Source organism: Xenopus laevis, chromosome 1L (assembly GCF_017654675.1).
Source record: "Xenopus laevis strain J_2021 chromosome 1L, Xenopus_laevis_v10.1, whole genome shotgun sequence".
NCBI classification, from domain to species: Eukaryota; Metazoa; Chordata; class Amphibia; order Anura; family Pipidae; genus Xenopus; species Xenopus laevis.
The window spans coordinates 233,667,310-233,739,398 of NC_054371.1; the positions used below are offsets into that span (position 1 = coordinate 233,667,310).

Sequence of the window (72,089 nt, forward strand, 5' to 3'; positions counted from 1 at the left end):
ATATTCACTGGCAGAATGTTACTAATCCTGTTAATGTCATTCATCTTTGTGCTTCTGCAGGAAACTTCTTCCTTTACATTTCCAGCCAACTGTCCCCACTATCCCCAATTATCATAATATCTCCCTCTCTGCTCCATTCCACACACTCCTACACCTCACACTCGTATACCTCGCACCCCTATACCTCGCGCCCCTATACCTCGCACTCCTACACCTCGCACTCGTATACCTCGCACCCCTATACCTCGCACCCCTATACCTCGCACTCCTACACCTCGCACTCCCATACCTCGCACTCCTATACCTCGCACTCCCATACCTCGCACTCCCATACCTCGCACTCCTATACCTCGCACTCCTATACCTCACACTCCTACACCTCGCACTCCTACACCTCGCACTCCTACACCTCGCACTCCCATACCTCGCACTCCCATACCTCGCACTCCTATACCTCGCACTCCTATACCTCACACTCCTACACCTCGCACTCCTACACCTCGCACTCCTACACCTCGCACTCCCATACCTCGCACTCCTATACCTCGCACTCCTATACCTCACACTCCTACACCTCGCACTCCTACACCTCGCACTCCCATACCTCGCCCTCGTACACCTCGCACTCCTACACCTCGCACTCCTACACCTCGCACTCCTACACCTCGCACTCCTACACCTCGCACTCGTACACCTCGCCCTCGTACACCTCGCCCTCGTACACCTCGCACTCCTACACCTCGCACTCCTACACCTCGCACTCCTATACCTCACACAGCTTTCTACAGAATCGAACTCTCTGCTCAAACCTACAAATACTGTCAATCTTATTGAAATCCCATCTGCTCCTCTCCCCTCCTCTTGTGCACTGTTTAATAGCCGCTCTGTTCCTAACAAATCCACTTTAATTCATGTCTTCTGCTGTAAATCTCTTCAGCTTTGTGCCCTAACTGAGACGTGTCTCTCTGAGAATGACAATGCTATTGAGGCAGCTCTCTCTCATGGTGGTCTCTCCTTCTCTCATACCCTTCACTACAGGTCGTGGGGGAGAAGTAGTTATTCTGCTCTCCCCTCGCTGCCGCTATAAACTTATCTCTACACCTTCTTGTTCCCGTCATTGAGTTGCTTACAGTTCAACTGTTCCACCCTCTCACTGCACACGTAGTTGTTGTTATTTACAGACCTCACATTTCTCTCTGACTTTCAATCATGACTCTCTTTCTTTCCTATGATCTGACAGGCCAGCAATTATTCTGGGCGACTTTGATTGTCACATTAATAACCCCTCCCAGTCTGGCCATCATGTTTTCTCCATTTAACCACCACGGTCCTGTATGTGAGTGGCAGAGCACATGTGAGGAAATCCCATACAAAAGCTGACTTCTTTGACCAGTCCCTCTCCTTCTCTAATAATATTACTAATACTGTCAAAACCTGTCCTTTCTTCCTCCACAATATATCCAAGATTCGCCCGTTTCTTTCACAAACAACAGCCAAAACACTAATCTATGCCCTTATCTTATCCCATTTAGACTATTGCAATCTCCTCCTAACTGGTCTTCCTGACTCCCATCTCTCTCCCCTCCAATCAATCTTAAACTCTGCTACCAGGATCCTTCTGCTCTCTCCTAAAAGGGAACCTGCTCAACCCCAACTAAAATCCTTAGCGTGTCTGCCTGTTAAGCAAAGGATAGTATATAAACTCCTTCTACTAACACTCAAAGCCCTTCACTCCTCTGCTCCTCACTACATTTCTTCTCTTGTCTCACTATACATTACTGGTTATCTTCTCCGCTCTTCTCAGATTCACCTTCTCTTCACACCATCCACATCCACTGTCACCTCTTGTCTCAATCTCTTCTATCTTGTGCTCCTTCTCTCTGGAACTCCATCCCTGAATTCCTCCATAATGAATCCTCTCTCAATCTCTTCAAGAAAAAACTAAGAGTATCTTTTGGAGGACTAGAACATTAGCCTAGTCCTGTCCCTACTGACTATGCCTTACCGTGTGCACTTTTTTATCTTCAATTTGTGCCTGTATGTTAGTCTCCCATCCACTTAGACTGTAAGCTCTCCGGGCCAGGGACCTCCTTCCCACTATGTCTATTACCACATAGCACTTAAGCTCTTTGTTCTATGATTCTGTATATATTTATTATGTGATTTGTCTCCCCCATGTATACTTTTATATATATATATATATATATATATATATATATATATATATATATATATATATATATTGTAGTTTATGCACTGTACAGCACTGCGGCTCCTTAACAGCACTTTACAAATAAAGTTATACATGCATACATAATATACAGTGTAAGGGAGGGGCGAGTATATAATATACAGTGTAAGGGAGGGGCGAGTATATAATATACAGTGTAAGGGAGGGGCGAGTATATAATATACAGTGTAAGGGAGGGGCGAGTACATAATATACAGTGTAAGGGAGGGGCGAGTATATAATAGACAGTGTAAGGGAGGGGCGAGTACATAATATACAGTGTAAGGGAGGGGCGAGTACATAATATACAGTGTAAGGGAGGGGCGAGTATATAATATACAGTGTAAGGGAGGGGCGAGTACATAATATACAGTGTAAGGGAGGGGCGAGTACATAATAGACAGTGTAAGGGAGGGGCGAGTATATAATAGACAGTGTAAGGGAGGGGCGAGTAGATAATAGACAGTGTAAGGGAGGGGCGAGTAGATAATAGACAGTGTAAGGGAGGGGCGAGTACATAATAGACAGTGTAAGGGAGGGGCGAGTATATAATAGACAGTGTAAGGGAGGGGCGAGTAGATAATAGACAGTGTAAGGGAGGGGCGAGTAGATAATAGACAGTGTAAGGGAGGGGCGAGTATATAATATACAGTGTAAGGGAGGGGCGAGTACATAATATACAGTGTAAGGGAGGGGCGAGTACATAATATACAGTGTAAGGGAGGGGCGAGTATATAATATACAGTGTAAGGGAGGGGCGAGTACATAATAGACAGTGTAAGGGAGGGGCGAGTATATAATAGACAGTGTAAGGGAGGGGCGAGTAGATAATAGACAGTGTAAGGGAGGGGCGAGTAGATAATAGACAGTGTAAGGGAGGGGCGAGTACATAATAGACAGTGTAAGGGAGGGGCGAGTATATAATAGACAGTGTAAGGGAGGGGCGAGTAGATAATAGACAGTGTAAGGGAGGGGCGAGTAGATAATAGACAGTGTAAGGGAGGGGCGAGTAGATAATAGACAGTGTAAGGGAGGGGCGAGTATATAATAGACAGTGTAAGGGAGGGGCGAGTACATAATAGACAGTGTAAGGGAGGGGCGAGTATATAATAGACAGTGTAAGGGAGGGGCGAGTATATAATAGACAGTGTAAGGGAGGGGCGAGTATATAATAGACAGTGTAAGGGAGGGGCGAGTATGCATAATAGACAGTGTAAGGGAGGGCGAGTATATAATAGACAGTGTAAGGGAGGGGCGAGTAGATAATAGACAGTGTAAGGGAGGGGCGAGTAGATAATAAGACAGTGTAAGGGAGGGGCGAGTAGATAATAGAACAGTGTAAGGGAGGGGCGAGTAGATAATAGACAGTGTAAGGGAGGGGCGAGTATATAAGACAGTGTAAGGGAGGGGCGAGTAGATAATAGACAGTGTAAGGGAGGGGCGAGTAGATAATAGACAGTGTAAGGGAGGGGCGAGTAGATAATAGACAGTGTAAGGGAGGGGCGAGTAGATAATAGACAGTGTAAGGGAGGGGCGAGTAGATAATAGACAGTGTAAGGGAGGGGCGAGTAGATAATAGACAGTGTAAGGGAGGGGCGAGTAAGATAATAGACAGTGTAAGGGAGGGGCGAGTAGATAATAGACAGTGTAAGGGAGGGGCGAGTAGATAATAGACAGTGTAAGGGAGGGGCGAGTAAGATAATAGACAGTGTAAGGGAGGGGCGAGTAGATAATAGACAGTGTAAAGGAGGGGCGAGTAGATAATAGACAGTGTAAGGGAGGGGCGAGTAGATAATAGACAGTGTAAGGGAGGGGCGAGTAGATAATAGACAGTGTAAGGGAGGGGCGAGTTAGATAATAGACAGTGTAAGGGAGGGGGCGAGTAGATAATAGACAGTGTAAGGGAGGGGCGAGTAGATAATAGACAGTGTAAGGGAGGGGCGAGTAGATAATAGACAGTGTAAGGGAGGGGCGAGTAGATAATAGACAGTGTAAGGGAGGGGCGAGTAGATAATAGGACAGTGTAAGGGAGGGGCGAGTAGATAATAGACAGTGTAAGGGAGGGGCGAGTAGATAATAGACAGTAAGGGAGGGCGAGTAGATAATAGACAGTGAAGGGAGGGGCGAGTATATAATAGACAGTGTAAGGGAGGGGCGAGTATATAATTAGACAGTGTAAGGGAGGGGCGAGTATATAATAGACAGTGTAAGGGAGGGGCGAGTATATAATAGCAGTGTAAGGGAGGGGCGAGTATATAATAGACAGTGTAAGGGAGGGGCGAGTATATAATAGACAGTGTAAGGGAGGGGCGAGTATATAATATACAGTGTAAGGGAGGGGCGAGTATATAATAGACAGTGTAAGGGAGGGGCGAGTATATAATAGACAGTGTAAGGGAGGGGCGAGTATATAATATACAGTGTAAGGGAGGGGCGGGCAAGAAGAAGAAGAAGAAGGCAAATTATTAAAAAACTGTAAAAAAGAAATAATGAAGACCAATTGAAGAGTTGCTTAGAATTAGCCATTGTATAACATACTGACCCCTTTAAGCCCATTGTTTGTGTGTCCAGCAATAGTTTTATTAAAGTAACGAGCAGAGGAATCAGTGATATTTGTACATAAATCCTCAATAAATGACACATTCCCATATGTTCCCACCAGTGTATGTAATTGACATATAGATTTATAGTGTATGTAAGTGACATATAGATTTATAGTGTATGTACATATTGTGCTATTGTTGCTGCATCGCTGTGTTTGTCCCACAGGGCGGCGCTATATCCGGGAGGGTTGGCTCTCACTTGTACCACAGAGTGGGGAGGAGGTGAAGCAGCGAATGTTCTTCTTGTTCTCTGATGTCCTCGCTGTCACTTCTCCCTGTCACCCGCTGCACCCAATCAACTGTCACAAGTTTACTTGTCGCTCCCTTTATCCCCTGAGAGAGTGTCACGTGGAGAGAGTCCTGGGACACACCCAGAGCCAGGGAGGCCTAATAAGTGTGAGTAGCTCTGGGCCACTATTGGCTCACCAACTCACTGACCCCCCTCCCTCCTGTCTGACTGACCCCCCTCCTGTCTCACTGCCCCCCCTCCTGTCTCACTGCCCCCCTCCTGTCTCACTGCCCCCCCCCTCCTGTCTCACTGACCCCCCTCCTGTCTCACTGACCCCCCTCCTGTCTCACTGCCCCCCCCTCCTGTCTCACTGCCCCCCTCCTGTCTCACTGCCCCCCCTCCTGTCTCACTGACCCCCCTCCTGTCTCACTGCCCCCCCCTCCTGTCTCACTGACCCCCCTCCTGTCTCACTGACCCCCCTCCTGTCTCACTGCCCCCCCTCCTGTCTCACTGCCCCCCCTCCTGTCTCACTGCCCCCCCCTCCTGTCTCACTGACCCCCCTCCTGTCTCACTGACCCCCCTCCTGTCTCACTGCCCCCCCTCCTGTCTCACTGCCCCCCCTCCTGTCTCACTGCCCCCCCTCCTGTCTCACTGCCCCCCCTCCTGTCTCACTGACCCCCCTCCTGTCTCACTGACCCCCCTCCTCCTCTTGCACCAAAGGCGGGGCTTAGTATAATGGGGTGTGGCTACAATGGATGATTGGGGTGCAGTGAAGCCACAAATAAGTGCTGAAATGAGACTGTTAGAAATACAGTGAAATCCAACCCCATCCAAACTCCCCTTCCCCCAAATCCCAAATTATCATACAGTAGAACCCTAAAAATGATCCATTTGTGGAGGAGTTAGTGACGTGTGTGAGTGTGTGTGAGTGTGGGGGGGGGACTGACCCAGTGTTTGTGTTTTCTCAGGTTTCCTTTGCTAAAGAGAAGCTTCTCCTCATGTCGACTGATCAGACGGATATAAACGACTGGTACAAGTGCCTGGTGGGTGCTGTGAGGTGAGAACTTACATTGGCACCCGCACGGGGGAGTCACGAGTCTGTTGTGTCTTTGTCTGGGTGAGTCAGGGTTACACTGAGAGTTGCAGTTACACAACCCCAACAACTAATCACCTGCCTCCACCTCACATTTATATCCACCAATTCATACACTTATTTATTTATTGATACACTCAATTCTGTTGTGAGAACTGTGTCGTTGGCACTCAGTGAGGGGCTGTAGTTGAACTGTGTCGTTGGCTCTCAGTGAGAGGCTGTAGTTGAACTGTGTCGTTGGCTCTCAGTGAGAGGCTGTAGTTGAACTGTGTCGTTGGCACTCAGTGAGGGGCTGTAGTTGAACTGTGTCGTTGGCTCTCAGTGAGAGGCTGTAGTTGAACTGTGTCGTTGGCTCTCAGTGAGGGGCTGTAGTTGAACTGTGTCGTTGGCTCTCAGTGAGAGGCTGTAGTTGAACTGTGTCGTTGGCACTCAGTGAGGGGCTGTAGTTGAACTGTGTCGTTGGCACTCAGTGAGGGGCTGTAGTTGAACTGTGTCGTTGGCACTCAGTGAGGGGCTGTAGTTGAACTGTGTCGTTGGCACTCAGTGAGGGGCTGTAGTTGAACTGTGTCGTTGGCTCTCAGTGAGAGGCTGTAGTTGAACTGTGTCGTTGGCTCTCAGTGAGGGGCTGTAGTTGAACTGTGTCGTTGGCTCTCAGTGAGGGGCTGTAGTTGAACTGTGTCGTTGGCTCTCAGTGACGGGTCGTAGGGTGCTTTATGCTGATTCGTTACTAAATGGGGGGCATATAATGTAGTAAAATACAAGTTATGTGACGGGTTTCAGAAATTTCCTCGCTTACAGGTTGGCACTAGAAATATGTATTTACCAATTTTAGTTTCATCACAATCTGTTGTTTGGAAACTTCATGGTTTTGGGGGGTCAACATAGTTTTTTGTGTTCTGTACCCACAGAAAATGCAGTAAATGTGTTGTATTTCCAGTAACTGATCTGTGGGCCAATTTGTATGCGCTGACTTCATTTTGGGGTCTAAATGGCAGTTACTTTGCACAACGGCATCAAACTGTTCAGTGCCCCCCTGGCAGTCACATTCAGGGGGTTTTGTTGGTGCCTCATACAGTGTGAGACATACAGACTTGTGAGGTATCAAGTGAACGTTTTGAGGCTGAATTTTCATTCATTTTCATTAAATCCACTGAGTTGAGAAAAGTTCTGATGTGATTGGTAATATGGTAATTAGGAGTAGAAACACATAGTTACTCATTTTGGATTTGACAGAATCTGTAGTTTTCAAAAATATGTGGTTTCTTGGGGTAAACTTTGTGTTCCAGGATTTCTTGGCTTTGGAATCCAAAGTACTCCATACTGTTACTACTACTACTACTATTGTTACTACTACTACTACTACTACTGTTACTACTACTGTTACTACTACTACTACTACTACTGTTACTACTACTGTTACTACTACTGTTACTACTACTACTACTACTACTACTATTCCAATACACAATATATGAGACCAGCGCCTATGGCAACAGAAGTTAGAAAATAGAAATACTACTACTACTACTACTACTACTACTGTTACTACTACTACTACTGTTACTACTACTACTACTACTGCTACTACTACTACTACTGTTACTACTACTACTACTGTAGTGCTTTGAAATTCACTCATTTACTGCTGGGAGTTGTTGACCTGTACAAGTCTGAAATCTCCATAAAGCTGTAAATATCTGATATTGACACATTCAAGACACTTGAGGCTTTGAAATCAGTTCAAGTTTTGTGCATAAAATAAGTTAGTGGTATAAATCCCTATAGCCATAAATCCCTATATACCCTATATACCCTATATACCCTATATACCCTATAGGCTTGTTCCACAAGTGGAAATACACAGAAACTCCGATTTTGAAAGCTCAGGTTCTCCCGCTAAAAACACTAAAGAAAACTAAAAATCCCCCCCCCATTTGTGATCGGTGATCCTTGCAAGATCCATAATCCATGTGTGGTACATAAATCCCTGCGTGATCTGTCTACATAATCCCTGCAAGATCCATAATCCCTGCCCAGTGATCTATAATCCATCCCCTCTACATAATCCCTGGCCAGTGATCAGTCAATGACAAGTGTAACTTGGGTTAGAAGGATCCTATGGTCGTGTCACATGGATTTACTAAGAAGTGAAATAAAGAGACAAATCTCAGTGATACAAGAGAACAAAACTCAGAAATAGAATCACTGACAAATCGTTTCCTATTATGTTCCTAAAATTCACATTCACTTCCTATAGGAAACTGTACGGCCCCTTTTCATAAAGAGAATTGAACTTCCTTTAAAGCAAATAATTCTAATTTTATTTTATATTCACATGACATGGGGGGGCTGGTACATCTGGTATGGGGGGACATTAGTGCACATGACATGGGGGGGCTGGTATGGGGGGACATTAGTGCACATGACATGGGGGGGCTGGTATGGGGGGACATTAGTGCACATGACATGGTGGGGCTGGTACATCTGGTATGGGGGGACATAAGTGCACATAACATATGGTACTATCCAGATGCCCCAGGCTGCTTCAGGGAAGGCGGAGTTTGTTTCAGGAGGGTTAAACCAATCCAATTCTGCACAAATTCTGCATTGACAGGGCTCCCTAGTAAAAGAGTTGGGGTCTAAACTGGCCCCCCAGCCTGAGGTTCCGGCCGTCAGTCACTGGGAACATTTGGTGAATTCTGAAACGAAAAAGACAAAGGAGCCCCCAAATCCTGTATCCGGCAAGAACGGGCCAGAACTCCTGCAACTGGGCTCCCCACTTCCCAAACAGTTACACAGTGTTGGTAATAGAAGTGGGGGTGCAACCCAGTGGGACACATGCTGGATAATAGGAAGTGTATATATATATAAATATGACCTGTGACCAAAAGGAGGGTTTTTTTGTTTTTAGGAAATTTCATTCAAACAGCAGAAAAAACACAAAAACAGCACCTGGTGATCAACTGGTGGGAGAAGAGGAAGCCAAAGCGCAAGCTCTTCAGCCAAAAGTCACGAAGAGGAGTTGGGTAGGAGAACAAGAAGGGGGGCACCAATCATACAGAAATACCCTGGGGGTCTGTGTGAGGGGGACACGTATTTGGGAAGTGGTATAGACAATAATTCCACTGGAGAGCTGCTACAATACAGAGTTGGGTTCTATTGAAGATACATTAACTCTACATGTTCCGGATCTCTAGGGTCTTTCCTCTGGTGCAGTTTTTGGGAAGTGATTGTAAGTAACACTCCCTAATATGCAGTGTGACATCACTATAGAATATTCCTGTATATACAGTATATAGGCTCTCTGTGTATATAGACAATATCATAGTCCAAGCTAAGTTCTCCTCATAATACCTCATATGTTTTGGGGTGACCGAGGGGGAGAGGAGCTGAGGGGTACAGCAGATTGGGAGAGAGTAGCAGAGCCAGGAGTTAATGGAAGATTATCAGTCGGTGCAACTGGAGGTACAGGAATCAGCTGGAGGGTGGAATTTGTTTCCCATTCGCATGTTCCTTTATTAAACATTCCTTATTTATTCCCTAGGATAGAGAAGTGAAGGAGGGTCGCCAGGCACAGCGTTGTCCTGACTTCATGTCACATGAGGAAACTGCACCTAAAAAAGCCAAGATTGTGAATGACAGGTACTGTCTCCATTCATTCTGTGAAAATTGATAGAAAAATCACACTGATTCCATGAAATCTTTCTCCCAAGCCAAACACAACATTTATGTGTGAGTCCTTTTATGGGATCTCTCTGTACAGACTATGAGCAAACTTAGGGGACTGTTCCTGCTGAATTGTGCTTAGTACAGGGAATACCTATGTGCCATAGTTTTATGGGATCTCTCTGTACAGACTATGAGCAAACTTAGGGACTGTTCCTGCTGAATTGTGCTTAGTACAGGGAATACCTATGTGCCATAGTTTTATGGGATCTCTCTGTACAGACTATGAGCAAACTTAGGGACTGTTCCTGCTGAATTGTGCTTAGTACAGGGAATACCTATGTACCATAGTTTTATGGGATCTCTCTGTACAGACTATGAGCAAACTTAGGGACTGTTCCTGCTGAATTGTGCTTAGTACAGGGAATACCTATGCTGCCATAGTTTTATGGGATCTCTCTGTACAGACTATGAGCAAACTTAGGGGACTGTTCCTGCTGAATTGTGCTTAGTACAGGGAATACCTATGTACCATAGTTTTATGGGATCTCTCTGTACAGACTATGAGCAAACTTAGGGACTGTTCCTGCTGAATTGTGCTTAGTACAGGGAATACCTATACTGCCATAGTTTTATGGGATCTCTCTGTACAGACTATGAGCAAACTTAGGGACTGTTCCTGCTGAATTGTGCTTAGTACAGGGAATACCTATGTACCATAGTTTTATGGGATCTCTCTGTACAGACTATGAGCAAACTTAGGGACTGTTCCTGCTGAATTGTGCTTAGTACAGGGAATACCTATGCTGCCATAGTTTTATGGGATCTCTCTGTACAGACTATGAGCAAACTTAGGGACTGTTCCTGCTGAATTGTGCTTAGTACAGGGAATACCTATGCTGCCATAGTTTTATGGGATCTCTCTGTACAGACTATGAGCAAACTTAGGGACTGTTCCTGCTGAATTGTGCTTAGTACAGGGAATACCTATGTACCATAGTTTTATGGGATCTCTCTGTACAGACTATGAGCAAACTTAGGGACTGTTCCTGCTGAATTGTGCTTAGTACAGGGAATACCTATGCTGCCATAGTTTTATGGGATCTCTCTGTACAGACTATGAGCAAACTTAGGGACTGTTCCTGCTGAATTGTGCTTAGTACAGGGAATACCTATGCTGCCATAGTTTTATGGGATCTCTCTGTACAGACTATGAGCAAACTTAGGGACTGTTCCTGCTGAATTGTGCTTAGTACAGGGAATACCTATGTACCATAGTTTTATGGGATCTCTCTGTACAGACTATGAGCAAACTTAGGGACTGTTCCTGCTGAATTGTGCTTAGTACAGGGAATACCTATGTACCATAGTTTTATGGGATCTCTCTGTACAGACTATGAGCAAACTTAGGGACTGTTCCTGCTGAATTGTGCTTAGTACAGGGAATACCTATGCTGCCATAGTTTTATGGGATCTCTCTGTACAGACTATGAGCAAACTTAGGGGACTGTTCCTGCTGAATTGTGCTTAGTACAGGGAATACCTATGTACCATAGTTTTATGGGATCTCTCTGTACAGACTATGAGCAAACTTAGGGACTGTTCCTGCTGAATTGTGCTTAGTACAGGGAATACCTATACTGCCATAGTTTTATGGGATCTCTCTGTACAGACTATGAGCAAACTTAGGGGCTGTTCCTGCTGAATTGTGCTTAGTACAGGGAATACCTATGCTGCCATAGTTTTATGGGATCTCTCTGTACAGACTATGAACAAACTTAGGGACTGTTCCTGCTGAATTGTGCTTAGTACAGGGAATACCTATACTGCCATAGTTTATGGGATCTCTCTGTACAGACTATGAGCAAACTTAGGGGACTGTTCCTGCTGAATTGTGCTTAGTACAGGGAATACCTATGCTGCCATAGTTTTATGGGATCTCTCTGTACAGACTATGAACAAACTTAGGGGCTGTTCCTGCTGAATTGTGCTTAGTACAGGGAATACCTATACTGCCATAGTTTTATGGGATCTCTCTGTACAGACTATGAGCAAACTTAGGGGACTGTTCCTGCTGAATTGTGCTTAGTACAGGGAATACCTATGTACCATAGTTTTATGGGATCTCTCTGTACAGACTATGAGCAAACTTAGGGACTGTTCCTGCTGAATTGTGCTTAGTACAGGGAATACCTATGTACCATAGTTTTATGGGATCTCTCTGTACAGACTATGAGCAAACTTAGGGACTGTTCCTGCTGAATTGTGCTTAGTACAGGGAATACCTATGTACCATAGTTTTATGGGATCTCTCTGTACAGACTATGAGCAAACTTAGGGGACTGTTCCTGCTGAATTGTGCTTAGTACAGGGGAATCTTTATGTTGTCCATAGTTTTATATAGTAGTTATAAGGTGATTATTCAGTTGGAGTGATGAGGGAAGAACCAAATCTGCTCTGGCTAGTACCGAATTAAAAGCCTGTGAGCTTCTGTGTAGTAGATGCAAATGTCTCGTGTATCTTCTGTATTGAATCTCTCTCTGCAGGTCCCTCCAGTCGTGCCCCCCTGCTGATACACAAGAGGCCAGCGCTGGATGGAGCTGCTCCCTGCTCTGACTCTTTACTACTGGGATGAAGAAAGTTCTAGTTTCCCTGCATTCTCTCTGGGACTTTCTCTGTGATTGACTGTGACAGAGCATTATGGGGATTGGATAGTGCAGGGCTACTTTCCAGACATGTATTGTTTATAACTAAAGTGTGAATTAATGAAGGACTGGGGGTTAAATAAATGGGTCAAAAACAAACATCTATAACTTTGGAATTATGGGATAAATCAAGTATTTTTATAAATTGGGTGGAAAAATACATTTGTTTTGATTTTATATATTTTTAACACTATTTTAACATTTCTGAAGGAAATTCTATGCAAGAAAGTGGTGAGAAACCACAAAATAAACTGATGTTTCTGAGAATGTTAGTTTGGCCTTTATTTTCCAGTCACTTTCTGTCTTCTTGTTTGTTCCTTCCATTTGCTCCTCTTGCCCAGAATTATATATATATATGGTGCTGGGAAACTCCTCTCTGGCAGTGTCTCCACCCAATGGGATCCGGGAATAGACTTGTGGTTGGCCAATTATAACTTATAACAAATAACTTTATATAACATTAAAGGTCAAGTAAACATGGTCACAGTACATTATACATTGAAATATCATGACCCACTACCCTAGGAACCTGTAGTAGTCCAGTCCTGGTAATTCCCTGTCAGGAAAAGTCCCACAACTCCATTTTGACAGCCCAAGAGTCTCCATCCCTGGTCCCCAAAAGAGTGCCAGCCGTAGGTAGCGCTACCTGCCCAAGTACCTTTCCCTATGGAAAGTATTTGCTCCCACGTGGCAGGCACACAAACAGCCTGTTTCTCCAAACAGGAGATCGCTGGATCCTTATCCTTTCCTACCTCTTCCTCAGGAGTCACACAGACGGGTAGTCTCACACAGAGCTGACAGGCATCCACAGCGATTATCTCTTTATAGGCTCCAGACTCTCCCAGTCGAGCACATAACAAGGCTTGAATCCTTTGGGTATTTGCTCCCAACACTGTCTATACACTGTGTGAGCTCTCCTGACATCCATTGCTGAACTGCGGCTCTCAACACTCTCCATAGTGTGAACACAAAAATCCGGCAATCCATACTTCAAACCTTCTTGGTTGAGCTTTCAGGCACTGGAGGATCCTGCCCAGCCTTGGCAGGCCTATCAAACTCCCTTTTAGCCTACATTTTGCCAGATAAGATTCACTATCTCCACAGTGAAACAAGGTTCAGCAGCAAGACAACAGCAAAACTGTAATCGCTGTGAGCACATGGCATTCTCCTTTTATATTGTTGCACAGCGACACCTTGTGGCTGCCTTTGGGATCAGCCCCTTAGGAAACCCTGTCTCTCAGCCATGAGGCTCCGACTGAAAGGGAAATTAACCTTGCGGAGTCCCTACATATATATGTTCAGTAGAACACAGTCCCAAGCAACTGGACTTGCTGAGTCATCCCAAAAATCTTCTGTTCATCCCATTCCTGTGTTTTTCTAACCAGCCAACAGAAACAACTACTCCCAACAGACACCCGAGTAATGCAGGACATGCAGCACAAAGCTCATATCTGTGTAGGGAGCTGGTTTACTTACCCTTTGTTCAGGCAGTCCCCTAAGGGTTTGGCCAGCATTAGTTATAGATGGGAAGCCCTTTCCCTTCCCTGTGTTACAGTTTCAGGTACTGGCCAGTAGGTGTCGCTGTTTTATGGTATATAAGGGGGCACGTGTGCTTTGTGTCACGTCTTCCTGGATTCCAGCTGGACAGGCTGGTGGGGCAAGATTGGGTTAGAGTTAGAATATATTGTGTTAGAGATCACACTAGATGTGACAGATAGGAGTAGAGTAACTAGTGAGCAGCTTGAGCTCCACGAGGAGCTTTAGTAAGGATTAGAGTTGTGGTGCAATACCCCAGAGTAGGAGCAGGGGCCTGTAGCCTAGATATAAAAAGCTCTATAATAAAATTCTTTCAAATTAAAAGTGAAACCCAAATTATTAGGGTTCTGCACGTGGTGGAACGAGTGGACAGATTATTGGGAGGGACTGGGGAAGACCTGGTGGCTGGGGTACATATAGGTACCAATGACAAAGTTAGAGGAGGTGGTGAAGTCCTTAAGAACCATTTAAAAAAAACTAGGTGTAAAGTTGAAGGAGGGGACTTCCAATGTAATTTTCTCAGAGATATTCCCTGTGCCATGAGCAACGCTAAGGAGACAGCGGGAGCGTCGGGAGATTAATGTGGGGCTGAAACCCCGGATGGACTTGCTGTGGCGGTGACTCCTTTAACAGGTTCCAATTCTCTGGGTACAAAGTGACTTTTATGCTGATTAATGATTTCCTCAAATGAGCAGTCACAATTGTGTTTATTGGAATTTTGCTTTTGCACAAATAAAAGTAAACAAAACTAAAAGAAAGTAAAAGAACCAGCAATGTCAGCTTCCCTTGTAGAAGAGAACAGACAAGTTTTGCTTTATATTCATATGATGTAAAACAAATCAAGTGCAGTTGTATTGATACAGCATCCAACAGAAGAAACCTGTTACAATCAGTCAATTCTCAACAATTCCCCTAAATAAAGTGGCTTATTACTAACAAGTGCTAGTCCTGTCAACCAGGGGAAGGGCAGAAGTTATCTTACTAATGGGTGAGATCTCATGGAAGGAGTTAGTTGCAAGTGCTCATCCATCCAGATATTTCTTTTAGAATCTTTTTGGGCCACCTCTCTTATTATATGTTATATTGTACAAAAGAGATATGCTCATTGACTAATTCTATTGGTGATTTGAAGGGTTACACTAGACTTCCATCTCATAGCTATTAACCGTTTAACCTGAATAACCTGAATAAGGTCCTTTACTGGTGGTGATTAAGCAGTAGTATTAATTGATCCAGGGGAATAACAAGAGCCAATGTTTGGCTTATCTCTACAGTTATTTGTTTCCAAAAATATTGAATTGGGGGACATTGCAATCACACCATATGGGAAAGGTGCAGAATGGCCACACCTTGGGCAATGGTAACGTATGGTGGGGTTCATTAAGTGTTTGCTGAGCAGGAGCCAAAATTGTACCTGATCTTATCCTGGATACTAATTATGGGGTCATGCACAACTACAAGAATCTCCTGCCACAAGTCCTGAGTCCATCTGTCCATAAGTTTCAGTCTGTCTGGTGAATCATCAGTTCAATCTGCTTAGGTGTCGATATCATTGTTACCAACCTGAGCTGCTGGAGCATGACTCTGCTGTATACAGCCAAAGAACATGTCGTGTGGGGGTTAAATAGGTTTCCCTTTGTTAAACTATATCACCAACATACATAATCTTATGGGTAGCCCTCAGTCGGGGGTTTTGGAATTTCTTTAAAATGGGGAATAATGGGTTTAAACCATAAGGGAGAATATAAAGAACACAGAGTGTTTGCCCTTGGCAATTGCTGGAGAGTAAATGTCTAGGACTGACTGAAGTGACCCCGTTACTTTGCTTCATACCCCTATACAAGTTTAGCTGCTAGGCAGTAAAAAGTTACCATCACATCAGCAAGACCACCAGCATCAGAGGAGATTTGTAACGTGGATAAAGAAACTCTGGACACTCCGGCTGCCCAATATAAGGAGTTCTGGAGGGAGTTGAATGTCTGAAAAAATAAAGAAGTTGTCAAGTGTACTTGCCAAACAAGGAATAGAAACTTTGGCAGCATGTGCTACAGAATTATACAGCCCAAAACTATCAATGGATATAAGGATCAAACCTGAGTTTTTAGTTTCTAAACTAGTGGGGTTAAGTTGAGGGAATTTAGTTAATTCCTTATGGATAACCAGTCCCAGGTACAAGTTTGGGAGAATCTATTTGAAAATCATCCATTGGAAATATGGCTGACTTGTTCCAGCTATTTTTTTTAACCAGAACATAAAGTGTGGGGGTTTATCAGTTCTAGGGCAGCCCTAATGGTATCATAGAGGTTACTCAGAAATAAAAGTGTGTTATCTGCCACGTTTTATGTTATCCCATTCAGTTCCATAACAGCCATTGCTGGTTTCATCTTTATAAGTGTTGCCAGGGGTTCCATGGTCAATGCAAATAACAGTGGTGAGAGGGGACAGCCATGCCGGGTGCCTAGAGAGCTCAAAAAGTTTAGTAATAATACAATTTGTCCTAACACAGGCCCTAGGTCGTTTTTAGAAAGTAATGAAATTGTCCCTAATCTTATTTTATCCATTACAGAACTGAGCAAGTTCCACAAAATTAAAAGCTTTTTCATTATCTAAAGTTACCACATTTTTCTGACCAAAGTTGCCATGATCCGCTACCATGTTGGAATTAATGTAAATTAATGTTAAGATATAATAGGTAAAATGTTCAGTATGTTTGACATACTAGTCAGTTGGTATTCTGTCCAGGCCGGGGCTTTTCCCAGCAGGGAAGAAGACTATTGAGGTTGTCAGTAATGGGAGCGTTTAGTGGAGTCTGTTCCTCAGGGAACGGGGAATAGCATTAACATACTTTTGAATTTGTTCTGTTGAGCATGAGGTGGAAGTACTATATAGTTCAGTATATCTTTTGATAATTGGGCTAATTTGCTTAGGCGTTACTGTGAAGTAAATGGATATGCCGACAGTGGGCTGACATTGGGTCTTGGTCGAGAGACGTGACTTTATTGTAGCGCTGCATTGCCACCTTGGGCAGGTTCTTCAGGAGGCTTCACACTCACTCAATTTCCTCTGTGCTCCCCCATTCTGAGCCTTTACGTAACGACACCTGTAGGACTCCTGGATAAATGTAGAGATGTTGTAGGGGGTGTTTGGTCTTAATGGCAAATAATGCAGTTAATATCAAGATTTTCTGCAAAGCTCAAGCAACAACATCTTATTCAGCAAGCATCCACTCCATGCCCCCATAATCACTGGGTTCAGAGGGGAAACAGAAGAGCTAACAATCTTTGAGCCAATGGCACTCAGCAACCTCTGCACAGGGCCAAGTCTCTACCTAAATCCCAGTAGGATGGTTGGGCAATGTCACCCTCCTCTATGTGGCCCATACACCATTGTGAGAAGAATAGTTAAGTAGATCTTATAATGGAAGTTGTTGAATCTCATCTTTGTCACCAGTATTATATTCTGGACTGGGCAATGGGGCAGGGGAGGCTCCCAGCAGTTTTACTTGAACATGGCGCAACTGCCCACCAAACTCAGAGCAAAAGGGTTAGACCAGTGATCCCCAACCAGTAGCTCGTGAGTAACATGTTGCTCCCCAACCCCTTGGATGTTGCTCTCCATGTCTTCAAAACAGGTGCTAATTTTTGAATTCCAGGCTTGGAGGCAAGTTTTAATTGCATAAAAACTAAGTATAGTGCCAAGTAGAGTCTCCTGTAGGCTGCCAGTCCACATAGGGGCTACCAAATAACCAATCACAGCCCTTATTTGGTACCCAAGGGACTTTTTCATGCTAGTGTTGCTCCCCAACTCTTTTTACATTTGAATGTGGCTCACGGGTAAAAAAAGGTTGGGGACTCCACAGTTAGACAGAGAGAATTGGATGAGCCATAAACATCGGACATATAACAGCACCATCTGCTGGTCAATACATAAAACCAATACAGAAAGCAGGTGGCGCCCCCTAGCAATCACTTAGGAGCCCCCCAGTTGAATACTCTAAAGTTGGCCATAGACGCAAAGATGCGATTGTTCGAATCCTCAAATGATCAGACTTCCCCATCTCCCGACCTGCCACTGACCATTCAGATGAAATAAAGTAGTAAAAGAACAGATGAGCCGATGTTCTGCCCCTGACAGTAATCGTACGATAGTTATGTCTGACCAAAGCTGGTGAGTCTCCCACTGATAATCGTCAGATCAGCAATACATGCAGAGATTTAATCTGCAGCCGACAGAAATCTTCTAACCTGTCTGACCAAACGTCCGATCTCTGTGGGACAGAAAGTGTCAGGACTCTCCACACACACGGGCTGAAAGTATAATGAGATCTTTGTGTCTATGGCAGCTTTAGAGCTAAAGTACATTCTGTGCAAAGGGAACGTTATCTGGTCTGACAGTTGTGGGGATCTCAGTCTGTAGTTTCCACATAATCTCACATAAAATTCAACCCACAAAATCTAATCAAAATCTCCTGTGTAGTTTAACTCCCAGTCACATTTCTAAAATGAACTTTCCTACTGGGAATCTAACTGGCACAAAGCTGCTCTGGTGCTGGGCTTCAGCCGTCAGTTCTGAATTTAGTATAAGTTATATGTTATATACACGTGTATCTATATTGTTGAATCTATCTCTGTATAGATACCTTTATCTACATACATAATCACTTGGAATGTTGCCTTTCCACCAATATAATGGCTGCCGCCCCTTCTCCAGAGGTATTTTCTTTTTAACTTTAAAATCTGCCTCAAACTAGTTTCTTGTGTCATGTGACTGGAACCATGTGACCTGACGATCTCACACTGCAGCCACATCACATGGGAAGTTTAACCCAGTCAACTTCCTGCCTGCACCTGGGGAACAGGTAAGTTTTCTTATAAGTGTCAGTAACTGTATATACACCTGGGGAACAGGTAAGTTTCCTTATATGTGTCAGTAACTGTATATACACCTGGGGAACAGGTAAGTTTTCTTATATGTGTCAGTAACTGTATATACACCTGGGGAACAGGTAAGTTTTCCTTATATGTGTCAGTAACTGTATTACACCTGGGGAAGCAGGTAGTTTCTTATATGTGTCAGTAACTGTATATACACCTGGGGAACAGGTAAGTTCCTTATATGTGTCCAGTAACTGTATATACACCTGGGGAACAGGTAAGTTTTCTTATATGTGTCAGTAACTGTATATACACCTGGGGAACAGGTAAGTTTCCTTATATGTGTCAGTAACTGTATATACACCTGGGGAACAGGTAAGTTTTCTTATATGTGTCAGTAACTGTATATACACCTTGCGGAACAGGTACGTTTTCTTATATGTGTCAGTAACTGTATATACACCTGGGAACAGGTAAGTTTCCTTATATGTGTCAGTAACTGTATATACACCTGGGGAACAGGTAAGTTTCCTTATATGTGTCAGTAACTGTATATACACCTGGGGAACAGGTAAGTTTTCTTATATGTGTCAGTAACTGTATATACACCTGGGGAACAGGTAAGTTTCCTTATATGTGTCAGTAACTGTATATACACCTGGGGAACCAGGTAAGTTTCCTTATATGTGTCAGTAACTGTATATACACCTGGGAACAGGTAAGTTTCCTTATATGTGTCAGTAACTGTATATACACCTGGGAACAGGTAAGTTCCCTTATAAGTGTCAGTAACTGTATACACCTGGGGAACAGGTAAGTTTCTTATATGTGTCAGTAACTGTATATACACCTGGGGAACAGGTAAGTTTCTTATAAGTAACTGTATATAACCTGGGGAACAGGTAAGTTTCCTTATATGTGTCAGTAACTGTATATACACCTGGGGAACAGGTACGTTTTCTTATATGTGTCAGTAACTGTATATACACCTGGGGAACAGGTGTTTCCTAATATGTGTCAGTAACTGTATATACACCTGGGAACAGGTAAGTTTCCTAATATGTGTCAGTAACTGTATATACACCTGGGGAACAGGTAAGTTTCCTTATATGTGTCAGTAACTGTATATACACCTGGGGAACAGGTAAGTTTCCTTATATGTGTCAGTAACTGTATATACACCTGGGGAACAGGTAAGTTTCCTTATATGTGTCAGTAACTGTATATACACCTGGGGAACAGGTAAGTTTCCTTATATGTGTCAGTAACTGTATATACACCTGGGGAACAGGTAAGTTTTCTTATATGTGTCAGTAACTGTATATACACCTGGGGAACAGGTAAGTTTCCTAATATGTGTCAGTAACTGTATATACACCTGGGGAACAGGTAAGTTTCCTTATATGTGTCAGTAACTGTATATACACCTGGGGAACAGGTACGTTTTCTTATATGTGTCAGTAACTGTACATACACCTGGGGAACAGGTAAGTTTTCTAATATGTGTCAGTAACTGTATATACACCTGGGGAACAGGTAAGTTTCCTTATATGTGTCAGTAACTGTATATACACCTGGGGAACAGGTACGTTTTCTTATATGTGTCAGTAACTGTACATACACCTGGGGAACAGGTAAGTTTCCTTATATGTGTCAGTAACTGTATATACACCTGGGGAACAGGTAAGTTTTCTTATATGTGTCAGTAACTGTATATACACCTGCGGAACAGGTACGTTTTCTTATATGTGTCAGTAACTGTATATACACCTGGGGAACAGGTAAGTTTTCTTATATGTGTCAGTAACTGTATATACACCTGGGGAACAGGTACGTTTCCTTATATGTGTCAGTAACTGTATATAAACCTGGGGAACAGGTAAGTTTCCTTATATGTGTCAGTAACTGTATATACACCTGGGGAACAGGTAAGTTTTCTTATATGTGTCAGTAACTGTATATACACCTGCGGAACAGGTACGTTTTCTTATATGTGTCAGTAACTGTATATACACCTGGGGAACAGGTAAGTTTCCTTATATGTTGTCAGTAACTGTATATATACCTGGGGAACAGGTAAGTTTCCTAATATGTGTCAGTAACTGTATATACACCTGGGGAACAGGTAAGTTTCCTTATATGTGTCAGTAACTGTATATACACCTGGGGAACAGGTAAGTTTCCTTATATGTGTCAGTAACTGTAATATACACCTGGGGAACAGGTAAGTTTCCCTTATATGTGTCAGTAACTGTATATACACCTGGGGAACAGGTAAGTTTCCTTATATGTGTCAGTAACTGTATATACACCTGGGGAACAGGTAAGTTTCCTTATATGTGTCAGTAACTGTATATATACCTGGGGAACAGGTAAGTTTCCTTATATGTGTCAGTAACTGTATACAGTATATACCTGGGGAACAGCTAAGTTTCCTAATATGTGTCAGTAACTGTATATACACCTGGGGAACAGTTAAGTTTTCTTATATGTGTCAGTAACTGTATATACACCTGGGGAACAGGTAAGTTTTCTTATATGTGTCAGTAACTGTATATACACCTGGGGAACAGGTAAGTTTTCTTATATGTGTCAGTAACTGTATATACACCTGGGGAACAGGTACGTTTCCTTATATGTGTCAGTAACTATAAACACCTGGGGAACAGGTAAGTTTTCTTATATGTGTCAGTAACTGTATATACACCTGGGGAACAGGTAAGTTTCCTAATATGTGTCAGTAACTGTATATACACCTGGGGAACAGGTAAGTATATGTTATGTATAGTTCTTCAGTGTATCACTTATTTGTACCCTGGGTACCCCTGGAACTATAGCAGGGTGACACCCCAATGTTTCTATATATCTGTAACCTTGTTATGAGCTAAGGGGGCCCAGTCTGAAGGTCAGTTAGGGGGAGATTTGGGGTGAGTGCTTATTTGTGTCCTGGGTACCCCTGAAACTATAGCAGGGTGACTGTTACCCCAATGTTAAAGGGGATGTAAAGTCAAAAAATTTAATTCCTTTAACGGGTCCACTGTCTAAAAATAAACCTATTGTCAATATACTTCCATTAATAATTCTGTACCTTTTTCATAAAATGTATGATTTCTGCGCCCCAGCTCCCCCTTCTCTCTATACAAACAGACATCAACCTGCATGAATTCCTCAACACGACGGCCCCTTGGCTGCTTTACTTCAAAACAATCTCCCCTCCTCCGAGTTCTGCAGTGTCAGGGAAAGTGTGTGGAGTTGTCATGGAGGTCAGCTTTAGGAACGAAAACATGAATTAACCCGAAGTATCTCTTATCATCCGGCCCTCAGTGTTGAGGAATTCATGCAGGCTGAAGTCTGTGTGTATAGAAAGAAGGGGGAGCTGGGGCGCAGAAAATCATAATTTTTAAGAAAAAGGTACAGAATTGTTTATGGAAGTATATTGACAATAGGTTTATTTTTTAGACAGTGGACCCGTTAAAGGAATTTCATTTTTTGACTTTACATCCACTTTAATATATATGGTAACCTTGTTCAGCAGTCATGGGGCATTTATTTCACCTGATTTGCACTTTCCCACTGGACCTTACACATATGTTACAATATTGGATTCTGTAGCCCCGACACAATGTGATTCTGTTACACAACAAAAGATACAGTCTGACCCATAAAACATGATCAACATCTCATGAACCTGACCTGTGCTGTAACTAGAACGGAGGCTGACCCCGTGACTGTGGGGGGCACCAGTCTGCTTCTTCTATACAGGGGTATTAGGGGAATGAGGGGGTGGGAACATCCACAGTTACACCAGTGGCCCTAACAGGAATCCAGGTCCAGAGATCAGAGGTGAATTCATGAAATGTGAGGCTACACTTTCCATAGGGCCCCCTTCTTGGCTTCTCCCAGTCCCAAAACTTTATATACAACGATAAACTTCCAAATGATGAACTATTAGTAAGAGTAAAAGAATTAGTAACAATAAAATGCAGCAGCTGCTGAGCGGGGTCGGGGGCAGCCCATGCACAGTTGGTACCTGCTTGCTGGATTTTTTCATTATTTTTTTCTTATAAAACATGAATTAACTGTGGTCAGGGGCTGACTGGGAGAAGATTAGGTACAAGTGGTGTATCTGTGCTGGGTGTGCGTCTGAACTCTATAAAGCCACATCAGCCTTGGTGTGTGCCACGTGCCACGTCACTGTGCTGATTCCACTCAACCCATCATTGCTTTATAGAACTTGATGCACATTCAGTACAGACAGACACGGGCTGAACTAGGACACAGTTGATCTACAATGTTTTACTACACAAAGCCTAACCCTATACATGGGATGTTTATGTTGCAATAGGGTGTCCTATTGGCTTATTTGGCCTCCTTATAATAAATCCTTCAGTTTAATATTTACCCTCATTCCTAATGTTTCTGTTCCCAAATAATAAAAAACCTAATAAACAGCATTTTATATTCTATCCTTTTCTTTTTTTCCCAGAGTGCCATTTCCCCCACCCCATGTCTCTGTCGGAGTCCCCTTTCACATGCCCTTTATTTGGCCCATGTTTCTCACTGGGTTTGGTGCTTCTCTTCCCTTCCTACTGGTTTGTAGATCGTCTCTTGAGCTGTGCGGTTCCCACCAGTATTGATCGCTCCCAGGGATGTGCACTGAGGCTTCTACGTCTGCTTCTTGGGGTTCCAGTCTTCCTTCTGTTATTCCTGCTCTCCCTTCCTCTTGGGATTTTGGGACTTCTGATTTGGGCCCCTTTCCATCAAATTCGACGGCCCTTCTGCTACCAGAATCAATCACGGGCACATACACCTCCAGTGGAGATGATCGGAGGCAAATGCACATTTCTGTTCATCAGTGCCAACCTCTGCCTGTTACCCGATGGTCTCGCCCGCTTCAGCAACCTCAGACACACTCAGAAACGTACTGCCACCATCTCTAGCCTATTGGGTGCTCCTACAGCCCCCCAAGAATGTCAGGGTATTAATGGGAAGAGTGACGACTCAGCCTCTCTCTGCAGCACAAATGATGTCCTGACCAGGGTGGAGAACATCAAAGAGGAATTTCCTAGTGAGATCTCAATTGACTTCCCCAGAGGAGCAGATTTTCTTTGCCTCCAGGAAGTGTTTGATGGTCGGGCAAGTGGCAAACTGCGCCGCTTATTGGCTCCTTCCTTCCCTCACATCTTGTACGATGTTGGCCCCTCGGGGCCCTATAACTGTGGCTTCAGGTTCTTTAACAGTGGTCTGTTCCTCGCCAGCCGCTACCCTCCTCTTGCTGCCAAGTACTTCTGTTACCCCAACGCCCGAGGAGAAGACTCACTCGCTGCCAAAGGACTTCTCTGTGTCAAGGTAACGTCACTCTTTTATTTTAAATGTTTCATTGCACAAATATGTTTTGTGTTTGTTCAGTTATTTGTGTCCAGTTTTGTGTTATGGTTTTATTATGGAGAATTAGTGCAAACCAGTATTTGGGTTGTGGGAGAAAGTCAGGACTGCAGTAGGGGGGCTGGTGAATTAGAGGCCCAAATACTAATAAAGAACATATTGTGTGGGGGTCATGGGAGCCCCAAGATTCCAAATGGCCGACCTGCTCACTGCTAAAAAAAAAAGTTCTGAATTATGATCCAGAAAAACTTTCTGGCCTCTTTACACTCATTTTTTAGACATTTTATTGTGTATTTATATATACAGGCTGTGTTGTGCCAACTTGCTTCATCATAGAAAACACTTCTGTGGCCCAGATCATTGCCTTTCAGACATGCAACTATTGGTGCTTGAAATACATTTTAAAGAACAGAGAAAGAAAGATATGGGAATTTTAATTTAAAGAATTGTTTGACACTTTTGGAATAAATTTGGGCCTTGGTTTTATGTCTTTGCCCAGTTCTAAATCCTCGTCCAATCACTTGTTTTAGAATTCTTATGAATAGATCCACTGACCATATCACACGTGTCCAGTCCAGAACTCTACTTGGAATAAAAAGATATAAACAAAATGACTCCAGGGTTTTATGACATTTTAGTGAATTTATTATCAGTTTGGCACTGATCATTGATCACCCGCTGGTTGTGAGGCCACTACATATGAGGCTTCAAACTGAAACCTGTGACATACACATTAAAGGAACAGTCTCAAAATATTAGTGGGAAAATAGCAACAATGTGTTACGTAATAAAACATTTCCAATCTAGTAAGTTACCCATAAATATCACCTGTCCAATGTAACAGCCACAACCCAACCTTCTCTTTGCTTCTCTCTATCCAGTCTGTCAGTTGAAGGAACAAAACTATTCAGTCAATTTGCTTTTGATTCTGTCCCGTTTTTCTCAGTTCTGTTCCATGGGGCCCCCCTTCTATTTGCCGACTAACTGACAGATTATAGAGAGAAGCAAAGGAGAAGGTGGGTTCCATTACGTTAGATATGATCCAGTCACTTAGTAATTTTACTATAGTCCTCTCACCACTGCCCTAAATGAGCTGCTCCTATAAAAACTAAACGTTCTAGTCCCAAACCACTTCAACCGTGACATACTGCTCATACACAAGCTCCAAAGACATTCACGTGCACTTGAGCGTCGCTGGCGCAAATCCCGCTCAGAATGAGACTTTTGGAGCTACAAATCTGCCCTGCGCTCCTATAACACCAGCCTCTTCCAAGCCAAACAAACCTACTTTACTTCACTCATTAACTCCCTTTCTAAAAAACCAGCACAACTTTTCTCCACCTTTAACCCTCTCCTTTCCCCTTCTCCACCCCCTCCATGCACATCTGTCTCTGCTCAAGATATTGCTGAGCACTTCAAAAACAAAATTGTCACTATCAGAAGGGACATTCCACTACTCAACCCCCCTAGACTTCCACCACCCTCCCTCCACACTCCCCAGTCTCTCCTGTGCTCCTTCACCCCTGTCACTGATGAGGAATCTCAAAGCTTCTGGCCTCTTCTCACCTTACCACCTGCCCGCTTGATCCAATTCCCTCGAAACTTCTCCGCAATACCAATCCTTGTCTAATCAAAGCCTTAACTCACCTATTTAATCTTTCCCTCTCAACTGGACTGTTTCCTTCTCAACTAAAACATGCTCTTGTCACCCCCATTCTGAAAAAACCCTCTCTAGATCCCTCCAATCTTGACAACCTCCGACCTATCTCTCTGCTACCTTTCATCTCTAAACTACTTGAGCGCCTAGTCTACAACCGACTAACCTCATTCCTCTCTGACAATAACCTGCTGGACCCCCTACAATCTGGTTTTAAGCCACAACACTCCACCGAAACCTCCATAACCTGACTAACTAATGAACCTTTAACAGCTAAAGCCAACAATCACTTCTCACTACTAATACTGCTTGATCTCTCAGCTGCACTGTAGATCACCCTCTCCTCCTCCAGTCTCCTCATTCGCTTGGCGTTCTTACCTCACTAATCGTTCCTTCAGTGTCTCCTACAATGGAGTAGCATCTTCTCCCCTACCTCTTTCTGTTTTTTCATGTCACTTCCACCTAAGGAACATTTCCAAAATACGATCATTTATCACCCAAGACGCTGCCAAAATTCTTATTCACTCTCTCATCATATCACGTCTAGACTACTGTAACTCTCTTTTAATTGGCCTCCCCCTCCAGAGACTGTCAGCTCTCCAGTCCATAATGAACACTGCTGCGAGGCTCATATAAACAGCGCTGTGAAATATGCTGGCACTATATAAATACATGTTAATAATAATAAATAATAATAATATACATTACATTTTTTACTAACTAACTATATTGGAAACATTTAGTTGAGATGCAAAGCCTGTTTACCCATTTGTTTTTGCACTGAACAATTCCATTAAGGGTGATTTTTTGTGTCCCCAAAATTGGAACAATTGGGGTTATGATACCTGGTGCTGAGAAGCAAATCTGTGCAATGGGCCACACTAACATTGGGTGCTGAATGATTAACCTGTGCCTGGGCCACACACACACACAATGGTTGTGGACTTGCTAAGCTTTCACAGGATGAGCCACTTGCCAAATGCCCAGGTTACTAGCCCAGTAGTTCCTGCAAATACTCACCTGTTGCTTTCTTTTAGGTGCAGGTTGGAGTGAATGAAGAGCAGCAGAGCATTGTGGGATATATAAATTGCACCCACTTGCACGCCCCGGAGGGTGAGAGCCTCTGTCTTTACTTTATTATCACTTTTTCCTGTTTTTTTGCTTTAATCAGCAGGGTGAAAAGATGATATAGTTTAGATATTTTTTATATGTCTGTGGAGGGTGATGTTGTGATTAGAGACCCCAAAAAAGCAACAGCAGAAATTAAATCTGAGTGGGGGGGGAGGTGGGCAAATGCTTAAACCTTTCTTTGCTTCTTTAACTTTGAGGGACATTGGGGTATCGGTGGGTCATTGGGATATCAGTGGCCACAGTTTGGGAATGGTAATAGCCTTTGCTAATGTCTCAATACAATTTCAAGGGGAACATTTTTTAGGGGAAATACGACTTAATCTGAGTGGGGTGAACATGCTCTGGGCAATGAGGCTGTGGAAGGAAGAAACGACTGACTAAGTTCTTATAGAACCTAAGTATAAAGAGGCTTTGGATCAGAACATTCTGTTGCTTGTGGGAGACCAGAATCTTTACAAACAAGGGTGTAAGGACATGGAAGGAGAAACAGACCAGCTCTGGGGTTTTTGTAGTTGTAGCATATTTCTGTAGGGATGATGAGAAGTAACAAATGTTTGGAGAAAGCAGAAAGTTCTAATGGAGACCAGTAAGCGTCCGTACCCTGCAGTGCCAATGCTGCCAGTATAGGGACCCAAGTGGTCAGACTTAGGGGCAGATTTATTAAGGTTCAAATGGTAAATTTGAATAAAAATTTTCGTTTTTCCCACCAACTTGAATTTGAATGTGAGATCTATGGCATCTCAACCCTGGAAATAGTTCTAATTTGAATATTTGTCACCTAAAACCTGCCGAGTTCATGTACAAGTGGCAGAAGTTCGATGAAGCATTTGAATAGATTCATTGCCTTCCTGACATTCAAGTTTTTTTCCGCATTCAATCCAATATTAGACGTTCAAGTTTTTCCATAAATAACCTTCCATTCGAGTTGTGAATACGTTCGAGTTTATTCGAGTTGAAAAAATTGACATAATTTCGAAATTCGACCTTTGATAAATCTGCCCCCTAGAGATAAGAGACCCTTGGATCATGGGATCACTGGGAGCTTCTATAGCGCTCGGGTTTGTGCACCACATCTGGACATTGTGACCTGACATTTGTGAATGTGGAAAGGATCTGAACTATTTACTGAATTCTGACATTTTCCTGATGAAATACAACTTTGTGTAACACATTTTTGAAAACATCATGATTGCTGGTGCCCCACTTAGTCTTACCCAGAGTCCTCTCTGCCAGCTGCAACTCCCAGTAGAGCACGTGTTACATGGGACTCTTCTTCTCAGGTGGCCCTCACTGTTCTGTTGGAGGAAGGTTTAACCACACTAAATTGCACCCACAACTGATCACAACGTGGGCACCAGTGGTTCTTAAAACAAAACTGGACCAATATCATAAATTAGTAAATGGTCCAGATACTTTCCCACATTACAGTCACAACTGTGGGGTCCCAACGCCCAGAGGTAGAGCTCACTCCCCAGTGCTATAGAAGCTCACAGTGATCCCTTGATCCAAGGGTCTCCTATCTCTAAGTCTAACCACTTGGGTCCCGATACTGGCAGCATTGGCACCACTGGGTACTGGGTACTGACCCTTACTGGTCTCCATTAGAATTTCCCTGACATCTGCCCAATAGAACCTTCTTCCTTCTTCAAACATTTGTTATATCTCATCATCCATACAGAAATATGTTATAGCTGCATAATTGCAAATTGTAGTTATAAAGTGTAGTGTGAGTTCTTCTCCTTTCATTAACTTGTAGCCAATCCAAAAATGGTTTCCACTTTTCCCTAAAATGTTCACCTGCTTTAAAATGACAGGATCTGAAATGAACTGCCCATGGGTGACTAAATGGGAACATTATTTAACACTAGATTTGGCTTTGTATCAATCCATTGTTTGAGGTAGATCTTGATGCAACAGTTGAAAGATGTTTGTCAATTCCCAAAAGAATGAGCCTGGAATTGGCTGATGTGATTTCCTCTAATGTTGGGCAAGCCGCACTGTATAAAGTCTCCTTTAAATGCTCACCTATGTTCATGCCCCTGATAAAGTCAGATCCACACCAAAATTAATTGATAAGCTGAATGTACTACAAAGAAACGCAAAGGCAATACTTTTATTTAATAAATTGCACTTTATTTTTAAACTATGGGAGAGAAGCCCTTTTTTGTTTAAATCTTTCCTGGCACATACTTGACCTACTGGGCCTCATCCTTCCTCTGGCTCCTCAGCCCACCACCTCCTCCAGCAAGGGGAGAGTATTTGGTGCCTTGCCCTCATGCCAAGGGATATGCTCCCTCTCCCAACTGTAATACAGACCCAACTTTAGCTGGTCCAACCCCTCCTGGGGACTAACTGAATTAATGGTTGGAGATAAGTAATGTTCTGAGCAATTGAGATACAGCCCTATTCAGAGTTGGTTGCCCCTTGTTGTGAGCCGCTGATAAGTTACACAAGGATATATAGCTGGTGATATTCCAAGTTCTCAGACAGAACTGATAGCAGACCCTGTGTTTCCTTTCAGCTGACGCTTGTGTTCGGTTTGACCAGATGTCCCATTTGCTGCAGTGGGTGTCGGACTTCCAATCAGAGAACAGCGAGGCCGGGGAAATCACTGTGTTTGATGTTCTCTGCGGAGACCTTAATTTTGATAATTGCTCAGCGGGTAAAGTTCATCTCATCTTTAGCATTTTTGTCTCGTTTGGTTTGTTCTCTTTCACTGTATGTTCAAATGCAATTGTATAAGTAGCCCAGTCCTTCATCAGTCATTCTATAACTGACAAATAGATACTATACATGGAAGTAGCAGAATTCCAGCAGGACCTTTAATTCCATACATTTCATATTTTAAATGGCAAATAGGCAGCAGCAGGTCCATCATCATGGGGTGACAGTTGTAAATCCTGTCTGAGGCCCATGGCAGTAGGCATCCCTGATATACTCAACTGTCTGATTTGTGGACCAGAAAGGGGACAGGGATTGTGGAACCCAACTCTTTCATCATCACCTCTCCAGCGTCATTGCCCCACTCCTCCAACTTCTCCATTGCCCACAAGCAAAACCAGATAGTTCCCTCCTATTGAAAGTGTAGCAGTGACAGCAATCCTATAAATGATATGAGTCATGAGAGCCATCTGGGCTAGCAGTTCCATGAATGGGAAATGGGCCAGCATTAGTATAAATGGCACATCAGGGGGTAGATCTCCCTGGCAGTAATTGGGATGGTTGCAGGTCAATAGCATAATGAATAATAATAAATAAGTTTATTGTATGTAACATAGTAACATAGTAAGTAAGGTTGAAAAAAGACACATGTCCATCAAGTTCAACCTTTTAGTTTTATTTTTGTTTTTTTTATCTGCCTAACTGCCAGTTGATCCAGAGGAAGGCAAAAAACCCATCTGAAGCCTCGCCAAAAATTCCTTCCTGACTCCAAAATGGCAATGGGACCAGTCCCTGGATCAACTTGTACTATGAGCTCTCTCCCATATCCCTGTATTCCCTCACTTGCTAAACACCATCCAACCCCTTCTTATACCTATCTAATGTATCAGTCTGTACCCCTGATTCACTTCCCAGCTCTCCCTGTAACACCCCTTTCCCTCCTCTAATCTCATTGGCTCCCTCCTGTCTGCTGGGAGGAGCTACTGGTGAATAAAGCATCCGACCCTTCCTTGTACCTATCTAATGTATCAGCCTGTACCCCTGATTCACTTCCCAGCTCTCCCTGTAACACCCCTTTCCCTCCTCTAATCTCATTGGCTCCCTCCTGTCTGCTGGGAGGAGCTACTGGTGAATAAAGCATCCGACCCTTCCTTGTACCTATCTAATGTATCAGCCTGTACCCCTGATTCACATCCCAGCTCTCCCTGTAACACCCCTTTCCCTCCTCTAATCTCATTGGCTCCCTCCTGTCTGCTGGGAGGAGCTACTGGTGAATAAAGCATCCGACCCTTCCTTGTACCTATCTAATGTATCAGCCTGTACCCCTGATTCACTTCCCAGCTCTCCCTGTAACACCCCTTTCCCTCCTCTAATCTCATTGGCTCCCTCCTGTCTGCTGGGAGGAGCTACTGGTGAATAAAGCATCCGACCCTTCCTTGTACCTATCTAATGTATCAGCCTGTACCCCTGATTCACATCCCAGCTCTCCCTGTAACACCCCTTTCCCTCCTCTAATCTCATTGGCTCCCTCCTGTCTGCTGGGAGGAGCTACTGGTGAATAAAGCATCCGACCCTTCCTTGTACCTATCTAATGTATCAGCCTGTACCCCTGATTCACTTCCCAGCTCTCCCTGTAACACCCCTTTCCCTCCTCTAATCTCATTGGCTCCCTCCTGTCTGCTGGGAGGAGCTACTGGTGAATAAAGCATCCGACCCTTCCTTGTACCTATCTAATGTATCAGCCTGTACCACTGATTCACTTCCCAGCTCTCCCTGTAACACCCCTTTCCCTCCTCTAATCTCATTGGCTCCCTCCTGTCTGCTGGGAGGAGCTACTGGTGAATAAAGCATCCGACCCTTCCTTGTACCTATCTAATGTATCAGCCTGTACCACTGATTCACTTCCCAGCTCTCCCTGTAACACCCCTTTCCCTCCTCTAATCTCATTGGCTCCCTCCTGTCGGCTGGGAGGAGCTACTGGTGAATAAAGCATCCAACCCTTCCTTGTACCTATCTAATGTATCAGCCTCAGGGAGACAATTCCACATCTTCACAGCTCTAACTGTAAAAAACCCCATTCCCAATATTTAGGCTGAACCTCTTTTTCTTCTAATCGGAATGGGTGACCTTGTGTCAGCTGGAAAGACCTACTGGTAAATAAATCATTAGAGAGATTATTATATGATCCCCTTATATATTTATACATAGTTATCATATCACCCCTTAAGCGCCTCTTCTCCAGCGTGAACATCCCCAATTTGGCCAGTCTTTCCTCATAGCTAAGATTTTCCCTTTACCAGCTTAGTTGCCCTTCTCTGTCCCCTCTCTAATACAATAATGTCCTGTTTGAGTGATGGAGACCAAAACTGTACGGCTTTGGCAAAATCCAGAATCTTACTTACCACATCATAAAAAGCAATCAAATTCGTCTGACATGACCTATCCTTCATAAAGCCATGCTGATTGCTGCTCATAATGACATTCATTAGGACAACATTTTGAATGTGATCCCTTAACAAGCCTTCAAATAATTTGCCCACCACAGATGTCAGACTTACTGGCCTATAATTGCCAGGCTGAGATCATAATCCCTTTTTAAATATTGGAATAACATCAGCTTTTCTCCAATCCATAGGCACCATACCAGATGAAAGTGAATCTGAGAAAATCAGAAATAGGGGCTGGTCTAAAACTGAACTAAGCTCTCTTAGAACCCGGGGGTGTATGCCATCAGGCCCTGGAGCCTTGTTTACATTAATTTGTATTAAAGCTTTATGAATCATATCCTGAGTCAGTCACTGACTAGATTGAGCTGAGCCATTAGTGCAGCTATAAAGTGAGCCTAGGAACTCACACTCCTCTATTGTATACACTGAAGAAAAGAACTGACACATTTGCCTTTTCTGTATCTGTTACAACCAGACTGGTACCATTATTTAATGGAGCAACACTCTCAACCTGCATCTTTTTACTATTAATATATTTAAAAAAAACTTTTAAGGGTTAGTTTTCACCTCCACCGCAATTAACTCTTCATTTCTTTTCTTAGCCTTCCGGATTGCTGATTTACAACATTTATTACAGTGTTTATATTCATTAAATGCAGCTTCTGTCTCATAAGTGTGTGTTAAACAGCAGTGCAAGAGGTGTTAGTACTAAGGCAGTAGCATTGTCTGCAACAGACAAGTGAATGATAGAATTGGAATTCTTCATCTTTACTATTGCAGCATTTGCTGTTAGATTTTGGTCCTTACTGCTAATTCTGTGCTTATTTTATATTAGATGACCATATGGAACAATCACATGATTTATTTGAAGTCTATAAGGACCCGTGCAGAGACTGTGCTGGGAGAGACAGATCTGGGGTACTAGGTAAGTTCACAATATTATCAAACACATTTTTTCCCATAGTTTATATATTTATAATTAACACGAATTTAGAAAGTAGTGACATATTCCGTAGTGCTGTACAAAAGAAGTCTGTGTACATCAATCAGATTTATTACATACAAATACTGAGCAGAAAAGGAGGGAAATAGGAAAGAAACTAGTAACATAGCGTCTAGACCCAAGTACCAATCATTTAACTCAAACTAAACACTTGCACTGGTGGAAGGATTTATTTCTGATCTAAATCTGAAGATCACTGGAATCACTTTTGCATCAGTAATTGATTCAGTGGAATTTCTTTATTTGATCGAAAATGGAAAAATTCCTCGTCCCATGCACACTTTAAATACATCTAATAGTCACCATCTAAAATGTTTGTAAAACGTTCCCTTCAGCCAATTTCTCAGACTTAGGAGGTACTGCCCCACTATAGAGGCCTATAACATAGAATCTGACTGTAACCCCATCTTGGCCACCCCCTGTGCTGTGTAACATTTACACCATTATTTTCTCACCATCCACAGGTCCTGAATCCCCTTTGCTAAATGAAAGGCTACTGGGAATTTACCAGTCATGGCAGTGCCTCCAGCCAGTGGGATCAGGGAATAAACCTACTGGTATCAAGCCCCACTAGGAACAAATGATTAACCACACCACTTGCAGTAAAACAAATAGAACTTTATATAAGAAGAAAAGTGCAGAGTAAATACAATTACAATATCAATACCCCCCTTTCCTGCAAGAGCTCCTAAACTTTCCCCAGGTAGTGCTACCTGCCCAAATACCTCTCTTGTTGGACAGAGGCAGTTGCTCCCATGTAGTGGCACATGAACAGGGGACAAGCTGGAGCCTTTCCCTCCCACACGTACAACTCCCCCGGGGCTCATACAGAGCTGGTACAGGCAGCCACACTGCTTCAAGCTCCTTTTACTGACATCCATCTCCAGTATATCTTATTGGGGTCTTGTTATCCCCAAGCCCACACAAGGCATCCCCAGCCAAGTGCTTTCTCTCCATAGTTGAACTCACAAGCTAGGGGTCCCATACACCAAGCCCCTTAGGGCCACTCGAATTCTTTAGGCCCCTTACATCTTGCCTGCAGTCCTGCACTCCGACTGGAATTCAAAGTAATGGATAGCATACCCAATTTGAAAAAAAAAAATTAAGCACATTTATTACACAAAGATTAAGAAATAATGAACAAAAAGTATAGAGAGGTGAGCCCAACGCATTTCGACCATAAGGGTCTTCCTCAGGGGCACAAATCAAACAAAAATCAAAAAAGGCAGTCACTCCGACTGGACTGAGAAGTAGACTGAACTGAACACATGAGAAGTAGACTGAGCTGAACACATGAGAAGTAGACTGAACTGAACACATGAGAAGTAGACTGAACTGAACACATGAGAAGTAGACTGAACTGAACACATGAGAAGTAGACTGAACTGAACACATGAGAAGTAGACTGAGCTGAACACATGAGACGTAGACTGAGCTGAACACATGAGAAGTAGACTGAACTGAACACATGAGAAGTAGACTGAACTGAACACATGAGAAGTAGACTGAGCTGAACACATGAGAAGTAGACTGAGCTGAACACATGAGAAGTAGACTGAGCTGAACACATGAGAAGTAGACTGAGCTGAACACATGAGAAGTAGACTGAGCTGAACACATGAGAAGTAGACTGAGCTGAACACATGAGAAGTAGACTGAGCTGAACACATGAGAAGTAGACTGAGCTGAACACATGAGAAGTAGACTGAACTGAACACATGAGAAGTAGACTGAACTGAACACATGAGAAGTAGACTGAACTGAACACATGAGAAGTAGACTGAGCTGAACACATGAGAAGTAGACTGAGCTGAACACATGAGAAGTAGACTGAACTGAACACATGAGAAGTAGACTGAACTGAACACATGAGAAGTAGACTGAACTGAACACATGAGAAGTAGACTGAACTGAACACATGAGAAGTAGACTGAACTGAACACATGAGAAGTAGACTGAACTGAACACATGAGAAGTAGACTGAACTGAACACATGAGAAGTAGACTGAGCTGAACACATGAGAAGTAGACTGAACTGAACACATGAGAAGTAGAGTGAGCTGAACACATGAGAAGTAGACTGAACTGAACACATGAGAAGTAGACTGAGCTGAACACATGAGAAGTAGACTGAACTGAACACATGAGAAGTAGACTGAACTGAACACATGAGAAGTAGAGTGAGCTGAACACATGAGAAGTAGACTGAACTGAACACATGAGAAGTAGACTGAACTGAACACATGAGAAGTAGACTGAGCTGAACACATGAGAAGTAGACTGGCTCACCCCCCTCCCTTATCTAATTTAGGTCCAGCACTTCGCTGCCAACACCAGGGCATTTCCACCCATGCGTTACTTTAGGACAATAGTGGAACTTAACCGTATGGGTCCCTACTTGACATTTTTCCAAGGAATTTGAAGGGTTACAAGGGATGACTAATAGAAACAGCAAAGAATCAGGCTTTGGGCAAGGAAACTAAATTCTAATGTTAAAACAAAGCCTAATGTGGTAGATAATAACTATTCTATATATGTAGAAAGCAACAAGAAATCAATAGCCAAAAGCAAAAGGAAAACAATAGATCCCATTTCTGTAGCATTTTAACTATGAAAAGATTTAATCCCATTTAACACTGGGATATTTTATTTTTCTGATCCATATCTTCAGTTGTTTCTAGATGTAAGAACCAAGATTACATATAGGTCACATATAGGTTACATATAGGTTACATATAGGTTACATATAGGTTACATATAGGTTACATATAGGCAGGCTAAACATCTCCCTAAACTCCTAGACCCAAGCTAAATGCTTCATTCAATATATAATAATGGGGATTTATCTAGAAAGGTGGCTATGTTGTCATGTGGGAAAAGCATTACTTTTATTCCCATATTTGTGTAACCATGGAAAACAAAAACAAACAAAAAAAAACAAATAACAAAATATATATATATAAAAAAACCAAAGGCCCAGCACTCGAAAAACGCTTCCATTGGCGTCTGGGTGCAGTCCACATTGTAGTTAGATGCAGATGCTGTTAGAGATCGCACTCACATGACTTATATCAAATTTAGTTGCTTTTATTATAAAAAAAAGTCTAGCGTTTGGGCTCCAGCCTTTGTCAAAGTGCAAAAATACAATAAAGAACCAACTTAAAAACATTGTGTGGCACGAACCCGCCGTGACGTGTGTAGCGCTATAGTAAGTTGAGTGCACCGTTCTCTCTCTATAGGCTTCACCCCTATACTATGCTCCAGATGAGACCTTAATTATTCAGGGGTAAGCCCTCGCAAACGGTGTGGAGGCAGGGTGTAGTATAACTGTAACTTGGTGCAGGGTACAATAATTGGGCGTCAGTGGTTCTTATAACTTAAAGGGATACTGTCATGGGAAAAAATTTTTTTCTCAAATCAATCAATTAATAGTGCTACTCCAGTAGAATTCTGCACTGAAATCCATTTCTCAAAAGAGCAAACAGATTTTTTTTATATTCAATTTTGAAATCTGACATGGGGCTAGACATATTGTCAATTTCCCAGCTGCCCCAAGTCATGTGACTTGTGCTCTGATAAACTTCAATCACTCTTTACTGCTGTACTGCAAGTTGGAGTGATATCACCTCCCCCCCTTTTCCCCCAGCAGCCAAACAACAGAACAATGGGAAGGTAACCAGATAGCAGCTCCCTAACACAAGATAACAGCTGCCTGGTAGATCTAAGAACAACACTCAATAGTAAAATCCAGGTCCCACTGAGACACATTCAGTTACATTGAGAAGGAAAAACAGCAGACTGCCAGAAAGCATTTCTCTCCTAAAGTGCAGGCACACGTCACATGACCAGGGGCAGCTGGGAAATTGACAATATGTCTAGCCCCATGTCAGATTTCAAAATTGAATATAAAAATCGAAATTCGAAGTATTTTTCATTATAATCCTTCACTCAAGCTTAGTAAATGTGCCCCTTGGTGTTTGGGAAGGAAGTGTCACACAAGAGACTTTGCTCATTCTGTACATGGAAAAGAAGTGGCTAAATACAGAGCCCATTGTCGGTGGTGGATTCTCTAATTGGACTGAAGTTTTATGAGATATTTTATGTGAGACCTAAACCTGGTCCCTAATGAAATTCCTCTCAGCTGCCCCAGTACAGGTTACGCCCCAAATCCAATGAATAAATACCTTTCCCTATCCTATAAGAATACTAATGATTGGCAGTTACATGCGGGGAATGGACTGTGGCGCCCCCTTCTGGTTCATTTAGTTATGTCTCCTCTCTTGTCTCCCCCAGGCACTCTCCTCCGGCCCGAGTCTTTGTACCATGAAGCAGTGAATACTCCAGACAATATGAAGAGGTGAGGCCATGAATGGGCATTTTGCTTCTGCTGGAAAGCTTCACACTTGCTGCTTTGTGCATTTAGTTCTTATTTCATTATTGTCCCTTTACAGGACCCTGGAGTCACCCAATGAGCGGCAACTTTATTTAGCCCCCCCTCTACCTCTCAACTCAAACCCTGATGTGCCGCACTGGACAGGCCGTCGCATTGATTATATCTTGTACCGACCCCCGGAATCATTCCCTGCCACGGTAAGAAGGGTCATGGGAGGCTGCAAATACAACTTCTTTCACTTGCGGTAACTGAGAGAGAGTGGGTGTGTGAGTGTTTGTGAGTGCTGTTTGTAGCAGTGTGAGTGGATGAATGTGAGTTGGAGTGGAGGTGTCAGGAGTGGCGGTGTCTGAAATGGAGCACTCCTGACACCACCACTCCTGACACCACCACTCCTGAGTGCTCCATTTCGGAGTGCTCCATTTCAGAGTGCTCCATTCCTGAATAAAGAGACCACAACATCACAACAAAGTGCTGCCTATTGATGCATTGCTGCATGAAGTCATCATGTTATGGTTTGATTGAAAATTGAAATTAATTTAAAATAAAAGGACACCAAAGTCCCAGGTTCAGAGTTTGTGGATGTGCACATGAGAATTCAGTTACTATTTTCCTTCCCATGAGATTGACACTGATGTTAAATAGTTATGGTTTGTTGTTTCTTCAGGTTGTGGATCAGTTCCTATTTATTACGCAGCTGGCAGGGCTATCGGACCACATTCCCATATCTCTCCGCCTCTCTGTCACTATTGACCCCACTACGTCTCTCTGAAGGGGGAACAACTGCTGCAAATGCAACTCCAATACCTGCAATGCCGATACCTTGTGTCTAATACATGTTTACACATAGTCCCTTAACTTGGGGTTCATGGTGGCATTAACTGCTTATATTACCTCACAATCATTGCTATGGACTCTAGATAATCTATTTAATAAGATTTATTCATTACATGTGGGACATTACATGGCATCTTTGCACCAATCTCTGGGGTTCAGACTGCCATCCCCTCCCCCTTTTTCCTGCACTCTCCCTAAACTGCAGCCATTTTCAGGCATCACATATGGGTGAGATTATTGTATTGAATGTTCTTGTACTGATGTTAATAGATATAAATATTGAAATATTTGATAAATAAATCCATTATTATTGATATAAGAATGGCTACTAAGCAGTGTCTCTATTGAATTCTATACGATATTGTTGTATACACATCACATACAGAATACAGTAGAGTAAGTGGGAATCCGCGCTCAGACAATTAACTCTTTATAGGTGAATGCATCAATCCTCTTCAGTAGAACATCCAAAACTATTAGACTTTCAGTGGGAAAGAGGAGAGAACTCGGACGCAGATGAACTGCTTGTGATTAATATTTATTTAAGCTGCTGTACACGACATGTTTCGGGCCTATAATTGCCCTTTCTCAAGTGTAACAAACACAGAATCACAGTGAACATTTTAAACACACCCATTAACCCCTTCATTCCCATCATCCAATCAAGAGTAGTAGCAAATTCGAAAAATGTTCAATTTTGTGTCCACAGGTGATTGAAAAGAAAATATCTTCAAAGGGCTTGAATATTTTGTGCAGGAAATGTCCAATCAGTTAAATACATTGTATAACAATGTTAAAATTGTCCAATGAAATAAATACATCGTATCAATTGTGCAAATATTCACCAACCTGTTAAAAACAAAATTCATAGAAAAGATCAAAAAATGGGGGCACTACTTTTAAACGTCTACCCCAGCTCAATTGACAAAGGGCCTGTGTAGCCCGAAACGTTGCCTATGGCATTTGAGTAAAGTTTTTGCAATTTTTCAAAAAAATACCGGAGTGCTGCTGCTTTATTTGCTACATGTATACATTGCCCTGGCAGGGGGTATAGCTTGCACCCGGGCTGCTTTTGAAGCACACTTTATCTACATTTACAGTACAGACATTAAATGGCCCCTGCATTGTCTAAACCTCAAATTCAGACTAATCCCCTCATTGTTCACACATATGATCCCCCTGTATTGTTCACACATGTGACCCCTCTATTGTTTCTATCCTAAAGCCCCTGTACTGTTCTACCTGAGACCCCTCTATTGTTTCTATCCTAAAGCCCCTGTACTGTTCTACCTGAGACCCCTCTATTGTTTCTATCCTAAAGCCCCTGTACTGTTCTACCTGAGACCCCTCTATTGTTTCTATCCTAAAGCCCCTGTACTGTTCTACCTGAGACCCCTCTATTGTTTATACCCTAAAGCCCCTGTACTGTTCTACCTGAGACCCCTCTATTGTTTATACCCTAAAGCCCCTGTACTGTTCTACCTGAGACCCCTCTATTGTTATACCCTAAAGCCCCTGTACTGTTCTACCTGAGACCCCCTCTATTGTTTTATACCCTAAAGCCCCTGTACTGTTCTACCTGAGACCCCTCTATAGTTTCTATCCTAAAAGCCCCTGTACTGTTCTACCTGAGACCCCTCTATTGTTTCTATCCTAAAGCCCCTGTACTATTCTACCTGAGACCCCTCTATTGTTTCTATCCTGTACTAGCTGAGACCCCTCTATGTTTTAGCCCCTGTACTGTTCTATCCTGAGACCCCTCTATTGTTTATACCCTAAAGCCCGTACTGTACCTGAGACTCTTTGTTTACTAAAGCCCCTGTACTGTTCACCTGAGACCCTCTACTTGTTTCTATCCTATTGTACCCCTAGACCCTCTATGTATCCTAAAAGCCCCCTGTACTGTTAATCCTGTAACCCCCCTCTATTGTTTATATCCTAAAAGCCCCTGTACTGTTCTACCTGGCAGACCCCTCTATTGTTTCTATCCTAAAGCCCCTGTACTGTTCTCTACCTGAGGAACCCCTCTATTGTTTTCTATCCTTAAAGCCCCTGTACTGGTTCTACCTGAGGACCCCTCTATTGTTTATATCCTAAAAGCCCCTGTACTGTTCTACCTGAGACCCCTCTATTGTTTCCATAACCCTACAAGCCCCCTGTTACTGTTTCTACCTGAGACCCCCTCTTATTGTTTTCTATGCCTAAAGACCCCTGTACTGTTCTACCTGAGACCCCTCTATTGTTTATACCTAAAGCCCCTGTACTGTTCTACCTGAGACCCCTCTATTGTTTATACCCTAAAGCCCCTTACTGTTCTACCTGAGACCCCTCTATTGTTTATACCCTAAAGCCCCTGTACTGTTCTACCTGAGACCCCTCTAATTGTTTCTATCCTAAAGCCCCTGTACTGTTCTACCTGAGACCCCTCTATGTTTCTATCCTAAAGCCCCTGTACTGTTCTACCTGAGAACCCCTCTATTGTTTATATCCTAAAGCCCCTGTACTGTTCACCTGAAACCCCTCTATTGTTTATATCCTAAAGCCCCTGTACTGTTCCACCTGAGACCCCTCTATTGTTTATATCCTAAAGCCCCTGTACTGTTCCACCTGAGACCCCTCTATTGTTTATATCCTAAAGCCCCTGTACTGTTCTCCCCTGAGACCCTCTATGTTTTCTATCCTAAAGCCCCTGTACTGTTCTCCCTGAGACCCTCTATTGTTTCTATCCTAAAGCCCCTGTACTGTTCTCCTGAGACCCCTCTATTGTTTCTATCCTAAAGCCCCTGTACTGTTTCTCCCTGAGACCCCTCTATTGTTTCTAGTCCTAAAGCCCCTGTAAACCCCTCTATTGTTTCTATCCTACGCCCTGTACTGTTCTCCCTGAAGACCCCTCTATTGTTCTATCCTAAAGCCCTGTCACTGTTCTTCCCTGAGACCCCTCTATTGTTCAAAGCCCCTGTACTGTTCTACCTGAGGACCACCTCTATTGTTTCATCCTAAAAGCCCACTGTCACTGTTACTGAGACCCCTCTTATTGTTTCTATCTAAAGCCCCTGTACTACCTGAGACCCCTCTATTGTTTCTATCCTAAAGCCCTCTAACTGTTCTACCTGAGCCCTCTATTGTTTTATACCCTAAAGCCTGTACTGTTCTACCTGAGACCCCTCTATTGTTATACCCTAAGCCCCTGTACTGTTCTAACCTGAGACCCCTCTAATTGTTTATACCCTAAAGCCCCTACTGTTCTACTGAGACCCTCTATTGTTTAGCCCCTGTACTGTTCTACCTAGAACCCCTCTATTGTTTCTATCCTAAAGCCCCTGTTACTGTTTCTACCTGAGACCCCTCTATTGTTTCTATCCTAAAGCCCATGTACTGTTCTACCTGAGACCCCTCTATTGTTTCTATCCTAAAGCCCCTGTACTGTTCTACCTGAGACCCCTCTATTGTTTATATCCTAAAGCCCCTGTACTGTTCTACCTGAGACCCCTCTATTGTTTATATCCTAAAGCCCCTGTACTGTTCTACCTGAGACCCCTCTATTGTTTCTATCCTAAAGCCCTGTACTGTTCTACCTGAGACCCCTCTATTGTTTATATCCTAAAGACCCTGTACTGTTCTACCTGAGACCCCTCTATTGTTATACCCTAAAGCCCCTGTACTGTTCTACCTGAGACCCCTCTATTGTTTATACCCTAAAGCCCCTGTACTGTCATCTACCCTGAGACCCCTCTATTGTTTCTATCCCTAAAGCCCCTGTACTGTTCTACCTGAGACCCCTCTATTGTTTCTATCCTAAAGCCCCCTGTTACTGTTCTACCTGAGGACCCTCTGTTTCTATCCTAAAGCCCCTGTACTGTTCTACCTGAGACCCCTCTATTGTTTATATCCTAAAGCCCCTGTACTGTTCCACCTGAAACCCCTCTATTGTTTCATATCCTAAAGCCCCTGTACGTGTTCACCTGAGACCCCTCTCATTGTTTATATCCTAAAGCCCTGTACTGTTCCACCTGGACCCCTCTATGTTTTATATCCTAAGCCCCTGTACTGTTCTCCCTGAGACCCCTCTATTGTTTCTATCCTAAAGCCCCTTTCTAGACCCCTCTATTCGTATCCTAAAGCCCTGTACTGTTCTCCTGAGACCCCTCTATTGTTTCTATCCTAAAGACCCCTCTATGTTTCTTCCTAAAGCCCTGTACTGTTTCTCCCTGAGACCCTCTATTGTTTTATCCTAAAGCCCCTGTACTGTTCTCCCTGAGAACCCCTCTATGTTTCTATCCTAAAGCCCCTGTACTGTTCCTCCCCTCTATTTTTCTATCCTAAAGCCCCTGACTGGAGACCCCTCTTATGTTTCTATCCTGCCCCTGTACTGTTTTCACCTGAGACCCTCTATTGTTTCTATCCTAAAGCCCCTGTACTGTTCTACCCTGAGACCCCCTTATTGTTTCTAAAGCCCCCTTGTACTGTTCTACCTGAGACCCCTCTATGTTCTATCTAAAGGCCCCCTGTTACCTGTGAGACCCCTCTATGTTTATACCCCTAACCCCCTGCTACCTTTCTCTCTTCCCTATGTGTTCTACCTGAGACCCCGTCCCCTAAAGCCCTGTACTGTTCTACCTGGTGAGACCCCTCTATTGTTTCTATCCCCCCCTGTTACTGTTCTACCCCCCTCTATTGTTTCTATTCCTAAAGAAACCCTCCCTGAGACCCTCTATTGTTTCTATCCCCTGTACTTGTCTCTACCTGAGACCCCTCTATTGTTTCCTAAAAGCCTGTACGTTCTCCTTGGACCCCCTTATTGTTTTATACCCTAAAGCCCCTGTACTGTTCTACCTGAGACCCCTCTATTGTTTCTATCCTAAAGCCCTGTACTGTTCTACCTGAGACCCTCTATTGTTTCTATCCTAAAGCCCCTGTACTGTTCTACCTGAGACCCTCTATTGTTCTATTAAAGGCCCTGTACTGTCTACCTGTCTATTGTTCTATCCTAAAGCCCTGTACTGTTCTACCTGAGACCCTCTATTGTTTTATACCCCTAAAGCCCCTGTACTGTTCTACAAGGACCCCTCTATTGTTTCTATCCTAAAGCCCCTGTACTGTTCTACCTGAGACCCCTCTATTGTTTTCTTACCCTAAAGCCCCTGTACTGTTCTACCTGGACCCCTCTATTGTTTCTATCTAAAGCCCCTGTACTGTTCTACCTGAGACCCCTCTATCTGTTTCTATTCCTAAAGCCCTGTACTGTTCTACCTGAGACCCCTCTATCTGTTTCTATCCTAAAGCCCTTGTACTGTTTCTACCTGAGACCCCTCTATTGTTCTATCTAAAAGCCTGTTACTGTTCAACCTGAGACCCCTCTATGTTTATCCTAAAGCCCTGTACTGTTCTACCTGAAAACCCCTCTATTGTTTATATCCTAAGCCCCTGTACTTGTTCCACTGAGACCCCTCTTATTGTTTATATCCTAACAGCCCCTTACTGTTCTCGCCTGAAGCCCCTCTTTGTGTTCTATTAAAGCCCCTGTACTGTTCTACCTGAGACCCCTCTATTGTTTCTATCCTAAAAGCCCCTGTATGTTCTACCTGAGACCCCTCTATTGTTTCTATCCTAAAGCCCCTGTACTGTCTTACCTGAGACCCCTTCTATTGTTTATACCCTAAAAGCCCCTGTACTTGTTCTACCTGAGACCCCTCTATTGTTTATACCCTAAAGCCCCTGTACTTGTTCTACCTGAGACCCCTCTATTGTTTCTATCCTAAAGCCCCTGTACTGTTCTACCTGAACCCTCTATTGTTTCTATCCTAAAGCCCCTTACTGTTCTACCTGAGACCCCTCTATTGTTTCCATCCTAAAGCCCCTTACTGTTCTACCTGAGACCCCTCTATTGTTTCTACCCTAAAGCCCCTGTACTGTTCTACCTGAGACCCCTCTATTGTTTCTATCCTAAAGCCCCTGTCTACTGTTTACCTGAGACCCCTCTATTGTTATATCCTAAAGCCCCTGTAGTTCTACCCTGAGAACCCCTCTATTGTTTCCCTAAAGCCCCTGTACTGTTTCTACCTGAGACCCCTCTATTGTTTCTATCCTAAAGCCCCTGTACTGTTCTACCTAGACCCCCTCTATTTGTTTATATCCTAAAGCCCTGTACTGTTCTACCTGAGACCCCTCTATTGTTTATACCTAAAGCCCCTGTTACTGTTCTACCTGAGACCCCTCTCCCCTCTATTGTTTATACCCTAAAGCCCCTGTACTGTTCTACCTGAGACCCCTCTATTGTTTATACCCTAAAGCCCCTGTACTGTTCTACCTGAGACCCCTCTATTGTTTCTATCCTAAAGCCCCTGTACTGTTCTACCTGAGACCCCTCTATTGTTTATATCCTAAAGCCCCTGTACTGTTCTACCTGAGACCCCTCTATTGTTTATATCCTAAAGCCCCTGTACTGTTCTACCTGAGACCCCTCTATTGTTTATATCCTAAAGCCCCTGTACTGTTCCACCTGAAACCCCTCTATTGTTTATATCCTAAAGCCCCTGTACTGTTCCACCTGAGACCCCTCTATTGTTTATATCCTAAAGCCCCTTGTACTGTTCTCCCTGAGGACCCCTCTATTGTTTCTATCCTAAAGCCCCTGTACTGTTCTCCCTGAGACCCCTCTATTGTTTCTATCCTAAAGCCCCTGTACTGTTCTCCCTGAGACCCCTCTATTGTTTCTATCCTAAAGCCCCTGTACTGTTCTCCCTGAGACCCCTCTATTGTTTCTATCCTAAAGCCCCTGTACTGTTCTCTATCCAAAGGCCCCTGTACTGTTCTCCCTGAGACCCCTCTATTGTTTTCTATCCTAAAGCCCCTGTACTGTTCTACCTGAGACCCCTCTATTGTTTCTATCCTAAAGCCCCTTACTGTTCTACCTGAGACCCCTCTATTGTTTCTATCCTAAAGCCCCTGTACTGTTCTACCTGAGACCCCTCTATTGTTTCTATCCTAAAAGCCCCTGTACTGTTCTACCTGAGACCCCTCTATTGTTTCTATCCTAAAGCCCCTTGTACTGTTCTACCTGAGACCCCTCTATTGGTTCTATCCTAAAGCCCCTGTACTGTTCTACCTGAGACCCCTCTATTGTTTATATCCTAAAGCCCCTGTACTGTTCTACCTGAGACCCCTCTATTGTTTATACCCTAAAGCCCCTGTACTGTTCTACCTGAGACCCCTCTATTGTCTATCTAAAAGCCCTATACTGTATCACGGACCCCCCCTTTACCCTTAAAGCCCCTTGTACTGTTCTTACCCTGAGACCCCTCTATTGTTTATACCTAAAGCCCCGTAACTGTTCTACCTGAGACCCCTCTGATTGTTCTCTATCCTAAAAGCCCCTGTACTGTTCATACCTGAGACCCCTCTATTGTTTCTATTCCTTAACCCCTGTTACCTGTTCTACTGAGACCCCTTTATTGTTCTAATCCTTAAAGCCCCCGTACTGTTCTACCTGAGACCCCTCTATTGTTTCTGATACCCTAAAGCCCCTGTACTGTTCTACCGGAGAACCCCTCTATGTTTTTACCCTAAAGCCCCTGTACTGTTCTACCTGAGGGCAACCCCCGCTATTGTTTCTATCCCTAAAGCCCCTGTACTGTTCTACCTGAGACCCCTCTATTGTTTTTATACCCTAAAGCCCCTGTACTGTTCTACCTGAGACCCCTCTATTGTTCTATCCTAAAGCCCCTGTACTGTTCTACCTGAGACCCCTCTATTGTTTTCTATCCTAAAGCCCCTGTACTGTTCTACCTGAGACCCTCTATTGTTTCTATCCTAAAGCCCCTGTACTGTTCTTACCTGAGGACCCCTCTATTGTTTCTATCCTAAAGCCCCTGTACTGTTCTCCCTGAGACCCCTCTATTGTTTCTATCCTAAAGCCCCTGTACTGTTCTACCTGAGACCCCTCTATTGTTTATACTCTAAAGCCCCTGTTTCTGTTCTACCTGAGACCCCTCTATTGTTTTATACCCTAAAGCCCCTGTACTGTTCTACCTGAGACCCCTCTATTGTTTCTATCCTAAAGCCCCTGTACTGTTCTACCTGAGACCCCTCTATTGTTTCTATCCTAAAGCCCCTGTACTGTTCTACCTGAGACCCCTCTATTGTTTATATCCTAAAGCCCCTGTACTGTTCTACCTGAGACCCCTCTATTGTTTCTATCCTAAAGCCCCTGTACTGTTCTACCTGAGACCCCTCTATTGTTTCTATCCTAAAGCCCCTGTACTGTTCTACCTGAGACCCCTCTATTGTTTATATCCTAAAGCCCCTGTACTGTTCTACCTGAGACCCCTCTATTGTTTATATCCTAAAGCCCCTGTACTGTTCTACCTGAGACCCCTCTATTGTTTATATCCTAAAGCCCCTGTACTGTTCTACCTGAGACCCCTCTATTGTTTATATCCTAAAGCCCCTGTATTGTTCTACCTGAGACCCCTCTATTGTTTATATCCTAAAGCCCCTGTATTGTTCTACCTGAGACCCCTCTATTGTTTCTATCCTAAAGCCCCTGTACTGTTCTACCTGAGACCCCTCTATTGTTTCTATCCTAAAGCCCCTGTACTGTTCTACCTGAGACCCCTCTATTGTTTCTATCCTAAAGCCCCTGTACTGTTCTACCTGAGACCCCTCTATTGTTTATATCCTAAAGCCCCTGTACTGTTCTACCTGAGACCCAGACTGAAACTGCCACATTGTTCTCCTGTTCACACTTTATACAAAATGCTAATGGGGCCCCAGCACTGTGTCACTGTATGTAGTACATATTAGACTGGTCCTGATTCCTGTCTCCTGCTCTGTTCTGCCTTCCCTCCCTGTGTGTACCATTCTCTGCTTGCCCAGTGCTGCCTGTGTGTGCCATTCTCTGCTTGCCCAGTGCTGCCTGTGTGTGCCATTCTCTGCTTGCCCAGTGCTGCTTGTGTGTGCCATTCTCTGCTTGCCCAGTGCTGCTTGTGTGTGCCATTCTCTGCTTGCCCAGTGCTGCTTGTGTGTGTCATTCTCTGCTTGCCCAGTGCTGCTTGTGTGTGTCATTCTCTGCTTGCCCAGTGCTGCTTGTGTTGTGCCATTCTCTGCTTGCCCAGTGCTGCTTGTGTGTGCCATTCTCTGCTTGCCCAGTGCTGCTTGTGTGTGCCATTCTCTGCTTGCCCAGTGCTGCTTGTGTGTGTCATTCTCTGCTTGCCCAGTGCTGCTTGTGTGTGCCATTCTCTGCTTGCCCAGTGCTGCTTGTGTGTGCCATTCTCTGCTTGCCCAGTGCTGCTTGTGTGCTGCTTGTGTGTGTCATTCTCTGCTTGCCCAGTGCTGCTTGTGTGTGCCATTCTCTGCTTGCCCAGTGCTGCTTGTGTGTGCCATTCTCTGCTTGCCCAGTGCTGCTTGTGTGTGCCATTCTCTGCTTACTCAGTGCTGCTTGTGTGTGCCATTCTCTGCTTGCCCAGTGCTGCTTGTGTGTGCCATTCTCTGTCTGACCTATGATCCCTGTGGAACATAAGTCTGATATTTGTTCTGGGGGTTTTTTAACATTTGAAAATGATTGTTAGTGGCCCCTAAGGTGTTTAATCAAATGCTGGGGTACTGTATTATACACAGGGGAGGAGGAGGCATATGGATTTATGTCTTATATGACTTCACTTATTTCCCATATGAGTGACATCCCTGCAGGACAGACACAAGGTAGTTTGGCCCCTAGACAAGAGCTTCACTCAGTGCCCCCCTGTCCTGTATTACCATTTCCCTCCTTACCATGATGGTTATTAAATAAAGAGAGCAAGAAAATGTACAAGACTTTCATTTATATTACTGCCCCCTGTACCTATACCAGCAAGCTCAGCAGCCCTCCATCATACAGCCCTCCTGCAGCCATCATATTGCCCCCAATCTTTACCTGTGTCAGCAGCAGCCAAAAATAAACCTGATCCCATCATATTGCCCCCCAGTATTTATGTACCTATGCCAGTGCCCAGCAGTAACAGCAAATATATGGGCCCCAAATCTGTACGTGGCTGTGCCAGCAGGAGGCTTCACACTTTACAGTAATAGAGAGAAAGTCTTGAGTTCAGTGTAACTGTGCAAGTGTGAGAGCAGCGAGAGTCCCACCAAGCAGCCCCCCAGCTCTCTGCCTCTCTCTGTCCCCCAACACATCAGTGATGTCATTGACGCGTATACGCACATCACACTGCACCGCACAGAAGGAGATATTACTTGCCGGCAAGAGGGAGAAGGGGAAGGAGATGGATTCCACCCAACTGGGTGACCATGATTACTGAAACTAATTATTAAATAAATGCTTGAAAAAAGTGCGCCCCTCAATGATGACTCCCCAGAGAGCCCCAGACTCTTTTTACCCCTAGTTACAGCCCTGATCCCTGCAGTGAGCAGCAACCATTTGGTTTTTTGTTGTGCTATTAATGTGGGCATGGTCTTGCGGTAACATGGGTGTGGTTTAAAGTGGGTGTGGTCTAAAAACAGGGAGTGGCTAACACTGGTTTCCGTTATCGGCCCTCCACCATGTAGATTAGAAAAATTCCGGCCCTCGGTACCATAGGAGTTGGACAGCACTGATTTAAACCATCAGGATGAAGTGGACTCAGTTTCTTGATCCATTTACCTTCTTTTTGAAAGAGTCTTTTAATTCTATTATCACCTCACCTATCAAGGGCGGCTTCCTCAAGGACACACCAGCGCAGTTGCATGGGGTTATGGTTACATTCAAAATAATGTTTAGAGACCGAAGTATCTGTTTGTGTATTTTCTTTATCATTTCTAATATTGTTTTTATGTTCTTGGAGCCTTTGTTTCACCTCTCTGGAAGTCTGCACAATGTAGCCCAAGCCACAAGGGCATTTAAGGAGATTTACAACATGAGTTGATTTACAAGTAGCGTATACGTTTAAATCAATCTCATGTCCTTTTTTGGGATGGTTAATTTTGCTGCCTTTTATTATAGAAGAGCAACAGTTACAGCTCAGACATGGATACGTTCCCTTCTTTTTCTTACCATGAAATAAAGATTTCTTTTGGCGTGTATCTGATGGGCATAATATATCTTTAAGATATTTAAGACATTTATATCAAAAGAGAAGGAGAGCACCAAATAAATGGCCAAATTGTCTGTCGGTTTACAAAAGAGGCCAATATATTTTAATAACCTTCTCCATCTTGTTGTTATTTGAATTATAAGTCGAGACGAAGGTAAGTTTTTGGTCTGTGTGTTCTTTCTTCTTAGGGCATAATACATTTGCCCAAGGAATAACATCAACGACAACTTCTTCTATGGCCTTATTTATCTGATCAGATTTGTACCCTCTCTCTATAAAGCGTTTAGTTTATGTCACTTTAGCTTCATCATATTTCTCTGTATGAGAAGTTATTCTTCTAAATTGCCCCTTTGGGATTGCTCGTTTCACCTTTGGACTATGAAAGCTGCTTATATGCAGCAAATTATTCTTATCCACATTCTTCCTGAACAAGTCAGTGTTTATTACACCATTAGTTAGAGTCATTGTGACATCCAAGAAACTAATTTCAGAATATGAACATTCATGCGTAAATTTAATTGTCTTATGGCTCTTCCTCAATCATTTTTTCAAGCAAATCCATAGGGCCATTCCAAAATAATAGAATGTCGTCCACAAACCTATAATAGGCACAAATATGGCGACAGTAAGGTTCTTTTTTCAGAAAAAAACGTTTTTCAAGATGGTGTACAAATAAATTAGCATAAGAGGGGGCTACCGTTGCCCCCATGGACGTGCCAGTAAAATATATTCTCGAAGGTGAAATAATTTTTGGTCAATACCATATTAAGGCAATCCAAAATAAAATATTTTCTGATTAGGCAGACTGGTATCAAGCAACAAGTCCTCTATACATCCCATTCCTTCATTATGAGGAACGGAAGTGTAGAAACTCTGGATATCAATCCCGCATAGTATAATCCCTGGTGGGAGTGTCCCCATATCCGTAAATCTACACAATAGGTCGGTGGTGTCTTTAAGGCATACGGAATACACATACACTGGCTGTATTATCAGAAATCATGTGGCCCCGTACAGCAAAATGATCAGGACCCCCCGGGGGGCCTAATGGATAAAAATGAAACCATGTATTGATGACAAAAGGCCCTAGTGGTCCCATTGAAAATAAAACCTATTTCCAATAGACATTCATTCAAAGAGAAGAAAAGCTAACAACGCAGTTTATTGCCAATAGATTAGCCACAACAGTGCAAGCTATAACACTATATTTATTCTGCAGAATGTTTTACCATATCTGAGTAAACAGCTCTACAATCTCTGTTTGTTTAGGATAGCAGCTACAGTATTAGCTTGGTATGACATCACTTCCTGTCTGAGTCTCTCTCTGCTCCCTCATAGCTCTGGGAAGGGGAGCAAACTGAGCATGCTCAAGCCCTAGCCCTGGAGGTTTAAGCTGAAAACAGTTAGTCTGATACAGAAGCCCATGAGTACACAATAGAAGGTGTGATGTTTGACAGAGGACTCAGAGCAACATTACTTTGAGGGGGTTACTGGTGTATTTATATAGACCTTTCTGATAAATCTTACTTACTTTTAGCGTTCTATATTGAACAATTGAATTCATGTTTTAAATAAATTTAGCAAATGGCCACAAAATAATGAAGACGTGAGGTCAGGTGCCCGCATCTTCTTTCCCCTACACCTTATTCTGTGCAATGGGGGTTACAATTTAAAGGAAAACGATAACCCCCAAACAATGTAGGTCTCTATAAAAAGATATTGGATAAAATGGCTCATGTGTAAAACCCCCGGCTTTTTTTATTTTATGTAAATAAACCGTGTTACACTGGGGCAGTGTGTAGTTCGACATGCGGCTAAACCTCCCCACACTCCAATAAAGAGACTGAGAACTGAAGTCTGTAGATTTTACTGGATAAAGAGCTGAGTACAAAGAATAATAATGCAGAAACATAGCAAATACATAACTATAACACTAGCTGGCATGACAGGTATATACAGCAATGTCTCTGGGGGTGCTGGCAGTTGTGGAGGTGATTTGGTGCAACTTTGAGTCTATTTGTTACCAGCGATGCTACAGTGAGGAGATGAGAAACTTAGTGCTTCTTCCACAGCATGGACTGTACAATTGAGTCTTAGCTCCCACAAGGCATTGTGCTGGGTCACATGGTAAAACTACAGTAGCTGGTTAAGTCCAAATGCAGTTCTGCCATAAGCCATATGGAGGTGCTGAATAAACATAAAATGGCCTTGTGTAGTTACAACAAGCATCCAGCAGAGGGAGCATGTGAGTCAGGAAATCCCATAGCATGGTAGAAGCTTATGCTGGAGACATGACAGTATGTGCCATTGGGTAATCAGAAATAGAAACTCTAACCCTTACCATTTTAAAAAATAAGGGCCACCCCCTGGGATTGTAGGACACAAACAAACCATACATGTTAGGTCACATCAGCCAATTAAAATAGAGTTCTGTCTTTTTCTTCCACACCTCTTTTGGTCAGGTGATCTCTTCCTGTTACAGTTAGAGCTGCAGTATTGCTGGTCAGGTGATCTCTTCCTGTTACAGTTAGAGCTGCAGTATTTCTGGTCAGGTGATCTCTTCCTGTTACAGTTAGAGCTGCAGTATTTCTGGTCAGGTGATCTGAGGCAGCACACAGACCATCACTAAATGGGAATGTTAAAGGGCAATATTTATATAACACATTTTTGGGCTATTTACACCAATGGGGTTAATCACCAGCTAGTAAATTAGAGCATGGGTTACACTGCACACTATAACTTAAGGCAGGTGTTATGTTTTGGGTAGCCGAAGATGAGTAGAGTATAACAGTGCTTTATTAGCAGAGTCATGCAGGCATTACACAACAGTAAGCTTTCTCTTTCAATTTAAAGTACTGTGCAAAGTATGCACAGTATAAGTATGAGCACAGTGACATCTACAGGCCATTTGCATGAACACCACATATTCCCTCTATAGTAGGAAAGCATTTGGACAACTATAATAAACAGCAACATTAAGCAGTATGCATTTTAAAACAATTTTATGCATTAGTCACATAACATAGTCTTGGGTCTATGCAGGTAGTTTTCTGATTCTCTCAGTACGTCTTATATCATACAGGAGTAGGAAAATGTCTTCTCCAAAGTCATATCTAACAGGAGCAAGACGACTTGCATTCCATATGAGTCCATCAGACAGTTCATATGTGTATGGTCCTCGCTGGCGTCTCACTTCAAGTGGTGTAGTAAATTTAGATTGTCCTTGTTTCAGTACTCCTGGTTTCTTAATTCTGACTAAAGATCCAGGATGAAAGTGCACTTCTCTGGCACCACGTTTTCTGTCAGTATAAGCCTTACATTTGGCTTGGTGATGTTTCACAATGTCAGCAGTAGATGATTTTGTAGGCACAGTATGTTGTGGAAGTTTGATGTCTGCTGGAGATGATCGGGTTGTTGCATGGCGCGTTGCTCTGTAGTTATGTAGGAACTCTGTTGCAAATACTTTCCAAGATTTCCCAGTAAGATTTGCTGTCTGTAGTGTTTCTCTCAGACTTCTGTTGAATCGCTCGATTTCTCCATTTGCTTGTGGGTAACACACTGAAGATTTCCTATGCACAATATTCCTCTCTTTTAGAAAGGATTCAAACTCAGATGAGACAAACTGTGGTCCGTTGTCTGATATTAACTCCTTTGGATTACCTTCTCTGCTGAAGACTGTAGACAGAAATGTTATCACTGTAGCTGATGTTATTTGAGAAACAAATGCAATTTCAGGCCATTCACTATAATAGTCTATCAAGGTTTATAGCAAATCTACAGTCAATAGGAGCATCTGTAAAAGGACCCACAATATCAATAGCAAGTTTTTCCCATGTTGAATAAGGGAATGGTACTGGCTGAAGTGGTGGTGTATGTGTGATAGCTGTTTTGTCATGATTCTGACAAGTAACTCAAGAATGAATGGCAGTTACCACATCTGCATCCATTGCTGGCCACCAGTATAGTTCTCATAGTGTTTGTTTTGTATGTACAATTCCTTGATGACTCTCATGTGCAAGTTGTATGAGCTTTTCTTGCAAGGTCTCTGGTACCAGTAAACGATGAGCTCTACGGACAACATAGCCATCTACTAAGGACAGTTCATGTCTAATCCCGTAGTAAGGTTGAAGATCAGGACCGAGTTTCTTCTCAGCATTTGGCCATTTGCTTTGTTACATGTCCCGTAGTTTTACTTGAATTGGACATGTGAGGCAGACAGAGCTTATCTGCTATCTGCTGTGTAACTTGAGCCTTTTCTCCTTTGAATGGCTGCCCCCATTGCTACACAGCAGCTTATTTATATAAACAATAGTAGTGTTTCTGAGGCAAACACAGCAGTTTTACCAGGGCAAGGCAACACTGCATTATATTTTCATTACTTTAAAACACTTATTTTTTTGATGTTACTGTTCCTTTAAGAGGGATATAAATGAGCTGGAGAGAGTGCAGAGACTAAGTGCAACTAAACTGGTTAGAGGGAGGGAAGAGTTAAATTATGAGGGGAGACTGACAAGGTTGGGGTTGTTTTCTCTGGGGGAAAAAAGGCGCTTGTGAGGGGACATGATTAGACTTTACAAGTACATTAGAGGACATTATAGACAAATAGCAGGGGACCTTTTTACCCATAAAGAGAATCACGTACCAGAGGCCTCCCCTTCAGACTAGAGGAAAAGAAGTTTCATTTAAAGGAACAGAGTAGGGGGTTCATCACAGTGAGGACAGTGAGGTTGGGGAATGCACTGCCGGGTGATGATTCAGTTAATGACTATAAGAGGGACTTGGATGATTTCTTGGACAGACATAATACAAAGGCTATTGTGATACTAAACTCTATAGTTAGTATAGATATGGGGATATATCATTTATGTGACAGTAGGGAGGGGTGTGTGTATGGGGCTGCGTTTTCATTTGGAGGGGTTGGACTTGATGCACTTTGTCTTTTTTCAACCCAATGTAACTATGTAACCATATGACTGTAACATACAGATATACTGGAGAAAAAAATTGTATGCTGTGGACTTCAAATGAATTGAAAGAAAGAGAAGCTGTTGTGGTTAAAGTTTGAAACCTACATTTAGGGGAGAGAAGAAATAAAACCCAATCACTGTGACCTGTCTAGGGGTGTGACTTAATGTCACAGTGATGTCTAGGGGTGTGACTTAGAAGTTGAAGAGATTTGGATATAAATAGGTCATGGACTGCTGTGAGTCAGATTGACCGTACATTCAAAGAGCATGAGAGAAAGGCAGAGAGGGTGATGGCTTTATGTGAATAAGGTTTGTAGAATTAAAAGTGTAAAGATCTGGAAGATCTCTAAGACCACATCTGTGTGTGAGAGTAGGTGAGGATAGGAATGATGAGAGAGTGGGTCCAGGGTTTGGGGAGATGTCCCCAGCTGCAAGTAACAGCAATCAGGAAAGTGACACAAGGTGTAACCTAGATTTGAAAGTGGTGGTAACAGTGCAAGACTGTTGTTTAGATTGAGAGAGAATGATGGAAGTAGTGAAGAAAAGATTAGAATTTCAGGATAGTTTGGTTGATGTTGGAGTGCAGAGGATATAGGGAGAAGAATGGAGATAGAGAAAAAAAATCAATTGATTTAAACATAGTTAAATGGTATAACCAGGCTTATCTTGTTGACAGCAAACAATCTTCCACTTCATGTCCAGATTTACAGTTTTAGCACAGTTTGAAACCATGCACTACATGTCTGCATCTTCTACACAATTTTGGAATACCATTAAAGAAACCATCAGTGTTAACTGTTCCCAACCAAAATCTAGCTGGAAGTTACTTTTTTTTTCAAAGACCATCTTAAATCTGTACTTACCTATCCAAATTCCATGTTCATTCAAGATCTTACCAATTAACCCAACCCAAGCTTCTTACAGGAATGACCAAGGATTGCTTCAATCTCATTGAAAGGCACAAAAGGGTCCATAATTCTGTACCACAAGAACAGACTCTTACTGAGCAAAATGTGGACAAATTCCACTCCAGACTCAAAAGCTCCACCACCTAATTCTTTATCCAGACATAGGCAGGAACTTCACCATCTTCCACATCCATTGTGACAGCTCCCCCCTGATCAGAGTTCTATCTGGAGTGAGTGACCACCTCCCATTGCCTGGAGCAGGGGTGTCCAAACTTTTTGCAACAAGGGCCAGATTTAGTGAAGTGAAAATGTGTGAGGGCCGACCATTCAACCTGACATCAATTCGTAGCTAGCTTGTGATCAGGATCATTCTGCAACTCCCAGCATCCCTCTTATTTCAGGATCTCCTCTATAAATCAATAAAGCCCAAGTTAAAAAAAAATACATGCTGCTGTAAAGGTGCCAAGTATCACTGCCCAAAGTGACCAACTGCAATCCCAGAAAACTTCTCAATCAGTTTCAATATTCACCATGAAAGCACAGAGTACCTTAACCCACATCAGCACTGCTCTGTGTCCAACCCACAAGCCACCAAACTGCCAGCCCAGTGCCACCAACACAACCCGTGTCCCAGAGCTTATTGATAGTGACATAGGTTTGTCAGTATGACGGTGTCTGTATAGGAAGCCGAGCACTGTCCAGTGCAGAATGAGCCCATGACAGACTGAGGGTCAGCTCCAGAACAGCCTAAGCCCAGTGGCAGGAGAATAACGAGGCCATTGCCAGAGCCAGGCACCTCCCAGCAAACACAGTGTTTAGTAGTGAGACATTCCCTGTCCGTCCTCTCCCTCACACAGGCCTCTCGCTCCGACCCCCACCCCTTGCCTGCAATATCCAAGCCTACCTACAAACCACTCCCATCGAGACTCTTCAGTCAGTCCCGTAGTGTCTGGGCCGGTGCTGGGTGGAATGCAGCTTCTGGGAATGACATGCGTGCTCACCAACCAAACCAAATGTCCCGACGGGGCCCCGTACGATGTAGGCTCCTCCTAAAAGCAAAACACTCCCCCCACGATCAGCAGTGGCAGTCGCTGTCATTGAGCAAATAGCACTGAATCACCCAGAGCTGCCGATAAAGGATAAGTCAGGGCCGAACATTACCAATCGTGTTTATTTGCCTCTTCTAATCTTTCACTGGACTGAATCTGCCTGTAGCACCCAGAGGTGCTGGGGGCGCATACAGCATACCAAAAGATGCAATACCTCCAGTTTCATGTGCAGGCCTTATTCTGGTATATTTTTGGAATCTGCTGCGGGCCAATTAAAAATGGATCGTGGGCCGCATTTGGCCCGCGGGCCGTAGTTTGGACACCCCTGGCCTGGAGAATGACCTCCCCCCCAAAAAAGCAATGGGCTTAAGGTGGCTTTTATGACCACCAATGCCCAAAGGCCAAGGGGTTGTGTTTCCAGATACCCAATGACCCAGATGTTCACCTGGTTTGAACCACAAAGCTGAGAAGCGATTTGCTGTAGTGATGTGTAGAGATGTCAAACTAGACCAATCAAAACAGCTAATCAAAAGATAAAAGATCACCATCCAAGAGCAAGGAGACAGTCACAAGTATATACAAAAAACTAATTACATTGTTATTCCAATATTTCAAACCCCACAATGACATCACTTCAGAATTTTCTCTCAAAAAATAAATCTACATTTCACTCAAAGCAATTTTCATACAATCTTTAACATCAATGATATCACGTTTTGAAAAAAAATATTTTGCCAGATGGCAATTTTAAAACAAGTAATAATCCTTGGAATCCTTGTAAAAGGATCTTGACTAACTGGCAATCTGGGCAGCTAAGTGGCAAATGAGATTCAATGTTGATAAATGTAAAGTCCTGCACCTGGGATGTAACAATATCCACTTATACCCTTAATGGGACTGCACTAGGCAAATCCATAATGGAGACGGAGCTTGGAGTCCTTGTAGATAATAAACTTGTCTGTAGCAAGTAATGCCAGTCAGCAGCATCAAGGGCAAATAAGGTCTTGATCTTGTATTAATTAATTCAATTGATTCACGGGAGGAGAACTTTCTGCCAAAGGCAACCCAGAAGCCCCAGTATTTTTGCCAAAGTGCATAACCTGCATTTACCAACATTGAACCTCATTTTCCAGTTTGCTGCCCAGTTTTCCAGTTTAGACAAATCACTGTGCAAAGTGGCAGCATCCTGCATGGAACCTATAGTTCTGCAAAATTTAGTCTCATCTGCACAAATAGAAACAGTACTTTCAATGGCCACCTCCAGGTCATTAATAAACAAATTGAAAAGCAAGGGACCTAGTACAGAGCCCTGCGGGTCTCCACTTACAACACCTTGCCAAGTGTCTTTGGAATTTTCTTAGCTGAGGCAGTTACCAGTGATTGACTTTTTCCCTGAAGAACTAGAATTACCTTAAGAGCCCATATGTCCACAGACAGGCTTTTTTATATATAGGCGACTTTCTTTGCCACACATATTCAGAACTTTCTGTGACTGACAAGCAGCAGCACTATGACATGGCCAACCACATTTGTTACACTTGGACAATCTCCCTTCAGAGAACATGCGTTCTGTGTATGCCTGAATAGCCAACAATTATGACAGAAAAGAGGCATCCCAGAGTAAGTACTTCTAATGATAAGGAAGTTAGATGGAAGGTGCATGAACCCCTCAATCCTTCTAAATTGTGCCAAAATGTAACCACAAATTGTCTTTTACCATTCCAGTAGGCCTCCTCGTTTCTCACATGTCAAAAATGGGCTTTTGAACAATAACATTCAAGGAAGATAATGATATTGGCTGTCTTGATATGTGCATTGTATGCATGTACAACCAAATGTAAGTCAACTTGACCATACAAATAAAAGCACTGCATAGAATGCCAATGGCAATGTGGTATGGAAGTGAAGTTGACAGTGTACACTCCGTGACTTTCTTGATCCTGAAGACACAGGATATCATCACTCTTTATGTGGAGAACTTCAAACAGAACCTCCTGAACAACAAAACACAGACCCTTCTATAGATTATGTTCCTCCTCCACCTCAATGTGGATGGTGTTCTTCAGAAGGGTCTCCCTGGATGGAAATATATAGGAGAATATCATTGGGAAAGGTTCCAGACATCAACAAAGATAATAAGTCTTTCACCTTAATTTAAGCCATCAAGGTCATCAGGTCTTTACATTCGTAGTCGGTACATGAACCAACCGCCTAGTGATCACAATTCTGTACAATCCCTGTCCTCTTCCACAACAGCAGTAGATGGATGAAGTCTGCAAGTAAATGAGATAAACAAGACAGAGGAAGAGGAGCTCTGAATACATTTCAGCATCACTTCTATACTAACTACACTTGAGCTTGAGCTTAGCCAAGAAGGCAGAGAAGTGATCTGGCATAATGATGTCAAGAGCTGCCAAAGTGGCCCTATCAAAACTGAACTTTCAAGAACTATTACCAGACCTATAAACTTTAAATTATACAATACAAGATTTCAATAATACTTTATTGAAGAATCAAAAAATGAAAGTATACCATCCAAGAGTGAGGATACATAATCAAAAGAGTAAAAATAAAATAATATGGCATTCCAATATTTCAAGCCCTACAATGACTTTGCTTCAAAAATCCTCAAAAAATAAATGCACATTTCACTCAGAATTTTTTTTATACAATATTTAACATCAAGTTTAAACAAATACATATTTCTCACTTCCCAGATGGCATTTTAAAATCAATTAATAATCATTCAACATACAGTGTGTGGTTTACAAGAAGGGCAGGTAAGACCAAATAAGAAGATAAAATCACCGGCACAACAGGATATTTCTAGCAGGGAAACCCTTGCTCGTTTATTATCCAGAAATAAACGAGCAAGGGTTTCCCTGCTAGAAATATCCTGTTTTTTTTCTCTTCTTTGATTGTTGTGGAGGCTGCCAATACCTCCTTCATCGAGCATCAGGTGTCACGAGATTTGGACGGCCAGGGTGTGCGAGGTGACTCCTCTCTTCTTCCTAAGAAGACCAAATAAAACATGTTCATGATATAACATAAAAGAATAAAAGCAGATTAGGAACATCTTTTCCCCCCATAACAATTATTTCTGTACATTTATTTTAAGCTGTTACATTTTCAAACACCATAGAAACGCCACCAATGTCAGATCACAAGGTCATCTTATCTGAGATTTTCTCAGTTTTGGGACCTTCTGCTCCATGGCTTTGGTCACCTACATAGTTACATAGTTAAATAGAGTTAAAAAAAAGTCCAATTTTATCCAAAGATTGGGAATCACTCACAGAGGCAGATTTTCCTGCAAGTTAGCTTTTTATTGTGCATCCACACGACATGTTTCGGACCCACTGGTCCTTTTTCAAGTGTGTACAAACAGCTGTGAAATGAACACATTTTATACCTTGTGTGTTGTAGTCCCGCCCACCAATTAGTGCAACATAGTAATTAACCCTTTCATCCTGAAGGGTTACTTAAAGAGTGAAGAGGTTCTCACACTCTTCTGTGTGTCCATGTGAGAATCAGTCCAAGTCCATATTAAGTAATATTGTTCATCCTTAATGCAACATTGTGAGGTTAAAATATAAATATATACATATTTTCTGTGTATGTTTACACAAGGTACTGCTCAGATATGAGCCTACCTTTGATCACTTGAACAAACATTGTTAATCCTTTGTTTACATGTAATTATTTCAAATATATATATTTCAGCCTCAATGGATATTTCTTACCATTAGGTGCTTTCTATATCACATGAATTATTGTAGTTTAATTCTAGCTGTCTTCAGTATCTGTGGAGGAAATGGACAATTTTTTATTATCCTAAAAAAGGTGTAATGCTCCAGTGATCATTCATTCCTATTGGGGTCATTGCATTCATTTTTATGATCCAATAGGCTTCTTTTTGAGACAGTGCTTTTTTAGTATCACCTCCCCTGTTAGGCACTTTTATCTGTTCTAACACCATCCATCTCAGTTGGCTCACACTATGCCCTTCCGTATGGAAGTGTCTAGAGACAGATGTGTCAGTAGATGTTCCTATTTTGAAATTTCTAATGTTTCCCCTGTGCAGTACTTTGTGTAAACATACACAGAAAATATGTATATATTTATATTTTAACCTCACAATGTTGCATTAAGGATGAACAATATTACTTAATATGGACTTGGACTGATTCTCACATGGACACACAGAAGAGTGTGAGAACCTCTTCACTCTTTAAGTAACCCTTCAGGATGAAAGGGTTAATTACTATGTTGCACTAATTGGTGGGCGGGACTACAACACACAAGGTATAAAATGTGTTCATTTCACAGCTGTTTGTACACACTTGAAAAAGGACCAGTGGGTCCGAAACATGTCGTGTGGATGCACAATAAAAAGCTAACTTGCAGGAAAATCTGCCTCTGTGAGTGATTCCCAATCTTTGGATAAAATTGGATTTATGCAGGGTGCCGGAGACGGAGCATCCAGGGAAAACATCACACAAATTATAGAGCATGAACGCTAATCAGTGCCACAGTTACCAAGAAGTAATTAAAAAAAAGTCCAACCCCTCCAAATGAAAACCCAGCCCCATACACACACCCCTCCCTACTGTCACATAAATGATATATCCCCATATCTATACTAACTATAGAGTTTAGTATCACAATAGCCTTTGATATTATGTCTGTCCAATAAAGCATCCAAGTCCCTCTTAAAACCTGAGTCTCTAATAAAAGGATCTATGGTTCAATTCTCTTTTAAAAAAAATAAGAGGTTGTAGAAACAACAGTGACATCATCCATTTAGCTGCAAACTTTTACCTGTCACCCATTACCACCAGGAACTGGAATGCCTCTAAGTTTTTTATCTTTATACCAGGATTATAATAATTAGCATGCATTTTTAGAGCACCAACATATTTCGTAGTGCTGTTAAATAAATTTTCTTATACATAGACCACACAGAATTACATACATAGAACATACAGAATTATATACATAGAAACCAGGAACAGATACAAGGGGGGAAGAAGGACCTGTGCAAAAGAGCATAAAAACTTAAAGGGGAAGGGATTAAGGGGGGCGCTAGTGAGGCGTGATCCAAGATGGTCGCAACCTAGGGTCGCTCCTCACCCACGCAGTCTAAATCTCCTGTCAATCACCTAGCATCAGCTCTCTGAAGGTGGAAAACAGTGACCTTTGGCTCACACCTCCAAAAGGTATACTTTATGGCCAGCTAGGCCTAACGATCCACCACGCGACATTATCCTGCGGCTACATTTTCACAAAATGCAAGTGGAGATTCTGCAAGCGGCCCGTCGCCAAGCAAACATGGCCCATGACGGAGTGAAATTTCAAATTTACTCAGATATTGCTCCGGCCACTCTTCTGAAACGTAAGTCGCTTGCCCCGGTCACTAAATTCCTACAGGCCCACCAAATTAGATATCGCTGGCTGTTCCCATTTGGCCTGGCCTTTACACACAACAATCAGTCCTATCACATTACAACACATCAAGAAGGCCTAAAACTCCTGTACAAACTTCGACTGGCAGAGGCCTCGATTCCTAACTCTCCAGCTACGTCTCCGCATCCCTCACGGCAACATGTTTCGCCAATCTGGTCCAAAGTTCAGATATAAGTTTTGGAGTAAAATTCGCCTCATCGGGCTAATGACCACCAGGTCTGAACTGGTTCGGAGCCAGTTCCCCCCCCCCCCCAGTTACAGTAAGATATGTGGTTACACAAATTATAAATACTCATTATGAGTCTAAAACTAATCTCACATAATGCCCAAGGGCTGAATTCTCCAATAAAACGTAGGAAAGCCTTCACATACTATTCCACAGCCCAGGCAGATATTTTATACCTCCAGGAAACACACTTCTCAAACACTTCATATCCCAAATACCTTCATAAAAAATATCCAGTGGTATATATGGCCAATAGTGTTTCCAAGACTAAGTAGCTATATGTTTTAAAGCTGGCCTTCCAATTCAAATCATTGATAAACATGAAGACCCTGAGGGGAGGTTTCTGGCTCTTAAACTGTGGTTCAATGATAATAAGCTTACATTGATCACTTACTATGCGCCCAATTCAGCTCAATCTGAAAAGTTGGTTGCCTTTGTCTCTAACTGGGCGGAAGGTCATTTAATAATGGGCAGTGACACTAATGCGGTGTTAGATAAATATTGGTATAGGCAAGCGCAACCAACTGTAACTAACTTATTAACGCTGCCTTCGTTCAGTGGCTTCCCAGGCCACTATATGGGAAGCCCACAAATCGGTTGTTAGGGGTCATTTGATCCAATTGGGAGCAATGCGTAAAAAACTCTGTAATGCCGAAATTGAAAAATTGTCTGAACAATTAACAGACTTAATTACAACCCAAACTAACAACCCTGAGAGGGATCTCTCAAGGCAAATACATAGGGCCCAGATAGAGCAGGACTTGTTTCTCACCACCAAAGCTCAACTTGCAAACCAATAGACTCAACAACATTTTTATCTCTATTCTAATAAACCTAGCAGGCTCTTTGCAAGACGGTTGAGAAATAGGCTGGATTACACTCCAATATCAAATATTAGAACTTCTTCAGGGCAAACCACAAACGCTATATACCTAAAATCCTTCATGAGTTCCATATGTTCTATATAAAGTTGTACGACTTCCCGAAGCCCATATCTAAAACCCAACTTGATACCTTTTTTAAGGAACTCCAGCTCCCTAAAATCAATGAAAATCTCAAATGCGCTTTAGACTCAGAGATCTCTGAAAGCGAAGTCAAATTAGCTTTCTAAAGCCCCAGGCCCAGATGGCTTCACAGCCACATACTACAAAAAATTCTCCCATATTCTCACACCGCATATCACTAATATGTTTAATCAACTACTGTTAGGAGACTTTTTACCACAGTAGTCCCACACAGCCAATATTTCTCCTATCCCAAAACCCCACTCAGATCTTACAGATTGTAAAAATTCAGCCCAATTTCGGTATTAAGTATAGATGTGAAAATCTTATCGGGAATATTGGCTGCGAGGATAAAACGAAATCCTTCCTAATATGATCCATAGAGATCAGGTGGGCTTTGTGAGGGGATGACAGGCTCCGGATGCGATCCGCAGAATCACAATTTTAACGAACCAGGCTCATACACTTAAAATTCCATCAATGTTATTGAAACTGGACATCAAAAAAGCATTTGACTCAGTGGCCTGGCCATACATGTACCGCGCCCTCAAGGAATGGGGGTTCGGGAATAAATTTACTAAATGGATTGCAGCATTATATCATAACCCGCTAGGGAGGATTACTATCGGACCCACACATCGCCCACGTTCCCTATTGCCCGAGAAATTAGGCAAGGTTGTCCCCTCTCCCCACTTCTCTTCAACCTGATGATTGAGCCATTGGCGATAACTCTTCGGTCTAATCCCAATATTCACAGGATAAAACTGGGGTCCAATGAACACATCCTAAGCCTATTACGGCATTAATCACTCGCCCGCTTACTTCTCTCCCGAAATCTTTATGGAATATTGCAAACTTTTGGGTCTCTCTCAGGTCTGGTTTTAAACCCATCCAAAACAGAAGCCTTAAATATCAACCTCCCCCCGGAGGTAGTTAAATTATTATGAATTAACTTCAATTTTCATTGGTGTGAAAAACATATTTTAATTCTAGGCATTCGTTACACCCCATTATACCACCAACTATACCAAGCTAACTACCCATTAATTTACAAAAAATTACAAAAGATGCTGGAAGATTGGGGGAAATATCACATTTCCTGGATGGGTAAAATTACAGCCATTAAAATGACACTACTTCAGAAAATTCTCTACCTATTTAGAGTGCTCCCCCAAATTAGATTATCTTAAAAAATTTGAACGGTCCATAATGGCTATATTTACTTTATTTAGATGGTGGTCTTGGTTTGCCCAATCTTTACAAATACTTTTTAGCTTCTCAACTAGCACAGATATCAACCTTACATGTGCAATACCAACCTTATATGGGTTGAGCTTGAGAACACCCTAGCACATTCATTCTCAGCTGAGGCATTGGTGTGGACTCCGCAGAAAGTTAGACCCTTGATCGTAAGCCCCTGTTTGTTACACACACTTTCTCTATGGGACTTGAACGCTAAATAATATGCTCTTTTTTCTCCTCACTCCCCGGTAGCTCCAATCATCTGCAATCCTATTTTCATACCTGGTATCTCAGCCCAGTCCTTTTCATGGTGGACTTCTAAAAAAATTACAAGACTTGCTCACTTATTTACTGTCAGGAAACCCTGTAATGTGTCATCTTTAAAAGACACATTTGACCCTCCAGAATCAGAAGTGTTTAGGGCTACCCAACACCTTCACTGGGTCGCAGAGAGATGGAGGCTGTCTCTTCCTCTTCAAACGTATTTTGAAAGATGGTGTTACAAAGAATATATCCCTCCTAAATCACTTTCTTTATTATATCGTAATATGATGTCACCAAAGGTAGCCTCTAATCTAAAATACATAAAACTCTGGGAAAAAGAGTTGGAAGCACCTTAACAGAAGAAGACTGGTTCAAGGCATGGTCAAACTTGAAACAAAGCTCAGTTAACACAATTTTAACAGAGGCTGGTTATAAGGTACTTATGAGATAGTATCTTACACCGGTAAGACTAGCAAAGATCTGTCATACACCCAATGACCAGTGCTTCCAGGCTGTACAATACCAGGCTCAATGGGTCATATATGGTGGCTTTGCCCACGAGCAGTTCAGTTTTGGGTGAGAGTATATCAATTGATTTTCTCTGTCCTTGAAATAAACTTACACAAAAACCCATACGAGGCCTTGATGGGTTTACCACCAAAGGGAGTCCCTAGAATGAAATGTAAGTTACTGAATCATATATTTTTAGCGGCTAGGCAAACTATAGCCACATGCTGGAAGTCCCCAAATATAAACTACGTTATGTTTAAAAATAAGATTGACTGGATTTACGTAAATGAGCGTTTAACAGGGTTAACATTGGACAATTGTCAACAATACAAAAAAGATGTTATGTCATTAGCAAAAATGAAAGACTTTGGTCTAGATAAGGCTACATGAATGCTATAAGGTGTGAAACTACATATTGCATACAGGTAATTTGACTATCTATGTTACTGTAACATTATGTCCAACATCTGATGTAACAAACCAATTACATTCTTGATAATATATCCATTGTTATTAAGTTTGTATACTTAAATGAATGTCACTGAGTATATTTGTATAAATAAAAATATTTAAAAGGGGAAGGGATTAAGACACAAAGTGCGGGAGAGGGCAAGATCAGAAATAAGCAGGTGAGAGGTGTAGCAGATGGTACTGCATTTAGTATCTATGAGGGGAGGCTTCTCTAAATAAATGTGTTGTAAGAGATCTTTTGAAAGCAGAAAGGTTGGTCAGAGCAAGGGAGAGTATCCAGGCGGGGTGCAGCCCTTTCAAAGTCTTGAATGGAAGTGTGTGAAGATGTAATGAGAGAAGAGTTGAGGAACAGGTCAGTAGAGGAGCATAGTAAGCAGTTGGATGAGTATCTAGAGATAAGTTCAGAGATGTAGGGTGGACAGAGTTAACTGCTTTGATCAGGGTCATAAGCAGGGATTTGCAAAGTGTCGTGGTAGAGGAGCACTTGGTGAGGTGTATAAGCCTGGTGGCAATATTCATTATGGACTGGAGAAGTGTTTCTGATGGGAAAGGCCAAGTTAAGTAAAGTAAGTTTGTTTGGCTAGGGAAAGGCTGGTGTTATAGGAGCGCAGTTCAGATTTGTAGCTCCAAAAGTCTGATTCTAAATAGGATTTGTACCAGTGACACACAAGTGCGTGTGGGGGTGTGGTGTGGAGAGTTGAAATATTAGCAGATTGTGGCCAGAGTGGAAAAATGGAAAATCAAATCATAGTTACCAAGATTTCCTTTACTGAAGCATTGCAGTGGGTACTAATGGGTTAATCCCTGGTCACATGACACAGCAGGAAATAGCAGTAAATTTGAATTCCAGCCCCAGCATTCCATGCTTATTTTGCTGTAAGAGAGCTCTCTCCACTAGGGCTGGTAAACTTGTACCCACTGCCATGAAATAAAAATCTCGGTAAGTATGATTTGATTTTCCATTTTCCTGTACTTCACATGGCAGTGGGTACTAATGGGACATACCAAAGCAGTATACATATCAGGGAGGGAAATACCTGCAACACTATAGTAGTTAAATTATACAACCACTGAGATACTTACAAGGCTATAACACCCCACAGTAATAATTATACTGTACCATAATATCAATAGCAGAATTAGAATAAGTCCAGCTGGTACTTGCAGTAATCTTTGCACTGTAGAAAAAGGACAGTAGAACCTACAGTACCTTACGACACGATTGCCTATTGAGAACAACCAGTCCATAGATTTTTGTGGTTGAATAAATACTCACCACTCTAACTGAAATACTCAAGTATTGTGATGCTCCTTATTACTAGCAGGGATGATGAACCCTTCCATACTTACAAGTTAAATGAAATGGGTAGATGAGCTAGTTAAAGGAACTTTAACCTGTTGAAAGATAGATAATTGTTTAAAACCTTCAGATAAACAATGTTAATTATTATACTGAATAACATCTTGATAAGATTATGCAGTGTAAAGTACTAGACAAGCACTGTCTAAAAATGTCTATAGACCAACTAAGCCAACATGAGAGCATAAAATGATGAAACTATTTACAACATACAACCTGTTGAATTGGCTGCACTGCAACAAAAATTGCTAAAGATGAACTATAGAAGGTTTAAAGATATCAAAACAACTTTACAAGGTCTTGGTGCACATTATATTTACCTGCTGCAGCCGCAAGAAGAATCATTATAATAATAATAAGCTGAAAAGAAAAATGCTAAATATAAAGGTAAAAAGGGTAAGCCTGTAGCCTAAAATAAGACATGTTGCATTGATACTTCAGCTTCAATCTGCTGAAATGTAAAAAGATAGTATATACATACCACAGGTATTGAAGTTTTTCCTCTTTACTGGTACACTCAGTGCTTGAATTGGGGCGGGATGCGGCGGGATGGCATGCCGCCACTTCTTTTTTTTCACGAAATTGCATCCCCTTCAGGCGGGATGGTAGAGAATACCGGAACTTTTTTTTTTTTTGTCCCGGGTTTTTTTTACCTCACTGTTTGTGTCAAAGCTGGCCGGCTATTCCCACTGCTGCTCGCATTTTCAGTTCCAGGGTGGAACTTCGGCGCCTATTGGCCACTACACATTGTGACGTCTAATCTAGCTGCCTGTAATGCAAGCGCTCAGCAGAGATCTCCCTGCAGTTGGTAATCGCTGGGTTAATGACACGTGAACTCACCCAAACTCTCTTTCCTGACTTGGGTTTTGGTGGGGGAGGACAATAACGGAGAACAGAGAGTCTGATTGGCCTGTGGGTGCTCGCAGCGCAGCGAATTGTTGTTTTTCCCCAACGCGAACCTTCACTCCCCCGTCTCCCACCTTGTTCTTGAATCATGAGCAGCCCCATGCAGAGGAACAAGTTAACAAAGCTGTTCTCCGTTATTGTCCTCCCCCACCGTCACGTGTTGCCGCACAAAGTTTTTTTTAAGAGTTCACCGTGATTGATGATCATGTCTCCTGCGTGTGTAAATTCTAGAGTGACTTGTCCTGGCTGCATCTGGGAGAGCAAGGGGGGGGTTAAGAACACTCGCAGCAGAAGAACCAAGTGCTACAGACCTGCACAAATCAAATTACAGACTTCTTGGCTGCTGCACCGAAGGATTTGAATTTCCCGCCCATACTGGCAAAGAATTGTCTGTAACGCTGGGCTATGGACTTGCTAATGGACAAGTTGGTGTCTCAGTGACCCCCCCCATCTGTCTCAGCACAGGGAGATTAGTGGTCTTGGACTTTTTTTTTACTAGCTGGCACATTTTAATTTTTAACCTCTGGAAATGTATTTGTTTTAATATATGTTCTGGGGGTATTTATACATGTTATTGCCACCGTACCATCTTGCTCTGAGTTCTGGGGGTATTTATACATGTAATTGCCATCCTGGTTTGGTTGGGGGTGTGGCCTCTAGAAAAATTTTCGTGGCGAGCTGAGCGCGCCGCTCGTTACTTTGTTTTCCAACTTTTGACTGTGGGTGGGGCTACATCTGTCACACCCCCATCCCTTCACCTTTTTGTTCCCAATTCAAGCACTGGGTACACTGATAAATAACTTACTATTCTACATTTTGAATGAACCTACTGGAGGTACCTACTGTAAAAGAAAAGAAAATGGTTTGGAACATTAGCTGTAGCTTACATGTGCAGGATCATATGTAATACTTTAATAAACATCAGACCTAACACAATGTAGTAGAGCAATACACAAAATAGATACTTTGAAATGCCTAAGCATATCTGAGATATTTTATCAGAGTCTTAATAATGTAGTAACCTGCAGCATCAATCCATGCAGAGAACCCTGTATGACAATAGACTTGTATATTACAACTTCTCTACCTTCTTATTACAAAATAGATACACTAACAGCTGAAACTGGAATATGCTACTGAAATGAGCTGCTAAACTTACAAGCAGAATCTATGATGAACTGGTATATGTTATAACAATCTGTGTATGAGAGAGATTACTTGCAGATATAGAACTCATAATAATTTGCTGAATTTTCCATGTGTTGGTTTACTGAAATTATAGCATTATAAATGGAATTATAATTGATAGTATTTACCATCGAAGTACAAGATGTAACCTGTAACAACAATAATTAATTGCAGAACAATAATTAATTGCAGATACAAAAGTATTAATACATTGCCTGGTTACTTACAGGACCATAGCTCATAATTGGAGTTGTTCTGCCCAAACTTACCTGCATCACATCGGATGCATTTGCAGAGATGCTGAACCAAGGTGCTGAACTGCAAGAAGTATGCAGTACTAATACAAAGAAAATGCATGTAATAGAACTGTAGAAACCATCAATAGTGACCTCCAGTATTAAGGATGATAGTTGTGAAATAAAATCTTGATAATAATCAGATGGTACAAAAACTATGAATGCATGGAATTAATATGCCAAGAATTTATATATGTATTAAGTATTTAGTAGTAACAGTAAATATGGGTAGTAAAATGCATTGGTTAAATTAATGAATAGTTATTTCTGCCATGTTAACTGCAGATTGTCCTGTAACATGTTTATAGACTGTATGTTGACAATTATTTGAATCTATAGAATACACAATATATACTGAGAATTGTCACTCATTTATCTGCAGAACATATGTTGCACTGAGTAGTTGCAATCTAGTATTAATATGACTTTATGTGCACCTTTATCATTAATAGTGACACCCAGAAAAAGGATGGACTGCTGAATGCACATGATTTAAACGTTGAGTAGTTGCACCCAGTAAATGAGTTGGTTAATCCGCACCTATATATGTATAGTGTTTGTACTAATTATAGCCTTAGAAATGTTGTAGAACCGCATATGCATAATATTTATACTTCATGATTTGCCTCATGCAGTACATATACATTATGTATAATGCTGAGTAATTGGCACATGGTAAAATGATGACTGTATATGCACAATGCATCTCTATATAAATATCTGTATATAAATATCTATACACATAATATACTTACACACAGAGTGATTGTACCTGGCAGTAATAAAGAACTACAGAACACCATAATTAAATGGGGATAGACATGGAATGCTTAATGTACATTAATACACTGAGAAATCTCCATCTAGTAGCAATTGTGAATCAAAAATAATGATTACCGGATGCATAAATAGATACCAAGTATTTGCATAGATAATATACTTAGTTGTTACAGACTACAGATTGCATAGTATATACTTGCTGAGAAACTATAACATGGTATTTACTGAATAGTTGCTTGTATCCTTTAAGTATAATGAATTACAGCATATACAGTATCAATATGCTGAGTAGGTTTCAACACTGGAATATGATTAGTACAAATGTGCAGCATTAGATATTGAGGATTTGCAACATGGTAGTAGTGAAACCTAAATGTCCAGTATTAGTTGCTCCATGTTGCCATAGTGGGCACTCTTGTCTACTTAAACACAGCTCTGTTAGATAAATAAGCCTGGCCATTTTATATTCTACCAAATGAACAGTTATCACATGTATACAGAGATACCGACAGTATAATCTACTGGTGACAACCTGGTAGCACAATAACTTCAGAGAGACAATAATATAACATACTGATTGCAACAGTGACCACAAGCATGAGATGTTACTGTGTTGAGTTGAGTTAATCTGTCCATACTGATGAACTGTTGATATAAACAATATGAACATATTGAATTTACACGTGGTAATATAAATATGGAGATGCAAACAGGCCTCCAACTCACATTAGTAGGAATACAAGCTGCAAGTCCTAGTCCACCAAAGATAAAAGTGATCAAATCAGCAAATCCAAGATGAGTCAACTGGAAGAGGATCAGGCAATATAGACCTACGTTTCAGTTGATGTCTCCTCTGTTAATAAAATGAATTATCTTGTATACTATAGGCAAATCTATTAAGCTGCATGAGCTGGAAGGTAATCAGGCAATATATATACCTATTCTTCAGTTAGGTGCTTTATTAACAAGATGCACAATATCTTGCGTTCTACAGGTAAATCTATTAAGCAGAATCAGCTGGAATATGGTAATATGGACCTAATCATCAGTTAGGTGCTTTTCTAACAAGATGCAAATTACCTTACACACTGCAGGCAAATCCAATAGGCTGGAAGGTAGTCAGGTGATATAAACCTCAGTTTTGTGTTTTCTTAACTTGATACAAGTTATCTTACACACTGCAGGCAAATTCAAGAAACTTGAGGTAATCATGTAATAGAGACCAACTCTTTAGTTAAGTGCCTTTCTACCAAGATGCAAATGACTCTGCACACTGCAAGTAAATCCAATAAACTGAAAGATAATCAGGCAATAAAGACATAATCTTCAATTAGGGGTTTTCTTAATTTGATGCACATTATCTTGCATACTGCAGGCAAATCCAATGTGCAAATTACCCTGCAAGTAAATCCAATAAGCTATAATGTAACCAGGCAATACACTTCTATCTTCATTTAGGTGTTCTTTTCTGGGATACAAATTACCAGACTCTGAGATTCACATAATGCAGGTTCCTCCCAAGATGCTGAATTTCTCAAGATATATCAACGACACTCTGATATTCTCCTGTAACTCACCCACTTAACTAGAACTACCTCCCAGTACCCATAACTGGGGGGAAAGGAAAAATCACTATTTAAATCACAATGTGGCATAGAAATTTGCCTTTGGTTGTTAAAAACTCATTGTACTTACATAGGAGGCTTCAAGCTATTAAACAGAATGTACCTGAGGAGAGACCTTGTCCTTGTTACATTCTCAAATCATTTGGAATACAACCATCGACTTACTGTGCGACTTCAACCACCATGCGGCTTACTGCGATGTACCGGCAACAGAAGGCCATGGTCTGGATAGGACCCTCGCAGGATACATTAAATAAACCCTGGAGCTTCAGCAGTCACAGGCCCGAGACCCTGCTGGTATTGGGATGAGCTCAAAC

The 72,089-nt window shown here is 42.3% G+C and overlaps 2 protein-coding genes across 3 annotated transcripts in view; both read left to right on the top strand.

Moving 5' to 3' along the window:
• arhgef39.L (Rho guanine nucleotide exchange factor 39 L homeolog) overlaps nucleotides 1-12,789 on the top strand; it is a 46,590-nt gene extending 33,801 nt beyond the window's left edge. Inside the window, 5 exon segments of the mRNA NM_001089107.1 lie at nucleotides 5,000-5,229; nucleotides 6,031-6,119; nucleotides 9,067-9,181; nucleotides 9,700-9,797; nucleotides 12,368-12,789. Coding sequence (NP_001082576.1) covers nucleotides 5,000-5,229; nucleotides 6,031-6,119; nucleotides 9,067-9,181; nucleotides 9,700-9,797; nucleotides 12,368-12,437 — 602 coding nt within the window. The 3' untranslated portion in view covers nucleotides 12,438-12,789.
• A 6,039-nt stretch (nucleotides 12,790-18,828) lies between these two features.
• smpd5l.L (sphingomyelin phosphodiesterase 5-like L homeolog) lies at nucleotides 18,829-38,766 on the top strand. 2 transcript variants are annotated; one of them, XM_041571018.1, is made up of 8 exons: nucleotides 18,829-18,920; nucleotides 23,423-24,285; nucleotides 27,016-27,091; nucleotides 29,631-29,771; nucleotides 33,053-33,142; nucleotides 37,514-37,577; nucleotides 37,672-37,810; nucleotides 38,278-38,766. In XM_041571018.1, exons 2-8 carry the CDS (start codon nucleotides 23,443-23,445, stop codon nucleotides 38,380-38,382), a joined length of 1,458 nt encoding a protein of 485 aa, XP_041426952.1. In that variant the 5' UTR covers nucleotides 18,829-18,920; nucleotides 23,423-23,442; the 3' UTR covers nucleotides 38,383-38,766. The 2 variants fall into 2 exon arrangements, with proteins under 2 accessions (XP_041426952.1, XP_018123554.2); XM_018268065.2 differs by lacking the exon at nucleotides 18,829-18,920 and having other exon boundaries at nucleotides 22,365-24,285.
• The last annotated feature ends 33,323 nt before the right edge of the window (nucleotides 38,767-72,089 follow it).

What these genes read in the sequence shown, in the direction of transcription:
- smpd5l.L (XM_018268065.2), top strand. Translation starts at nt 23,350, where the DNA reads ATGTTTCTGTTCCCAAATAATAAAAAACCTAATAAACAGCATTTTATA. An exon ending in TTTTGATAATTGCTCAGCGG is followed by an intron (nt 29,772 to 33,052) that starts GTAAAGTTCATC and finishes ATTTTATATTAG; the next exon opens with ATGACCATATGGAACAATCA. An exon ending in AGACAGATCTGGGGTACTAG is followed by an intron (nt 33,143 to 37,513) that starts GTAAGTTCACAA and finishes TGTCTCCCCCAG; the next exon opens with GCACTCTCCTCCGGCCCGAG.